Raw genomic sequence first — 72,089 nt, 5'->3', positions numbered from 1 at the left:
TCACGTCTCCCGAAACGACCTTTTTTTCGAATCTTCACGTTTGACTTTTTCAACATCCCCACACACCCCCATTCCCTTTTTTTAGGCTCAAAACCAACCCAACAGCACAAAAACTATAAGCATTTCCTTAAACCAAAAAATTAACGAAAAATAAAAAAAAAGGACAAAAAAACTTTGAGAGAGAAAAAGAGAGAGCGAGAGAGATGGTCGCTGCACCCTCTCTCATATTCCTCCTCTTCCTTTTCCTCCGGCCGGACGCCGGCAACGCATCCCCGGAATCCGCCGCCCTCTTCCAGCTGAAGAAGTCCATCCAGAATCCCGCCCCCTTGTCGTCGTGGGCGGAGGGCGGAGAGCCCTGCTCGGCGGCCTTGCCATGGCGGGGCGTCGTCTGCTTCCACGGCACCGTCGTCGGGCTGCGCCTCAGTGGCCTCGGCCTCTCCGGAACCGTCGACGTAGACGCCCTCAGCCGTCTTCCCGGCCTCCGCTCCGTCAGCTTCCAGGGAAACGACTTCTCCGGCCCGTTTCCGGCCATCGGCCGCGTCGGCAACCTCAGATCCGTCTTCCTCCACGACAACCGCTTCTTCGGCGACATCCCGGCCGACGCGTTCGCCTCTATAAACCTCCTCAAGAAGGTCTGGCTCGCCGGCAACAACTTCTCGGGTCCGATCCCTGACTCCTTGGCGTCACTTCCCCACCTGATCGAGATCCGCCTCGAGAACAATGCCTTCTCGGGGAATATTCCGGCGTTCAATCAGCCCACTCTTATGTCGTTCAACGTGTCAAACAACCGCCTTGAGGGGAATATTCCGGCTCAATTGACGTCCAGATTCGACGGCAAGTGCTTCAGTGGGAATTCGGGCCTTTGTAAGGGCAGCAGCAACTGCACCGACACGAGCAGCCTGACGTCGTTAGGAGGAGGGAGCACTCCTCCGGCGGAGCCGCTGCAAAACACTAAGTCGGGGCGGACGGTGATGGTGGTGGTGGTGGTGATGTTGTGCCTCATGGTGTTGGCGGTGGTGATACAAGGAGGCTCCAGAGGTTCGACCCACAAAATATTCGCGGGCGACAGCGTGCACATGAAGCAGATCCCGCCGTCGCCCCAATTCGAGGCGAAGAAGCCGACGTTGCCGATAAACACGGCCGATCTTGTGTTCGTGCAGGAGGGGCGGGGCGGCTTCGCCCTGATGGATCTCATGAGGGCGGCCGCCGAGGTGCTCGGCAGCGACCAGCTCGGGTCGTCGTACAAGGCAGTGATCACGAGTGGATCGACGGTGGTGGTGAAGAGGATGAAGGAGATGAATCAGGAGGGGAAAGATGGGTTCCATGAGAGGATGCACAAGCTCGGAGATATTCAGCACCAGAATATTTTGCCGCCGATGGCCTACCACTACAGGCGGGAGGAGAAGCTGTTGGTGTTTGACTACGCACCAAAGGGCAACTTGCTTTTCCTCTTGCATGGTACGAAAGAGGAGGAAGTGATCAATCTTCTTGAGTTGTGGCATCTTGGGTTATGTTGTATTGTACCGTATATCATATCGTCTTAGTAGATTTGGACTTTGAATTGCATTTGATGGAGTTGCTTGAGTCTCTCTTGACTTGGCTTCTCAAGTTTGCTCCCAAGCTGATTTCGTCTATGTATAGAAAAGCCTTTGACAAGCCAACGTCAATCCCAATCATCCAATAGATTAGATTGGAGATGGTCAGCTGATTACCAAGCCTAGGCTAGTCATGGTTTATAACTAGGGTTTGTAGAAGAGAAGTTGGGGATCTTCACATAGACTGCTGCTCCCTTTTCTCCGTTCCCATCATTTGACATAGGACGTGTTTCATCCTACATTCAATCCTAGCCATCCAACAGCAAGGATTGGTCTAAATTCTCACCTGAATGTGTACTGATCCGAGCCATCCAGATGAATCAGCTGGATGGCTAGGATGGACATAGGATGGATCCCTTCTTATGTCAAATTAGGATGGGATCCTTTTTGTCTACAGAACTGAAGTTTAGTGGTTGTGAATGTGATCCTACGCTAACAAGACAATCATTATGGCCTCTTTAACATTTTAAATGTTTGCAGTTTGGCCAGGAGGAGTGACAGGCTTCTTTCTCTAATGGGTTATTTGTCAAAGTTGCATGGTTTTGTTCCCAATATATAGTAGTAGAGCCATACCTTATCCTTGCTTGGGAAAATGAGAGAAAACCACCTTACTCACTTGCCTGTTCATTCGTGTAAAAAAACCTACTCCCCTCTGGCCCACCAGGGAGTACACCCAACTTTAGCTTCATAAAAAGGGACGCAGATGAGTGGAGCTCACATGGGTCTCTATTTGTAACGTATTGACACAAATCGGGTCATCTAAAAATGTTAAATAAAAAGTGACAAGACGCTTGTTTAGTTGTTAACCTTCATGAACATGATGAGAAAGAAAACAATCATTTAAATAGGGCATAGAAGGTTTAGTGCATGCTTCCAGCAGTACAAGGAGGGACGATCAGGTGCAATGCGATTGCACACTTTTAATATGCTGCTGCACCTGATCACCCACCATCTGCTGTTGGGCACCGTAGTTGACAGGCTGTATCTCAAACATGGTGTGTGATCATCGGATGCAGCAACACACTAAAAGTTCTGTTTCCAAGACAGGTTACAATTCACTCTTTTGTGCATGCATGCTTGCCTGTATGTGTTTTTCCTGCACTTGCACCACACAAAATATAGCACCGTAATAGGGCCTCTGTTTTATTGGACTGGTGCCTTTGTATTTAAAGCCACTAGGTAAGTCATTTCAGTAATGTCTGCAACAAGGAGAATTTGTGTTTCATTATGCCAATGTGCTACTTGCTTAATTAATCACTATAGTGACAATACAAAGCACTTGAGTGAAATCTTAAGTTCTTAATGAATGCTAAGCACCATAAGGACATATATGTGTACATACTCAAAAGCTTGCTTGTGTGTGTGTGTGCTTGCATGCTTTTGTTCTTATTGCTTACTGCATGTATTTTCTTGATAGGTGATCGAGGACCGCACAGGCCGATCCTAGAATGGCCGACTCGCCTACGAATTGCTCAAGGGATCACTCACGGGCTCGCTCACCTCCACAAAGAACTTGAAGATATGGACCTTCCCCATGGAAACCTGAAATCTACCAATGTGCTATTCAGTGACGATTGTGAGCCCCTTATAGCTGATTTTGGCTTCTCAAACTTGATCAACCATTCTCTTGCATCACAAAACATGGTCGCCTACCGATCTCCAGAATACTCGGAAACTTGCCAAGTTTGTCACAAATCTGATGTATGGTCTCTGGGCTTGATCATACTTGAGATCGTCACAGGAAAGTTTCCATCCCAATATCTCAACCATGGCAAGGGTGGTATAGACTTGCCAGAGTGGGTAAGGTCTGCAATTGCTGAGGGGCGTGAGAAAGATGTATATGATCCTGAGATAGCTCAGGATTTGAAGAGTGTGCCTAGTGAAATGAGGCAGTTGCTACAAGTTGGGCTAGCTTGTACAGAGCCATGCTTGGACAAGAGGCTTGATATGGCCACTGCCCATAAGAAGGTAAACCAAATCAAGATAAATGAAGGGAATGCACATACATCACCATCTCTCAGAGATGGCGTTGGGAGCTTGTCATCGTCGGCCCGGGCAAACACGATGGCGGTGTTTTCGTCGCGCTGGTCCGGAAAGGAAAATATTAGTTCATTGTCGTCCCGGCATGATGATAGCTTCACCTTCGCACCATGACTGTTAACGGTTTTCACTGACTTGCCATGAGCATAAACACTGAGGTTTGCCTAATTTTTTAACTTTCATTTCTCATTTCACATTATTTGATTGAAAAAAAATGAAAAAATGATCATTGTTATAGTGTGCTTATTCTTTTCTTTTCCTCTTTTTGTTCTTTGTCAATACAATTTTTTTCTTAAGTTAGGCATTGTCTAAACTTTCATGTATCTATTGTTTATATGTTTATTCATGACCAACAATTTATCATGGAGTCAATCATGTTACTCCCAGATGATGTTCTCTTGGAAAGGTTAATGGATTTCTTAAAAAGATTATTCTAAAGGACTGTTGCACATGTCCATTTAATCCTACTACTTTAGGTCTTGATATAATTTCTTGGTTTGGATATTTAATTTGAGTCCTAATGATCCATTCAAGTTTTGAGTTTAGTTGTTGAGATTAATGTTGGAGTTTGGGTCTAGCTAAGAGTCCATTAAGGTAATTAGGGTTAAAAGAATCTACTAATGTTGGAGGATCGCATATATGCGTGCGTGCAAGGTGTGTATGTCGTGTGTGTGACTCATCTCTCTCTCTCTCTCATCCTTCCCCTCACTTTCTTTCCTTTTCCCCTCTTAAATTATTTTTTCTTCTTATTGGGATGCAGCCACTTTTGTTGACTCCCTCACCTTAAGCTTGGACTCTCTCTCTCTCTCTCTCTCTCTCTATATATATATATATATATATATATTACTAAGAACTACATTGTGAACTAAGCATTTCTAACAGTTTTTTTTTTTGCAAATCTGACCATGAAGTTTTATTCGGCATGGTCCATTTGGTAGAAATCGACTGTTGGTTCATACTTTTTCAATAAAAAAATATATGATTTTTGAATGCTAGAATATTTATGAGAATTTTCAACCATCGATTTTTAAGTCCTAAAAATCCTGCTTATACATTGCAATCTCAGTTCACACTTTAGTTCTTGCATTCTAGTATATATAAGGAAATGTTCTAGTTAGGACCTATTTTTCTTAAGTCCTTCATTAGGTTCCAGCAAAAAAATATGTTGCAAAATTTCCTTTTTTTATAGTCCCAACGGGTTTGGCGCAGTGGAAGGGGGGCCTTGGCCACTAGGCGGGTGGTCAAGGTTCCATTCCCGTAGGTGTCACCCCTTGCATGTCAATGCAAGGTGATTCCCTGGGGGCGAGGGGTGCACCGCAGACAACCGAGATAGCAATCGTAAAGTACGGCAAACATAGCCAATGCGACTAGGTCTCTGTTCTAAAGAGTGGCTCCCCCGTTCCACATGGAAAAAATAATTTCCTTTTGTCAAATCTGAACTTATATGTGTGTTTCCATTGTTTATTACTAAGGAACATATGGATCAAATTAATTTACCAAAAAATTTACAATCTTCTATTGTCAAATTTTAGTGCAATTTGAGCCATTGATTTTTTCACCTCTCTAAAATACATGTATGCATGGAAAATAGCTAATGTAATGCATGTCTCTATTGGGTGAAAAGTTCACTTGCAATCATGATTTTTTTTGGGGCTTAACACGGAACCTAACAAAATTTGGTCTTCACTAAAACGTTTCCCATATGTGTATGTGTGTGTTCTGCTGCAACCTTAAGAAGGGAGAGGGTGTTGCGTGTGCACCCCCCGGAACATGCACTGTAGCTGCTGATTTACGGCTCCTCCATACACTCCATTGAGTGCCACGCGCCGCTCAGTGGAGACCCCGAAACATGCACTGTAGCTATAGTGTGTTCCTGGGGAGAACATATAACCTGCCCGCTTAAGAAGGTGTAGCAGGCCTAGGGTATGCTGCAAGTCATGACACACTAAGCTTGGTTTATCGAGCCAGGCTTAGTGTTGAGGTGCACTGAACGACTTTCTCTTGCTAGCCACAAACTTCCTAAACCCTGCGTTTTTGGTGGTGATCAGGTCTGATCATGATTGCAGATTGCAACAATGGCTACTTACTATACATAAGGTTAACATCATGGCCATGTCTGAATGTCTTACTTTGGAAAGCAAATGCACAAGATGTGAGGTGAAGAAACTGGATCAGCCACGACCACTTTGCCAATTGGGGACGTGGAGCTATGTCACACATATACTCCAATTTACCCCCGTGTCGTGTCTTATATATTATTTCTATTAGAAACTTACACAAGAAGGGTGTCTTTTGTATTGTATTGGCAGTATCCTTGTGACATACATCCGGAGCTTAGACCAGAAGCATATTAATGCATGGATAAACCTTCAAACATTCTCACAAATAAATGAAAATAATTGGAGCATTGGAATATATTTTTTCATCGAAAAATGAATGACCGTACTGCACGCAAAAACTGATGCATTAATTTCCTAAAAAAACCTATAATTTTTAAAAATCCACCCAATGTCCCAAACCACAAATGTCTGAGGCTTAAATAACCATTTTAATCTTCACATAATGAATTTTCTCCAAATATGCGAATTTCCTCCCAAATATTTGCTCAAGTATTGCATCAAAGATTTGTGACATACTTTGTCACTTATTTTTGACCCCAAAAATGAAGAATTTTGGAAAACATAAAAAAAAGAACAAAAAAATGAGCCAAAAAAATCTTTCTAACTGTATTACTCGCAAATTTCTTATAATTTTTTATAGATAAAAAGAATTCTTTTGGTAATTATTTAAGATTAAATAATATTTATTTGTTACTTTTTAGTAATTAATATATTTTAATTGATTATATTATCAATTAATCATTGGTAATATTTAATTTATCAAATATTAATTAATGTGGGGATTTATCCAACCCAACCTAAACCCCCCATGAATTTCACCCTTTTTTCATCCAATGGTTTTCACCCCATGTTTTTTTTTTCATCCCATGGTTTTTCACCCTTTATTTTCCCCTCCCCCCCCTCCTATAAAATGGCTCTCACCCTATCTCTTTTTCATATCTCACTTTCTCATCTCTCATTGTACCACTCTCGCCTCTTTTTTTCTGAAAGCCACCGTCGACGACTCTCGCTGATACAACCTCACCAACACCACCATCCCTGACACTTGTCCTCCTTTCATCAGTGACATCACCACCTGCTTGATGAAGGAGCTGCCTCCTCTTCCACCTAAACTGCCACTTCCTTTGCCACCGCTATCATCAAACATGCATATCAGTGCATTATCGAACTCACACACATTTCTATGCTTGTGACACAAAACTTGAGGTGCATGCACAAGCCCACGCTTGCTTTCAGATCTTTTGCGAGCACGACCCACATTGTGTAGTTTAAAAGAAAAATCTCCAAAGGTATTTTTGGGATTTTTGTACATTGTAAAACTTTATGAATTTCGAGGGAGGATAAACTTACACTAACTCTGGTGTTTGTCTAATGCTAATGCACGCATGTATTATATTGAAACTGCATATTTCTTAATTGAGTTCGTATATTGTTGTATACATATATTGCATGCATAAAATGCCCAATACTTTGAAAAATATATGTATGACTTGAATTGCATGATCATGACTTGAACAATGTACGTAGAAATTATGTATGCTCGGGGTTTAAATATTTCATATTATGCGTATGTTCATGTACATATGCATGGAATTACATGTTTGATATATGCATGTTGGGATTTACATTCATATATTTTGAATTATGAAATACAATTGATTTGATGTATCAAACACACATGCTTCATGTTTAAATTATGAATACTTGGATATTCACTAGTGTTTATGCATGCTTTAAAGTTCAAATAATGCGATAAACATTTCGAGATATTTCAAGTCTTTTGGACTATTTACGAATATGTAATTTCTGAAATATGCAATTGGGAGATATTAACCCCGCTATTGCATAACCTCATATATGTGAACTTTGATTACACAAATATCAAGTTCTTTCAATATGCATTCAAAAAATTTGTAACCATGTCAAGATTTGGGTGTTGTTTATATTAAATTTCTGATTTGACCATGTTGACTTTATGATTTTTCCATATTAGTTTTCAAACATGAATACAAAATGCTTATAGAAAGCCAAGAATTATATATATTAAGGGTCCGATAAGTAGATGTGGATCATGTACATATACTTAGTAAAGTGGGCGTACTACGATAGAGCACTTATGCAAAAACATTGTTGCACCTTGGATTTTGGATTTTTGTAATGCTTGTGGATTACTGTCATGTTATGTACTCGTGTATAGCCTGATAGATAAAGCCCTGAGTGATCTCAGACTGATTCAACTAGTGGCTCTGCAATGATTATAAATATAGAAATAAAGACTTGATGTTCATACAATGATTTGAAAAACATGTCCTGATAATACTAACTTTTAGTTGGTCATTTGCAAATATGAAATGATGACAATAACATTACATGTGTTCATAAATGTCTGATTGATGTGTACCATGATTATATAATTGGATGCAAGAGTTATTTATCATGTATGTCTTACTTCATTACAACTTTATGATGTTATTGTACCTACCAGACTGTATGAGTTTCACTTATAACTTAAGTAGCGTTGGATGCGATTGTAAAATGGCGCGGTGGAGTCATGTAATCACACTATCTCGTTTTCATTCTTGGACTTATTTTGATATGTCAACCTTTGATGTTGAACAATTTCAATTCATTTATATATGGGTTAAAGTTTTGGTTGAAATAAATCATTTATGGATTCTAGATTCTCTGTTTTAATCAATGTGTATGGGTTCAGACCCAAATCTATTAAGATTGTGATCCAATTCTTCTTATGATATATTTTGCCTGTAACCCGCCCAAGGTTTGCTAACTTAGATTAATTAAATAATTTTTGATGTACTAACAATTTGATTTCAAAATGACCAATTATAACAAAAGTTTTAATTTTCTTAAATTTTTTAAGTTAAAAATTTTGGGGCATTACACCAACAACACATGATTCGCTGAAAAATGATGAATGAACGCTGAGATACAGCTCCAATAGCATTCCTAAAAGAAGAGATGAATATGCGTGGCTATACCAATCTCAATTATTCTATGCTATTTTTTGGATACTGACACTGAAATTGAAAAAAAATAATAAAAAAGAAAGAGAGATCAATGTGCTAACTTTCCATCACCACCAAAATTACGTTGATTTGATGAGCGATTGGGAAGAAATGTTATATGAAAGATAGACTATTTAGTTCTTTCATTTTGCCGAATATATATATATATATATATATATATATATATATATATATATATATATTACAGTTTGAAATTCATAAACAAAAACCCTAGAGGGGTTTTCGGTTCTGATTCAAAACAAAAAAGTTACGGGCTAATTACTCAGCTTTTCAGTGATTATAAAAATGTAGGTTTTTGATGTCGAATTAGAGAGATACAAATATAAAAACAAAGATTGTTTTTATAGAAAATATGCAAATATATGAGCTTTCTCCTAAATATATGTGAATTTTCTCATAAACATGTGATTTTTCTCTTATATATGCACTTTTTCTCCTAAATATATGTGAATTTCTTCCTTAATAACTGATTTTTTCTCAAATATGTGAAACTCGCACAATCTAAGCATTATCAAGCTTGCACGTTGGATTTACATCGATTTAAACTTGTGTTGATATCACTTATTTACTTCCGGTTGCACTTCACATTGCTTTCTATATGTTCCTTTTCATTTTCCATGTGAACATAATAGCTTCACAACTGGTTCCCTCTTTTGGATTCACACTACTTTTTAACACTCTCCTCCCCCCTGCTTCTGCTTTTAGTATCTATTTTGTTTCCTTATAACTATGCTATAAATTTTCCTCCCTCTACCATTTGGGGTAGTTTGTCATTGGCGTCAACCCTGCAGTACACTCTAGATATCGAACTCACAACTTTCTCTTACTTGAACACCTTGAGCAAACCTACTTGGCCTTGTATGCGAAATGGGACCATATATAGTTCAATTCAAAGATTTCTGCATCCGAACATATTTAGTTAAGAGTTTCTAAGTTCAATTGCCTATTTATGGTCCTAATGAGTTATAGCATGTTGTGTAATTTCATCTAAAGTATAAACAACAAAATTTGAATAGCACGTGTAGTTTCTGAACAAATTTGGGAAGCAAATTTAAGGGTTTCTTTATGTCTTTTTTTTTTTTGCATTTTTAACATGTTAGGAGTAGCCTAAAATCATGGTTCTTGTAACCGAATTGGGATCCAATGAACACTCATTCTTATGTCGGCAATACATGGGCCCCACTCAATAATGCTACCACGTGATTGGCGTTGCATGCGAACTCAAGTGTGGGACCCAAAACGATGCTTCAAGCCTCCAACATTTTCCTTCTCTTTTCCTTCTCTTTTTCTGTCTTTTCCCTCATTTTATGGATCAACAAAGAAGTCATAATACCTACTAATTGCAACCAAGGGGGCATCTAAAGCAGTTTACTTTATCAAAACCTAAAAGGATAAAGAAATCCTAATTATCCTATTATTTTATGCAAAAATGAAATGGGTCCATCCACGGAATAATCCTTTATTCCATTTGGACTTTATGGGTTTTGCTAAAAGTTTCAATAGTAGGGATGGCAGTGATGTCCGCCATCGATTTTAACCTTCATCCCCGCCTCCATCCCCGTTTCATGTCTTCTATCCCCAATCCAAACGGGGCAAGGCGGAGCCTCATTTTCCCTCGGTCCACAGTCATCCCTAAAGAGTATTGTAGTATTTTTATTAACGGGGATTGGGGATGGGGTGCGACGGAGCAAGACTTAAGTTCATCCCTGCATGGGTTTTGATTTTAACCTCCGTCCCTGCCTTCATCCCATTTTATGTCCCCCATCCCCGGTCCAAATAGGTCAGGGCTCCGTTTTTCCCTCAGTCCACTGTCATCCTTAAATAGTATTTTAGCATTTTAGTAATGGGGATTGGGGATGGGACGAGGCAAGGCAGGGCAGAGAAAATCGTAAGTCCATCCCCGCCTTCGTCCCCACAAGGGTTTTGATTTTAACCTCCATCCTCATTTCATGTCCTCCATCTCCTGTCCAAACAAAGAGAGGCAGGGTGGGACTCTATTTTCTCCAAGTCCACTGCTATCCCTATTCAAAAGGAAACTCAAAGTTTTTCTAGAGGCATCTTAAGACCCAACTTTTCGTTGAAAAATAGAGGCCTTAGTTGTAACTCAGTTTAGTTGTAACTCAGTTTAACGGTGAGTTATGTATAATAAAATCAGTAAACTGCTCCTATCGCACAATAAAATATAGGCAAAAAATCATTTTTCAAAACAAAGGTTAAAAATGATATTTTATATGAATCTTAATCATGAAGTTAACGTCTCGTCTTTATTTGGCAGTTTTAGAGAAAACTTGGATCTTAAATTGTCTTTTCTGAGAACGACTCCTTTTGAAATGTCAAGCAAAAACTGGGTTTTTAAACAGAAACTTTCTTAATTAATAATGTGCAGCTTGAACCTTTGAATAGGGATGGAAAAGGATATAGATGGATATGGTTAGGTCACACTAGGTTTGAGGTTCGAATCTCACAAGGATCATTCTCCAGCATGTATTATAAAAAGATTAGAAAAAAAAAAACTTGAACCTTCAGATCCTTAAGATGGATCTGACCTTCCACTCCTGATTTGGAAACGGGATCTAACATTTCTAAAAGTCATCCCTATGGTCATATTACCCTTGGAGACCATAAATATTACCCTTGGAGACCTTATGGTTGCAAATTGTTTTGAACAAATCTGACCCCATAAATGGATTCAGTGTGGTCGATATGATGGGAAATTGACCGGTTTTTTTTTTTTTTATATGATGAAGTTTTCTGCCATGTAATTTCCGGGACCAACACTCGAGCCCATACGGAGCCCACCAGTGCAAAGGCACTCGCACACCCAGTCAAAAATTGACGTTTGAATGAAAATGAGACTATTATGATAAGGATTTCTCTTCAATGGCATAGGTTTCCGTTTTCTTTTGGAAAAACGTAGATTTCCATTTATTAATCAATTCTATCATAATGCTTATGTACACATGCTACCGCACGATAAAATATTGCTTGGTTAGTATCTGTTTGAATATCGTAATGATCATCAATGACTATCTGCTACAACGCGAGATATACAAATAATATTCTAGAATATATATATATATATATATATATATATATATATATATATATATATATATATATATATATATAAGAACTGAACATATTAGGCTCCGTTTTTAGTTTGCCCTGTCCTGCTCTATAGGTTTTAAAGTGTTTTATGCTAGATCTGAACAGTTAGATGTGTTTAGCATGCTTGATTTAGTGGGAATAGACTCTTGGATCATGTTTTTTGATAAAAAAAACATGTTTTTCTAAGCCAAAAAAATTAGTACCTTCATAGCTAGGGGCGTAGCTAGGATTCATGTGAGGGGGGGGGGGGCAAACAGGGGTGTAGAAAAAAAAATTATTTGTGTGATAGTTGGGGGTTCGGGGGCAGCGCCCCCGATTTTTTTTTTTGAGATAAAATAAAAAATGGCTACAATTATTAATAAAAATCTATTTCATATGGACAAATCAAACTATTTGCTGCAGTAAGGGCTGGGCTCGGCTAAAAAATGGATAAAAATCTATTTCATATGGAATCAGGGCAAGGCTAGGACTGGGCTTTTAAATTTTTTTTTTTAACTGTTTGGGGAGGCAGGACTGGGCTACAGCCCAGTCCTGCCCCCCCTAGCTACGCCCCTGTTCATAGCCATTGATTTTGGATCGCCAAAAAAACCTGTATACAGGTCAGATTTCGACGATCGAAAACCAATTCCCACTAAACAAAACCTATAGATCACATCTTCAATGTTAGATGTGAGAAAAAATACTTAAAACTACTATTTTTTAAAGGGCCTAATAATACCTAATGAAAAAGAGGGCCTAATAATACCTAATGAAAAAGAGTTCCTATGGAACATATTACTCTCTCTCTCTCTCTCTCTCTCTCTCTATATATATATATATATATATATATATATATATATATATATATATATATATATATATATATATATATATATAGAGAGAGAGAGAGAGAGAGAGAGAGAGAGAGAGAGAGAGATACCCTCACCACACCTAAGCAAGGAAAACCTCTGGTGAGACCCACAAGTACCCTGACTTACGCGGCACACCTGTGAACACTACTAACACAAAAAATATTCCAAAAGCATGATAGGGTAGTGAATGGTGTGCAAAAAGTAGACTTTTCTTGATCTTTTGGTAGATCATACCCTTGGACCACGATGAACACAATTTGTTTAATCAAAAATATGTTTTGGGTCATTCGATCGTGCTACGCACGCAAGTTTCAAACAAAATGTTAAATACATCTGTGGGGTCAGATTGATCATATACATTTTTTTGGCTATATATGTGTCTGGAGGTCTCATTAATAAAGGTTTGAATCATTAAATTCAAAATTTTGAATCTAAGATGACCCATTGATTGGGTCTAGATTCTATCTATTGGGCCAGAATGAGGTGGGTCATTTTTCATTAGACCCAGGAGCGGCAACCACTATTAGTTCAATGGGTGGAGGACCTATCTCACGTTATACCTATTGGGCAGCACACACCCACCTCATTATGGACTAACAGCTGGAATCTAGACCGAACCACCTCTTTCTTGCCAATGGGTCTCTTCGGATCTAGAAATTTGAATTTAAAAAATTCATACCCCATTAAAGAAGATCCAAACCCAAATAAAAAGGATTTATGTCAAATAAAAAATAAAACTACTCAAAATACTTTATACACTTTCCAATAGCGTTAAAGAGGTCTTAACGGGCTATCGGACTTAGATTTGAATCCAATTATTTAATCGAATTCAAAAAATCCTAAAAACAAAAATCAAAATAATTCTTACATTCTAATAAATCATATTTTCAGATAAAATCCTTAATGCTATAAATTCTGAAAACTAAAAAATGTCATATTGTCTATTGGATGTCCTTGATGGACGAAGTTTGCGCGTTCAGGTCCGATAAAATATTTTCTCCCAAATACAACCTCCGCGTGCACTGCATTAGAGAGAGAGAGAGAGGAAGATAGAGAGAGTTGATTGGTTCCTCCTATCTGAGTAAGAGGGAATGAATGTTTTGATTTCTTTTCTTTTTTTGTGATTTTTTTTAGTTCTCACTCTATATGAATGTCATTAATTAACTTTTAGATCACATGTAAACAACTTTTTATAAGTTTTTAAAAAATAAGGATGAATAATTTTCATAAATTTCAAAGCTTATACAATCATTATTTTTCAAAAAATCTGATTATTTTAATAGTTGATTCATAGCAAATAAAACATGCTTAATACATTTGTGAGGCTTGATTTGCAAAAAAATTGCTTAGAATATTGAAAATCAGCATTATCCATTATGTATGAACGGTAGGAGGAAAGAGAGAGAGAGGTGGTAGTTGCTAACCACTTTTCTAGCTAATTGGACTTTTGAAGGGTTTTTTAAGTATACTTTTATAAGGTTTAAAAATTGATGGTCTAAGATTTTTCTAAAATATTCAAGTCTTAAAAAAATCAGAATTTTTATTGAGAAAACTGCCGTTTCCTAGTAAATGGACAATGCCAAATGCATTTATACTATCAAATTTATGTAAAACATAGGAAAACCCCTTGAAAAGTAAGCTCCCTTTTTCATTAGGTCTGCGTTAGGCCCTTTCAAAAATCATAAGCATTTCGGTGCTCTAAATTCAAGTTGTGTTTGATTTCTGGTTTTCTTTCTTGGTAAGCCTCTTTTTTTTTCAATGATTTAGTTTTTTTTGCATGCGATTCTAGAGTTAGGATGGTGGAGAGTTGGAGTGTTGCGGGTTAGGGTTGAGATGCTGCTGACATAGGAAAAGAGATGAAGTTTTAGTCAACAATTTTATCCCTCGTTCAGAATTAAACATCATCTCATATCATATTCAAAGTAGGCTAGCATGCGGCAAGATTGACATTATCTCTTACCAAGAGAGAGGAAAAAAAAGAACATAAACAAAGAGTTACGGGATTCGGCTATGTTAGCCTACGCCCACGAGAGAAGAGGAGCCACTCTCAAGAAGTTTATTCATGTTCTCCATGATTACAATCACCAAATAAATAGAACGAGGAAGAGAAATCAAATCCCAAAAATATAGAAACGTCCTCAACTTCTTAACAAAAAGATAAGCATTAATATTGACAAGATATCCTTCATCAAGAATAGAAGCTCCTATAATCATGCTCTTATACAGCTCAACACTCTCCCTCAAGCTGGGGCCGATATATGTTCATAGCTCCTAGCATGTTTAGGATATATAATTAAGGCGTGATCCAACAACTGTCTTTGTAAAGATATCTGCAACTTGATCTTCATTTTTGGTGTAAACTGTTAAAATTTCAGTGCTTTGCATTTTTTTCCGGATATAATGACAATCAACTTCAACATATTTTGTCCGCTTATGAAAAATAGGATTCGCTGATATATGTATAGCAACTTGATTATTGCAATGCAACTTGATTGATTGCCTAATTTCGAACCCCATACCCTTGAAACCTGCTTTAGTGCACATAATTTCTAATGTCACTGTAGACATGGCTCTGTATTCGGCCTCTGCGCTGGAACGAGATACAACCTTTTGTTTTTTACTCCGCCACGAAACTAGGTTGCCTCCAACTGTAGCACAAAAACCTGTTGTAGACCTTCTATCTGTGCTATCCCCTACCCAATTAACATATGCAAATGCTTCAATATTACAATGACCATTTCTTCTCATACAGATACCTTGGCTAGGAGTTTGTTTAATGTATTTGAGAATTCAATTTAATACATTTAAATATAACAACCGTGGAGCTTGCATGTATTTGCTAACAACATAGGTGATATATGAATGAGTAACGGTTAGATAAATCAATTTTCCAACCAGTCTTTTGTATTGCTTCACATCTTCTATCAATTTATCGGTAGCCTTATCTAAATTATGATTTATTTTAATTGGTAAACTGACGGCCTTGACTCCAATTTTTTCTGTTTCACGTAACAAATCAAGGGCATATTTTCTTTGCGAAAAATATACCCCCTTTTTGGAATGCCCCACTTCAATTCTCAAAAAATATGGAAGAATACCTAAATCCTTAATATCAAAGGTTTTTCGAAGATAGGTCTTAAGATGTATAATCTTTTCTGCAGTATTGCCCGTTATAATAATATCATCTACATATATTAATATAAGATCCATCTTATTTTCTTTTTTTCATGTAAATAATGAATTATCATATTGACTTCTGTAAAAACCATATTTTAGAAGTATTGAACTCAACTTTTCATACCACGCACGAAGTGACTGCTTCAATCCATAAATAGACTTTTCAAGCTTGCAAACCAATGTTGGATCTTCTTTGTTGTCATGACCCGGCGACAACTGCATATATACTTCTTCTGTAAAATCACCATGCAAAAATGCATTTTTCACATCTAATTGAAACATATCCCAATCAAGATTACTAGCCAAAGATTTCTTAAGGTATTCATCTTTGCCACAGGTGCAAATGTCTCTGTATAATCAATTCCTTGGGTTTGAGTGAATCCTCTGGCTACCAAACGGGCTTTATGGTGTTCCAACAAGCCATCACTATTATACTTAAGTTTGTACACCCATTTGTAACTTACCGGTTTCTTACCTGGAGGTAAAGAAATAATCGTCCATATTTTGTTCTTTACTAGAGCTTGAAGCTCTTCCTCCATAGCTTTTCTTCACTCAAGGGACTTGTTAGCTTCTTCAAAAGATTCCGACTCTTTATCTTGTGAAATGCTTGATAGGAACGTGACATATTTATTTGGAAGATGCTTATAGGAAACATGTGCTTGAATTGGATATTGAGTTGCCTGGAATAGCACATAATCTTGGAGCCGACATGGAGGATGAACTTCAAGAGTGGATCATCATTGAACAATCCTCTATGACAGATTCTTTTTCTGTAAATTTTGTTAAGCCAGAATCAAACCACATAATAGGCAAAACACTAATAGATATGAAAGTTGAGATTGACAGATTTTGACTCTTATCAAAGTAAGGTCGATCCTCTATAAACTTTACATCACGTGAAATGTACATCCACTTGGTCGTATAGTCATAGCATTTATACCCTTTTTGGGAGGGAGAATATCCCAAGAAAATGCATTTGATGGACCTATGATCAAGTTTATATCTGTTATGAGGATGTTGCCAAACAAAAACTGTGCTCCCAAACACCCTCAAATGCTTGAAGGAGTGTTTTGTCCCTTTGAGAATTTCGATAGGTGATTTATGATTTAAAATGTTAGTGGGGAGCCGATTTATAAGATAACTAGTTATGCAAACCACTTCATTCCAAAATTCATTAGGGACATGGCTTTGAAAAAGGAGAGCATGAGTAACTTTAAGTAGGTGACGATTCTTGCGTTTGGCCCCATTTTGTTGTGAAGTACTTACATAAGTTGTCTCATGTTTGATCCCTTGGGTATGACGAAAAACAAAAAAATGTTGATTCACATACTCTTTACCGTTATCGGTCCTCAAAACCTTTATTTTAGTTTCAAACTGAGTGAGCACCATATTATAGAACTTTTGAAATTGAGAAAAAACCTCATCCTTTGACTTGAGAAGATATACCCAAGTAGTTTTGGAAAAATCATCGATAAATATCATAAAATACTTGAAGCCATTGTAGGAAGTGACAGGTGCAGGACCCCAAACATCGAAATGCACCAAATCAAAAGCATGGAGTGACTTAGTTTCAGAAGATTCAAATGGCAGTCTAGTAAACTTGGAGAATTGACAAACTTCACACTGATCACAATCAAAATGCAAATAAGAAAACATCTTAGACAATGTTCGACTTGAGGGATGACCTAAACGAGTATGCCATTTTTCTCCAGATTCCTTCAATAAAGCACCAAGTGTCATTGAAGATTGATGCAACACATATAAACCATTGCGCTCAACTCATTCACCAATCGTCTACCTGGTTGCCCGATTATGAAAAATTAACTTAGATGGAGAAAAACTAACATCACAATTGTGAGTTCTGGTTATCTGACTAACTGATAAAAGATTGGAGGCGAGTTGAGACATGAAAAGAGCTTTGCTTCTATAGGCTGAATGAAAAAAAGAAACAAGACCCTCCCCTTCAACATTAACTTTAGTACCATTAGCAATAGTCACAGTTTTATTAGTAGAACACTGCAAATTTATCATGCCAAGTGTTGAACCTGACATGTGGTCAAACGACTCTGTATCTACAATCCAACATGACTAATCAGTTAAAGAAAAAAAGTCCAAGGAGGAAGTACCTGAGGTATCATCTTTCATGGCTGTAACAACAACATTACGTTTTGTAAACTCATTTAGAATTTGAGTTAACTTCTCAATGGTGAATGGCAGTTCTTCTTCAACACCTTTCATAGCCACATGAGCATTCTTGGATTTGACATTCTGATACTGTTTTTTTTTATTCAACTTTTAGCATTTATCTTTGGTATGGTTCTCTTTTTTGCAGTAAGTGCAAAACATTCGAGTGAGCATGTTGGCCTTGTTAACCTTACGCTGTGAATCACTAGTTGAAGAGGAATTGATATCATCTTTAAAGCTTGCCAACAGAGTAGATTGATTATGACCTTCTTTAGAGAATATGTTCATGACTTTCTGTCTACATTCTTCTCTCGTAACAATAGAGCATGCAGTGCTTAAGGAGGGCAACTCAGGTGTCATCAGAATTTGACTGCGTAAATGTTCATGTTCTGGGTGTAAACCTGCAAGCATTTAAAATAATTTTTCTTGTTCTCGCCACTTGTTGATAGTCGTTAGATCAATTGCAGTAGGCGTATGTGAGTCCAATTTATCCCACATCACTCTTAAAGATCCAATGTATTCACTAAATGACTTATCCTTCTGTTTATGATCTTTAATTTGTATGGCTAACTGATAACGTCGAGCTGCATTGAACTGCTTACCATAAATATCTTTGGCTGCATCCCAAACAACCTTGGCTGATTTTAAAAACAAGAACCCATCTGAAATTTTTGGGTCCATTGAATTCAAAACCCATTCCATGATCATGTGATCTGTTGATATCCATTCACTTAACTTTGGGTCATTGGCAGATGGTTGTGGAGTTTGGCCAGTTATTTGACCTAACTTAGATTTTCCAATAAAAAATAACATGGCAGATTTAGAACAGGAAAGATAATTAAATCCATTCAAAGGTATTGTAGTAATCTTCATGGCAGGATTGGAACGATCATGAAAATGGTGCATACCTGACGTGTTGTTACTATTGGAGTGTTGTGAGGGGCCACTATTACCAGCAGCTGCATCAACCATGACAATACCGCAGGATACGTTAAAGCTCTAATACCATGTTACGAAGAGAGAGGAAAAATAAGAAGAACAAAAATAAAGAGTTACGTGGTTCGACTATGTTAGCCTACGTCCATGAGAATAAAAGCCACTCTCGAGAAGTTTATTCATGTTCTCCATGGTTACAATCACCAAATAAATAGGAGGGAGAGAAATAAAAACAAGAATCAAATCCCAAAAATATAGAAACGTCCCCAACTTCTTATAAAAAAGATAAGCATTAATATTGACAAGATATCCTTCATGAAGAATAGAAGCTCCTATAATCACACTCTTATACTGCTCAATAGTGTCACTATTTCTCAAAGGTGCTGAACATTTCAAAATTGATGCTTCACTTCTAATTTGAAATGATAGTTAGTGGGTGTTAGAGAACACAACATTGTTCGATGGCTCTTCTGTTATAAACTTTTAGTTGGGAGTATATTTTGTAGAGTTTTTCTTGTTACCTTGTGTTATAGTGGCCGTTTTTGGTTGGTTGAGAAGCTATGTGTCATTTTTCTATGACCATGATTTGTTCGTTGTAAATTTTATAGTGACTACTATATTTTTTTGTCCAATGAATAGAATAATATACAACACTAAATGAAATAAGTGGGTATAGACTTCCACATTTAGATCTTCCTACATGGCAACCAACATTGGATTGGATTCAGGTGCACCCTAATGGAGCTACTGAATGAGGCCGAGTGTTGGATCACATCATGAATGCTTAATTAAGTTTTTAGAGTTTTTGTGTTTTTTTAATTAACATTTGGCATGTAATAAATGTTTGATTTTCATTAAATATCAAGAAATTTTTAATTAGCTTAAATATATGATTTTTTAAGGATTTAGGGTATTGATTTGGATTTTTGCAAATAACATGAATGTTTAATTAGGTTTTTTTTTTACGTTCTTTTTGTTTTTAATTATCATTAAGCATGAATTTATTAATGAATGTTTGATTTTAGTTATCATTTATTAAATTTTTTATTTTTTTAGGATTTTATTTTGATTTTTCAAATGACAATATTTAAATAGGTATTTTTTGTGTTTTTTTAATCAACATTAAACATGGTTCCATGAATTCACACTTGATTTTAGTTAGAATTTTAAGGGTTTTATTATTTTAATTAGTATATCTATGAGTGATGTTTGTTAGGATTTAGGGATTTGATTTTTTTTAATGACGTAAATGTTGAGGTATGGTTTTAGGATTTTTTTTTTGTGTTTTGTTAATTATTATTTGGCATGAATTCATGAATAATGAATGCTTGATTTAGTTAAAATATCAGGGGTCTTTTTATCAATTAATATAAATGCATAATTTATGATGTTTGTAAGAATTAGGTTTTTTATTTAATTTATTATATCAACATAAATGTTTAGTTATGGTTTCAAGGTTTTTATGTGTTTTTATTTTTCAATTAGCATTAAGCGATTTTGATTAGAATATTAATGACTTTTTTGTTTAATCAGTTGTCATAAATGATCTCTCTCCCTCTCTTTCCAGGTTCCACCTCAACACCCTTATCAACCGGACGACGAATCCTTTTTACTATGTGTTTGTGCCTACCCTGCCCCTATATATATATATATATATATATATAGAGAGAGAGAGAGAGAGAGAGAGAGAGAGAGAGAGAGAGAGAGATGCTAGGGTGCTCCAATAGCACCTACTAGGAATCATAGTTGTAGGTTGCATCTTCTCAGTCAGACCTTATAAATGTATTCAAAACAGTTTATTTGATAGCAATAATGTATTTAATCATATTTTTGAATATAAAAATAAGATTTTTTAAGTCATAAAATTTTAGTATATTGTGAGCCATCAAATTTTGAAGATCTTAAGAAATCTACATGTATGTCATAATCATGTGATCCAAAACTTGTTTTGGGTTAAATAATAATTGTAGATCATATCTATATGGCTTGATAAAAAAAAGTTCAAAATTATTAAAAAATTTAACGTTTCTATTAGATGAGAGTAGGTGCTTCCGGAGCATTATATATATATATATATATATATATATATATATATATATATATATATATATATATATATATATATATATTCAAAGATCCAATAAAATTGGCTTCTTCCGGTCTCGAAACTTAAAGCACTGTAAAAAATATGGGCGTCTTTTCTTTGAAAGTGAAATTTTGGATGACTTTAAAAAACGAAAAAGTTTGCTTTTGAAAGGAAATCATTAAGATCGTATCAACGTGTATAAAATTTAGAAAATGTAAAATAGAAAAAACTAGAATTGTATTGGCTCTCTAAAATATCATGATTTTATGGCTGACTTCATTATTATGACTTTAAGATCTCTCGCTTCTCATAAAGAAAAAGATCTCTCTCTTTGTTGGGGGCAGCGTGGTTGGAGTCCACACAGGAGAGATGCTTCTAGTGTCGTTGGACTTGGACTGGTGATCGACAGGGACTGGATAGCTTCTATCACAAGGAAATATTTTTCAATTAACTAGGGTTTTCTTCCACTTGATTCATCTTTTTTTTTTTATAGGTAAGCTGCAGTTAGGCAGACCCCACCGGTTATATATACAACCAAACCATTGAAATTTGAACTTACAACGTCCCAACACAAGTTGACGTACATTCAATTCTCCTACCACATTCAGCTCTATGTAAAAAGATAAGACTCGGTTTTGATAAAAAATTTACAAGATGAAACAAAGATTTTACTAAAACCGAGTTCTACCAAAAGTTTAAAGTCAAGTAAAAAATAACACTGGTGGGACGTGGCTCGCACACACATGGGGCCTTGTGTCCACAATTGCGTAGTTCCACACTCGAGCCAGCATCTCATAGTCTACAAATAACTCTCTCTCTCTCTGACACTTTGTTAAAAAAGCTCTCTCTCACTCTATCTCTTAAGAAAATTTCCCAGTAGTTTCTCGCGAAATTCAGCGCAGGAAGAATCTCACGACCAACTCTTGACGGAGAGTTAACGGCGTCAACTCGCCTCTATAAACTTCTACCCTCGGCTCGCCTCGATACCCACCTCTCTCTCTCTCGATGGCGGGAGCCGAGGAGTCCGACGGAGGCGTCAAGGACGGTCCGTACCGGCTGGCCGAGCTGCTCTCCACCGAGGATAGAGATTTCCTCGTCAGAAGGAACGGCGATCAGGTGCGCGCGATTAATTCCCGTTATTTTCTGTTCTTGTCTTCTGCTTAGTTCGCGTCGTCCCCGTTAAACTTGGATGTTTTCCCTGCATGCGTGCTTACGATCGGGATCCGAAAATCGCGATTTTGGAAGAAATCGATCCGACTTTTCACGTTCATTTTTCTTTTCTCCACTCGTTTCGTTTTTTTTCTCCGGGAATTTCCGGGGAGAAGACGCACTCCGGGTTTTGTTAGATTTACGTGAAAATCAAGCCTGCAGTGTTTTATCCACATGCGGATTTAAAGAGAAATGAGGACTATACGTGGCCGTTGGTTTTTATGAGAGCTTGTCTTTTAAGCTCAACTGGTCGACGAACTATTTAAAGGGAACAAACATAAGAGTGAAAGGACAGTCAAATATTTTCCTAGTTTTTTTTGCTTGAGGGCGAAGCAAAGTTCGAAACGGAAAATGACGGAATACATTCGCTAGCTTTGGTTCTCGTGTTTGCTTTTCCTCTTTTTTCTTTTTGGGAAATTCTCAAATAATCAAACTTTTTAGTCTAATTCAGTGAACACCAAACTTTTAAGATTTTCAAATTGCCCCCAAAGCTTTTAGTTTTAGCAATTAACTTGAGATGCAATCAAAGAAAAGGTGGAAGCATAATCTCTTTTGTTGAAGGCCAATGGCTGACCTGCAATATATGCAACTATTATTTAAGTTTCTTTAGAGGATTTTTATATCATTTTTTCTGTTTTAGTTTTAATAAAAGGAATGACAAATTTATGAATATACTTTTGTCATGAGTGACTAACTTAATCAATCCAGCAAAGGCATATACAATTAGCTCCAACACATTCAATGAGGTTGATATTAAATATGGATAAATGATCCAAACTAGTAAAAGTTTTTTTCATCAACGTCCAAATTGGCTTTGGGTCCTGCAGATTTTGGGGAATGCCTACAAAAACCTATTTTTTTTTATGTGAAACATAATAGATTTTACTAATTTTCGTCCGATCTTGTGTAATCGAAGCTTTAGATCCTATAGAAATCCATAACTTTATTGCAGTATTCAAGTTGAATCTTGATCTAAATTTAAGTCCATTTTTATGAATACAAATTAGTATTGGGTCAAGACTGACCCATGCCTCCTAATTTAAAGGGCACGTTGTAAGGGCAAAAAAGTGCTTTTAATATTCATGCGTGCAAGAAAATACCACATTCATTTGTTATAAGGGTAAAATAGTAAATTTAAGCCCAAAGGGGTTAATCATAAGGTCAAACTGTTTACGTGCACTTCTATTATTACAAGGGTAAAACAGTAATTGTAAGACTTGAGTTAGTGCTAACTAGGTGTGTCAACGGGTCGGGTTTGGTTCGGAATTAGGTGAAACCAGACCTGACTTCAATTTTCGGGTATGGTATCAGGTTTGGATCTGGGTTTAATCCAACCCATCATAAGAGAAACTATACCCGAACCTGATCAGAACTACATGAACCAGACTTGGGCCATACTCAATAAAATACTATTTTTTATCATTTAAAAAAATTAAGGGTTTTAATCGATCCGAACTCGGGTTGAGTCTGGGTCTAAGTATAAAATTTGACAAACTATACTCAAATCCATATATTGATCGGATCTTTGAGTCCAGACCAGGATCTTAATCGGGTCTTATTATTATCACCATATCCGAACCTTATAGGGTTTGGTGCGGGTCGGATTCAGGTAAACCCAACCCATTGACACCCCTAGTGCTAGCCCACAGGTAACCTAGCTAGGGACAGTTTATGATTTGGGAAATAAAAGTGAGCAAATCTTTGGCGGTAATTTGAAAACCCTCAAAAATTTGGTGGGTATTTAAAAATGTTCCTTCCCTTTTTTTTTTAGCTTCGGTGAAATAACAATATTGGAGATTGGGGAAGAAGACGAGAGCGGACCTTGTCAACCCCTGACCCTGAGCGTTTGAGAGGATCCACTCTCGAAGAAGATAGGATCTGAATTTTTGGTAGTTAATGGTAGGGTGATAAAATAGCGGACCTAGAAATCAAGCCCGCAGTTTAGATGGGACCGAGCAATCCACGTTGCAGATGATACTTCCGGAGCTTATGTTTCATCATCGTCACTGGCCAATGATCAGGGGCGGCTGGCTTCTTTGATATTTGAGGCTTCAAATAAAAAAAAAATAACGCTTATATTTTACATGCTGAGGGCCTTCAATGAAACATGGCACATGCATGTGCCTCATGCTGATGACCTCCAATGAAAAAAAAATTGGAAAAAATATGGGCCTCCAATGGAAAAAAATGGAAAAAATATGGGCCTCCAATGAAATATGCCTAGACCCTCAACTTCTCTTGAGCCAATCCTGCCTACGGGTGGCAATCGTGTCGGGTTGGCGGGTCAGCATAACTCAACCCGACCCGTTTAATAAACGGGTAACCCGACACGACCCGCCAACCCATTTAATAAATGGGTTGGGTCGGGTAAACGGGTTCTCAGGTTCGCGGGTCAGGTTGGCGGGTCGACGGGTTGGGTTGACGGGTTGATGGGTCGGGTTGGCAGACGGGTTGACCCACCCGCCTAACCCGTTTATTAAACGGGTCAGCCGAGTTGGCGGGTTGGCATACCCCCAACCCGAACCCGACCTGTTTAATAAACGGGTTACGCGGGTCGACCCGTTTATTAAATGGGTTGGCTTAAGCCCAACCCGAACCCGCCTAAGAGGCGGGTTGGCGGGTCGGGTCAGGTTTTGCCACCCCTAATCCTGCCTATGAAGGGTATTTTCGTAATTTGATTATTACAACTTGAGTTTGCCAACGAGCCGAAGTAGCAGAGCTCGAGCTGTTCGGGCTTGGCTTATGACCTTGTTACAGGTCGGGCTCTACAAGCCAACCATGAGCTAGCTCATTTAAAAAAAAAATGTTTTTTAAGTTTTTTTAATTTGATAATATATATAATGTATATAATTATAATATATATATATATATATATATATATATCATACATGAAAAAACATCTATAATGTGTTTAAAATATAAAATATATCAATATACATAAAAGGAGCTTAAGAAGCTGAGCTGAGTAGAGTCGAGCCAAGCTGAGCTTAGCCCAACAACGAGCAGCTAGACTTGTTTCCATGCCCTATTTGTGATTTCCACTATGAATGAGATAGATGCGTCAATGGGTCGGACCTTCACCAGACTTGAGTGGGCCGGGGTCTAGACTTGACTCTGAGGTGTTGGTATCAGGTCCAGACTTGGGTTTTATTGGACATAGTATAGGAAAATTATATGTGGGCCATGTAAGGATTATATATACCAAACCCAGTCGTTACCCAATAAAATTATATTTTTACTTTTTTTACATTAAAAAATTATAGATCTCCAAGACAAGGTATTGTAACTTGTAAGTGGGTCAGGTCGCATTTAGTTTTGTGGACCTATCTTAAATTGGTTTTAGAAATTAGACCTAAACTTGAACCGACATGAGCCGGGTTTGGGATTGGTTACGCGCATAACATTTTTGTCATATCCATATAGAGTGGAGCCTGTATGCTTAGAGTTGGGAATATTTGGATCAAAAGCGAGCTTTGGATCCATAATAGCTGTTATTTTTCCCAAAAAATTCTGCGGGTATGCTTGAAATTATCCGGGAAACTTCATAGTTTCGCAAAAATAACTTTGAATAAGGGGACATTGCGTGTCACAGAAAAAGCCCCCTTTCGTATTCGTGGTAAGGGGGGGCTTTTCCTGTCGGGCCCACACACACAAAAGGCACCCCCAAAGGATATTCAGATGGACTTGACTAAGTACATAAAATTAGGGTTATGTCTAGAATAGCAAATATTTGGTATTATTGAAGGTACATAACTATTGATTTGGAAGTCTTAAGTGCAGGTCCAATCAGCTCAATCTGACCACATATATGTGTTATGGATGGAAATATTTAGATTATATTTTTCGTAAGTAAAAAACAAGTTTTTTGAGTTCTTAAGTTTTGGCACAGTTGATTTTTGAAGCTCTTGATAAACCTACTTACTTTCTCTGTGACAAATAGACAAATATGGGGAGACTTATAAAAATCTTGCTGATATATCTCGAGAAATTGCCTGAAAGTTTAAAATAGCAATTTCTTGCAAGATTTTCAAATCGTGACAAATATCATGATATTTTATATTTTTAAAAGATATTTATCATGAAAACCCTTGCGATTTTTATTTTTAAATGTGTTTTATTTATATTTTCTTATAAAAATTATTTTATATATATTTAAAATTATTTTTTATTCCTGAGATTTTGCCGAAAAAATGCGAGATTTATGAAAATTTTCAAAATCTCCTAAGTTTTTTGCCTGCCGTGATTTTACGGTTTTCAACTTTTGTCACTATGCTTACATGTCACAACCACAATATTCAAAACCCATTTCTTAGCCAACATACCTTGTAGATTACATCACTATAATGAAATAAAGGCTATTTATACTCGATAGTTTTTATACCTTCATTAGTACCAAATATCTACTTCATATATAAAGCTGAGACATTGTTATATGATAATAAATAATTGCTAAAAGACAAGGGAAAGTTAATGAATGATTTGGACTCTTTCTCGTTTTCCATATATAGGCCTGCTAAGAAACCCATGAAATTTGAAGGCAAGACCCCTTAGAGATGATATTTAAACCGTGCTACCACATCTAGTTAGTATACAGACGATCACCAACATCTTTGGCTTGAGGCTAGCTATGTTTTGGATTGTTTATTTGAACTAATAGTAGCATCCTGCCCAAAACTGTATTCAGCCCAATTGGGTTTGACTGTATGACAGCCCAATGTAACAACCATTCTTGACCTAAACCAAACATGGATCAGATTAAGTGCATTTCAATTACGTACTTCCTGAATCTATAGAGATGAAAGTTACTATGCTATATAAGAACCATGTAATTGCACCTGGGAAAGTTTTTTCTCCCATTAAGCAAAGTTGCTTAAGTATGCCATTGATTTTTCAAGTTTTGAAAAATATGTCTAGACTCTAAATGTTGTAGAATTTTGATGTAAAGCAGATTTTTTATTAAATAAATTATAAATAATACATATATAAGATCAGATTGGTGAAACTGGAGGAGAGCCATTCTATCATTATTGATTTTGGATATAACACATTTGCATAGTCAGGTTTAAGAAATTACAGAAAAAATCCTTCAAATGCTCGGTAGGCACAGATCAGAGTATTCTCTCTTTCTCTCTCTCTCTCTCTCTCTCTCTCCATATATATTAGTAATTATGCGGCCTACTCCCTCTTATAAACTGTTGGATCATTTTAAATTAAATGGTAAAGATGAGGGTTAAATGTTTGGTGTCTTTCCATAATTATTAAAAAATAAATGAGTTAAGCCTTAAAGAAGAAATATTTTCAAAGTTTTGACAGTAAATCAATTTGATTTTGCTCTCTCTCTCTCCTAATGTATGTGGAGTGTGGACTATTCTATTATTGTCAACCATACTCCACCTCCATTATAGCGGCATGCACATGACATGCATGTGTAAAGACATTTCACATGTCATGCATGTGTAAGCATCATCCATACATGTATGCATGCAGGGCCTGTGTTTTATGGGGCCTGAGGCGGATGGAAAAAATGGGCCCCTTATTAATAGTAAGAGTTCGGGGGTAGGGCTTCAAATTTTTTTGAGCTCCTATTAAAAATGAGCTCCCTAAAAATAGGCCTCCTATTAATAGTAGGAGTTCGGGGGCAGCGCCTCAAAATTTTTTGAGCCCCCTATTAATAGTAGGAGTTCGAAGGTAGCACCTCCAATTTTTTTGGGTTCCCTATTGAAAATGGAATCCCTATTAAAAATGTGCCCCTAAAATTTTTTTTGGCCTATGGGCCCTGAGGCCCAAGTTTCATTGGCGTCTTGACGGGTTCGGCTCTGTATGCATGAGAGAGAAAGAGAGAGATATGCATACATGTATAATCATGCCATACATTTGTGTTCACCATCCATTCATTATGCATGAAAGAGAGAAAGAGGCATGCACATTTAACTCTCTATCTAAACGGTTGGAAACCGTCCCTCCCAACTCATTTACTCTTTGAGTATCCAATAATAGTCGAAAGACATGGACATTTAACTCTCTATTTAAACTGTTGGATTGAAAATGATCAACTGTTTATAAGAGGGAGTATGTAGTGGGGAGCACCATACCATTAATACACACATATATATATATATATATATATATATATATATATATATATATATATATATAAGTAATGTGGTAGCACCTACTCCCACATACTAGAAATCATAGTTGTAGGTTTAATCTTCTCAATAGTTTATTTGATAGGAAACATGTTTTGGATAATGTTTTTGAACATAAAAATAGGTTTTTTAAGTCATGAAATTTTGGTACATTGTGAGCAGTTGATTAAGATCTTAAAAAACTTACATGCATGACATAATCACATGATAGAAAACTTATTTTCAACTAAATAATGATTGTAGATCATAACTATAGGGTCAGATCAATGTAAAAAACTGATTTTTTTGAAAATTTGAAGCTTCAGGTGGGAGTAGGTGCTCTAGGAGAGCCTTATCATTACTATCTATATAAGTTTTTGATCTTATATAAGCAAAATAGAAGATTCAGAGAATCTTTTTTTTATTATGAGGAACCCTCGCCGAATTCGGGTGGGGGCCCCACAACCACCCTGCCTTATGTAGCCCACCACTTAGAGCCACAGACACGCGTGCCAGCGGGTTTTGATCGGTGCCTTCATCTCATACCTTCACCAGAGAATTATACTTTTTGTTTTCAAGAATTAATGACGGAAGACAATAAAAAAAACATTAATGAGAGAAAAATAACAGGTATCGAAGAAGCACATATAAGAAAAATCTAATTCCCATGGCGTAGCGTAGGCCCGGGGTCCTAGCCTCGGAGTTTTACGCCATCGGCACGACGATGGTAGGCATGGCAGGCTGAGCCAGCAGGACAAGGTCTTTGTGCTGAGTGAGGTTTCTTCGGGTTATAAAAAAAAAAACGTTCATAATATAGCTGCATTTTTTTTAGCTTACTAGTTTTAAATGTGTTTCTTGTGGAAAACCCATTTTAGTAGGCCATTGATATTGGAAGATATACTTACCTGGTTTACCATAATAAAATCACGGCTGGTTAAGGTAAGATATAAGGGCAACATCAAATGCTGTTGGAAATTAGCTGTGAAGGTGGTAGATTAGCTGGGAAACTCAAGATTCATCTCGTTGGAGTGCCCTCATTTGTAGGAGTCAGCATGTTGTGTAGATTATCTGTTTCCTTTCTTGTAAATTGAATTATATAAATTCACACAGAATGTCATGAATCGAATATACAATTCTTTCCAAAATTTCTATCTTTTCACGTTTCATCAGTTAATGGCTAACAGTTATACTAATAGCATCTGAAAAATCATGTGTTAATGCTGATGTACAAAACAGGTGAAAGCCAGTGATCTTGAAGGGAAGGTTGTGGGACTCTACTTTTCAGCATCTTGGTGTGGCCCATGCCATCAATTCACCCCGGACCTCGTTAGTGTATATGAACAGCTTGCCTCAAGAGGTGATTTTGAGATTGTATTCTTATCGGCTGATGAAGACCAAGAATCGTTTGACAAGTACTTATCACTGATGCCATGGTTGGCCATCCCATTCTCTGATTTGGCTACTCGATCCTCCCTTGATGAGCTCTTTGAGGTGTCAGGGATCCCACACCTTGTCTTCCTTGATGGCAATGGTAAACTGTTAACGGATGAGGGTGTCATGATCGTCGGGGAATATGGTGCTGAGGGTTATCCGTTCACCGAGGACAGGCTCCAAGAGTTGAAGGCAGAGGAGGAAGCTTCTCGAGGGAATCAGAGTCTCAAGTCAATTTTGGTTCATGGGTTACGAGATTTCCTTGTCTACAATGACGGCAGAAAGGTAACTTCTTGTGTCACCTTGTCATTCTTGAAATGGGCATTGTTGTTTTCATTCTGTCTTTTTTGTTTCCCCCTTTTTTTGATAGCCAACGTAGGACATTTAATATTACAGACTATATCATGAAACCATAGCCACAAAAATAATGCTGATATTTTGAAAATGTCGGTATATTTACTGAGAAATAAGGTCATCCGATATGAAAGGATATATATCGTGATATTTTCAAAATGCCAGCTATACTTATCACGATAATTAAAAAGTCTTACTTTATATACTTAAAAAAATGTTTTCCTGATTTTTTTGTTTATTTTATTTTTTTAAAACTTTTTCTAATTGTTTTTCATGTTTTCATGAAAAAAAATACTGCTAAAACATATTATTTTTTACCCTTTCAAAATTTCCTTTAATTCTTGAATTTCTGAAAGCATCCAAGATTTTTCCAAATAAAGCCACTTATTGAAAAAAAAATTCTCCAAAAAAACCTCACGGAGAAAATACCTTGAAGAGGGCGGATAAGGTGCAATCACATTGCACAAATGCAATGTACTGCTGCACCTGATCACCCTCCACCTTCTGTTGTGCAATCTTTCAGAGTGGGGGCCAACAGCAAATGGATGTTGATCAGGTGCAGTGGCACATGGCATTTGTGCAATATGATTGCACCTGATCCCATCACTCATCCTGTGGGGCCCAACAGAAGATGGAGGGCGGATAGGCACACTAAGGTGTGCAATGTGATTGCACCTGATCTGCAGTCATGCATGAAACATAGGTAACACATAGGGCACAAGGAATGTATCTATGTGAACGTTACCAAATTGCTACCATAGTTGCCCTTCATGCTGCTTTTGTATGCCTTGAGAGAAATATCTACAACTGATTATGAGTTGCTCGTCAACTGAGTTCCCAGTTCCCCTTCAAACTTCTGTAATCCTAAATTTCAATTTGTCTCTACTGGGTGACAAACAGAATTTGACTTTTATATTATTTAAGTTCCCATTCTGAATCACTGGAATTGGACAGCTCACGCGAAGATGTGATATCACTCTGCTAAGTAGTTGGTGTGGGCATTGTTTGCTACAGAGTTACTGGAAGCTTTTTAGATAGGTGGGAAGCCCGCTTTTCAGAAACTCGCTTCGGAAACACGATACTCCTCGCTTCTGAAACTTGATGAGAACCTCGATTCCCCCACACTTCTATGCTTTCCACACGCTTCATCTATTCTTTTTATATGTTCTCTTAGTCAACATTTCATGTTTTTTATGTGTTTTCGGTCACTCTTCTCTCACTTTCATGTGCTTTCTCTAAATTGGTAGTAATCATTTTTAGATTTTGTTAAAAATTTAATTCTTGCGCTAAAAAATCATGAAATTTAAGAATAGTCACATTTGTTTTAGTTTTTATTTGTGCTTCATTTTGATTCACATACAATTTTTATATTTCTTTTTTTTATTCCTCGCTTTCCGCCTCTTATACATTTTAAAATGCATCGCTTTTTGCTTCCCGTATCGTTTTCCGCTTCCCACTTCCTAGTCTGGCAACCTTTGTTTATTATCATGCACAACATTAGCTGACTGCCTCTTTACCTGTTTACGAAACACATACAATTTAAAAAAGACTGTGAGGTCCCTCTCTTTGTTGCAGATATATGTTTTTCTAACACCAGCATGCTTTTTAAATTTCTGTGTAGTGTTTTAATTATGTTGCAACTTCTCAGGAAAAAAACCCCAAGGGGTTTGGCGCAGTGAAGGGGGCCTTGGCCACTGAGAGGGTGATCAGGTTTCCATTGCCATGAGCGTCAGCCCCTTGCATTAATGAGTAATGAGGACAAGGGATACGCCCTTGCTCAGCCGAAGCTTGGGACTCCCTGGAGACAAGGGGTGCGCTAGCAGTTTACAATGCCGGGACAGAGACCATCGGTAGGCTTAGCCAGCCCAACTAGGTCTCTGATACCCGAGGGTGGTTTCCCCCAAACTTAGTGGAAAAAAAAACTTCAGGATAAAAACTAAGTTGTGCTTTTCTGTGTGCATGTGCATATTAATCAAACAGTTTCCTTTCCTTTTTTTCCTGTTATCAGGTCCCCGTGTCTGACTTTGAAGGAAAGACTGTTGGCCTGTTATTTTCAGCATATTCTTACCACCCATGTAAGAAATTCATCCCAAGGCTAGTGGAGGTTTACAACAAGTTAAAAGAGATGAATTTTGAGATAGTATTGATCTCCCTGGACACTGACTCCGAGTCCTTTGATGAGGGACTTGCAACTATGCCTTGGCCTGCTTTGCCTGTCAATGACAAGTATTGTATGAAGTTGCCTCGCTACTTTGAGATTCAGGGGCTTCCAACACTTGTTATAATTGGACCAAATGGCAAGACACTGCAGTCAGATGTTGCTGAACTCATAGAGGAGCATGGTGCCCAGGCTTACCCATTCACTCCAGAGAAGTTGGCAGAGCTTGCGGAATTAGAGAAAGCTAGGCTTGAGTCACAAACATTGGAGTCACTTCTAGTGTCGGATGAAAGGGACTTTGTCATTGGTAATGGTGGTGTAAAGGTGAGTGATTTGATTATTGCTTGAATCAGATTACCTTAGTTGGACAGTCTCCTACTTTATGCACCAATACTCTTTTGGATTGAGCCATTTGATTCTGCTGATTTATTTTATTCCATGAACCAATCACATTTTAGATTGTGTTTTTGATAGTCAATCTAGGGGCTATGTCACATGGATACGGCTGAAGATATGGGGATACAGCCATTTTTATGAAGTTTTTCAATGTAACTAATATACAAGGGGATATGGAACACAGTTAAAATGGAGTATCCTTGAAACATAGTCTAGGGGTTTCCCCAGATAGCATACCCAATGGGATCCAATTGAGATAGGAGTTGATCACATCCAACTCAATGGGATCAGGTTCAGATGCTTGGTTCATGCAACTCTTATGCTAGGCTGTTTGAATCTGGACTTGCTTATGAAAATACCCTATTTTGACAACTCTTAAACTCTATATAAGTAACCGAAGTTGATACATTTTAGGGACTTCATTGTCATAATCATCATTAATTTTTTTATTTTTTTTGAAAGAACATAATCATCATTATTACTCATGCATATGTACGAGGTTCTGTAGTCAAGGCATATCAAAGCGGTTTCAGTCAATAGAACAGTAACATGAGCCTCAATGAGTTCAAAGCTACGATAAAAAATGATAGTATATTTTAACTATTAAAAAATTGTAAGCTAACTAGAAAGTATAAGTAGAAGGGATTTATGTAATAAATGCAGTAAACATGAAATGTAGTCTATATGAATGTTGTTTTTCTTATCCTTAGAATAAATTGGCCAAATATTTTCTGGTCTTTCCTTCAGATATAAAACAGACATAAGAAGAGACAAAAATAACAGAACATAGAAAATGGAAATAATAAAAAAACGAGGGAAATCATAAAATATTAAAAATTGGACAATCATAAATGTGAGTAAAGGTCTGCAATGAATTGCATCTAATCATACCGCCAGACCAATATGAGTAAGTAAAAAAGACGATAGAGTAAAAGAGAGCATGATGGGAAAAACACTTCATATTAATAGGAACAGTAAATAAAGAGAGCGCTTCTAGAGAAAACGCCATAAAAATTTATTTGTAACCTGTTTAAAAGTGAAAAGAAGTTGGGAAGAAAAAAACCCGAACAGAGCAGAACAAATAAAAATTCTAAAAACAACATGCAGAAGTATACCTCTGCTTCAGTTCATTTCTCCTTGCATGCAAAATATATGGAAAATATCACAGGTTTAATTATCTTCTAATTTTCTTCACTATTTCTGGACGTGAACTGGAAGGTAGAAAAATTGCCACGAATTTAGGAGGTTTATGCCTCTCATGCAGTTGTATACCTTCTGGCATGAGAGGATGTAATCCTCATATTTGTTGAATGAGGCTGAAGCCTTGAATCTCTTTTCCTAGTGAAGCAGAAAGGCAAGGCATACAACTAAATGCATGTCTTTGAAAACTATGCTTGTTCTTGGCTGTTAATGAGCCAAGCTTGAGCTTCTGATGAGAAGCTTCACTTGTTGCCCACCTTGAGGGCAATCTATTTTTTCAAAACTATTTCTAAGTGACTGTTTGATTGTGGCCAACTGAAGCGTTTTGCCTATAAGCCCTTGCCAATCACTAATGCAAGGGGTTTGACACTCATAAGAATGGAACCCTGACCACCTATCTAGTGGTGAAGGGCCCTTCCACTTCACCAAACCCCTTGGGGCTAGCATGATTGTTATACTTATAGCTATCCTTACTCCAAGCAGACAATCTTTTACTGTTTTTCTGCCTGTAAAATGATCAACACATTTTTGTTTCTTGGCAGGTCCCAGTTTCTGATCTAGTCGGCAAGACTGTCCTCCTCTACTTCTCAGCACACTGGTGCCCTCCATGCCGCGGATTCACTCCTAAGCTTATTGAGACGTACCACGAGATCAAAGCGAAGCATGCTGCCTTTGAGATAATCTTCATCTCAAGTGACCGCGATCAAGTTGCATTTGAAGAGTACTTTGGTACAATGCCATTTTTAGCTCTCCCTTATGGCGACAAGACAAAGAATTCGCTATCGAAAACGTTCAAGGTCTCAGGCATCCCAACTCTCATCGCTATCGGGCCGAACGGCAGGATGATCACAAAGGAAGCTAGGAACCTAGTGGCTGTTCATGGTGCTGCAGCCTATCCCTTCACAGAGGAGCGACTGAAGGAGATAAAACAGGAGCTGGAGGACATGGAAAAGCAGCAATCAGCCAAAAACAATGATGCTCATGATGAACTGGGCCATCATAAGCAAGATAAACCATCCAATGAAGGTTTCATTTGTGATGGTGAGACCTGTCGCAGAGCATGACAGGAATCTCTTTCCCTTTTTCAAACCAAATAAACTTCCTAGTGTGTGCAGTATAGACGCCCCTTATTTGTACTGTTTACTATGTTAAATATATTAATGCGACTCCTTGCTTTTGTGTGTACGTATTGTGCATCATATATACTAGAAAGACGGCCCATCCTAACAGACGGGTCATAAATTTCAAGTACAAATTGCCACATTTGAAAGACTAATCAGATTACAAATTTTAGATTGATAACCAAAGATGAATCATAGGTCCTTGCAGAAGTCGATTCCCTACATATTGAATGTGAATACATGTTTCACAAGTTTTCAATGTATCCAGTACCTCAAGTTCTCATATTATAACTGGATCTTGGACTCTATTAACTTAGATAAGACACGCTCGAGTGAAATAGATTTGGATTAGGATCCAAATTTTGTATAGCACTCTCATATCCTGTGAAAACAGGTCGATACATGGAAAAGTACAAATAGATCATATTTGATTCAAATCCGACAGAATAGATCACTAATTGGAGCTCCAGTCTGAAAGTTTACATACTGTCAGGCGAGTCCTTTGCATACAGAGATTATGAGCCAAATCGGTATGATTGGGTTGCTTCCGATTGACTGCAGAACTGCTTGCAATTTCATGTGTGGAGATTAGAAATCTCAGCATTCCATTCATTAGAGAAGCATGCTGCAGAACTGCATGCGGGTTGGAAGATCGTCTTAAATGAATGAAATCTCTGCAAACAGTAAAAGAAAAATTCAGCTGAAAGTGATTCACTGTGGGAAATGTGAAAAGGTTTGTCCAACATCGTTCTGTTTCACAAAAAAAGAACAAAACAGCGGCTTAATTTTTTTTTAATCCGAGTCACTACTCAGTAGGGCCCCATATTAAGCAGCCAACTTGGAGTGACGTATTCACAAAACCTGCCAATTTTTGTTAGGTACACGACTGAGGTTTCTCTTGGCAGCAAGGCATAAAGAAAATGATAAGTGTAGACTTTTCATAGGTAAAATCTTTGGTGTCAGCATCTAAAAATATAAAGTTTAGATTCAAATCAGATTTGGACTTGCTGCACAATAGATTTGGGTCTACCATGATCCAGCCTGTATATGATCCACTTGCACGCTAAAAGCATATCACTTTGAGTCAAGATTGCAATTATATTTTTGTGAATCACACACACACACACATCTGCACACATAAAAATTGAGACAGAAAGATGAAAAGAATTCAGCATTTAATAAGGCGTAAAAAATATACCTCATAGTGTTACAAACATAAGCATGCGTGTGTTAGCATCAAAGGAGGATGAAGAGTTGAACACTTCCACTGTAAGACCAACATTGCATGTTAAAGTTCTTAACTTGGTATTGAGATATCAGCAAACATCTTGGCCAGCCTCTTGGACCGTCACTTCAATTCCTTTAGAAGGAGCACTTTGGATTTCCACCGTCACCTGGTGGGGTTCTAAAGAGTCAACAATATCCCTCATTGACGGCCATGCCCATCGGGTTCTGATTCAAACAATGGTAGGCCAGCATTGCTGCCTTATGCATGCCTCTGATTCGATAGTCCCCTTCCAATCTTGTTCTATGATGCTAAGTAAGACGCCTTTTCTCTTTTGAGAGAGGCCGGGCCTAATCAGCTAGATTTTGCTCTCGGTTGGGCTGGCCCTTACTGAGTGAATGCCGGCCAGTGAGCAGTTCCAACAGAACAAGAAGCTGTAAACATCTGTTCTGGGTACAAGGGGACCTATACAAGATATTCTAGCAAAAGTAATCCCAAGCATTAAGATGGCTTGATAGCAATTCTGAAGTTAGTTGGAGGAAAAGTATGCGGACATGAATGATAATGAAAATTTGAAACCATTCCAACTGACCTCACTTAAGAAGATGGACTCAGGTTAAACATGAGTTGCTAACAGCTTGTCCCGAGTTATATGAGCATCGTAGTTTGCAGGAGCTAAAAGCCAAGTTTCAATGTTCAGAACTTCGGAAAACTGTTACATGGATCTTGCAACATCGTTTTGTGTCTTTTTTATGTTTGTTACACAAAGGAATCAGCATCGGGTTTGATTGTCTGAGCCATGGCTGCTCGCTTGACCATGTAAAACCTCGAGAGCACCCCCTTGGCCACCATGGAGCTTGTTGCAGTGGCAAAGGTTTGATTGTGTTGATAGTGTGATTATGTTTTTTGTTGGATACAAATTTATTGTCCATAGAGTAGGGCTGGGAAATTGATGAGTTGAATTGTTCGTGACTCTGCGCGTAGAGAGCTCGTTAAATAGGCTCAGCAATCTGAGCATGAACAGTGGGTGTTTGGCTTGGCTTCACTCATATAAGTTCGTTAACTAATAATAAATATTATATATTTATATTTTATGTCAGAGAGTGTATGGTTGAAGTGTTTAGCTTGCAAGTGAAATAAGTAAAAATCTTATTACTTACAACATTAAAACATTGTAATTATTCTGTAATGAATCGGTTTGAGCTTGGTTTAGTAGTTTAGAAGCCAAATTTTAATTAAATAAGTTTTCCCAAAGCAAGCCAGCTGGAACTCAGCTCTTTTAACTTTAGCTTGCCATGAGCTCAAGTTCGCTCAACTGGCTACTAAAGCAAGTCAAGATTGAACACCCTCTGCTGCGTTCATTCAGCTTGTTTACTAGCCCTACAATAGAGCCTTAAACAAGTCCTACCGTGAGTCCATGACCCGCCAAAAATATTTTTAAATGACAAAAAATACCTTTTACTCCTCTCCCCTCATTGTCAAAACGGGCAATCGTGTCTTCTCAGTGGGAGTAAAATAGAAACTTTACAAAACCTTTCCCACCGTTTTATAAGGTTAACCTAGGGACCCAATTTGGCACCCTCAATATGGATTGAAATTATTGACAAGTTGGTATTTGACATGGAATTTCAAGTAAATTGGGGATTTGAATATGGCCTGTAAAATGCTTGAGAGAGAGAGAGAGAGAGAATGGGTTCAAAGAGGGCTTCAGAGGTGGCAGCTCTTCTTCATCTCCAACCCCATCCACAAGGTGGATATTACAAAGAAACGCTCAGGGATTCTTCGATGCACCTCCACAAATCTCAGCTTCCACCTCACTGTAAGAATCTCTCTTTTAGCTTTTTTGACATGGATATATGCTTGTCTGTTGCTTTCGTGGTTGTTTTCATACCAAAAATGCAAGTTTCTTAGAAGCACAGAAAATTAACGAGCACCCAACAGTCCATTTCGCCATTTCAAGCAATAAATGGCACAAAAGAACTGAAAAGATGATATTGGTGCAACCCAGTTCAGATTGAAGCCAACCTTATCTCTCTCTCTCTCTTATGGTGGTATTTGCACAATGTTGCTTGCCGGTTGCCTTTTCTCAATTGTGGCATAAGTTGGGGAAATAGTGTCATGCTAATGCTTTCTCAGTCACAATATGTGGCATAAGTTGGGGATATAGTGTCATGCTAGTGCTTTGTCAGTCATACAATGTGTCATAAGTTGGGGATATAGTGTCATGCTAATGCTTTCTCAGTCGCACAATGGTTAAGCATCTTTTGGGGCAGCTGTGTAAAGCTAATATTCTACATCAGATTTGTAACTATTTGAAAATTGTAATATGTAAGCTAATATTCTACAGCAGATTTGTGACTATTGGAAAGCTGTAAGGTTTTTCATTTCACTTGCCTGATTCAACATGGTAGGCATTGGCTCAAGTGACACTCGAGCATATATAAGCACATATGGTTGATTACATGTGCCAGTGCACATTCAGCTTGCTTCAATGCCCATCATCTTGAATAGTCAAGATTTTTTCATAGCCATATGTTTCATAAAGAAATATGGTCAACAAAGTTGGTTTTTTGTTGAGAACCATGTTTTCTTACTTCCATATTTTCCATAGGCCTTGGGCTCTGCAAGCCCTGCGGGCACGGACACACACACACAACATTTGTTTTTTTTTTTTTGAAAAAAACGTCTCTTGTCTTAATAAGAGAGGAGGTGGTAACGAATTTTAGTAAAACTAATCATATTAAATCAGCAATTAATTAGCCTAAAAATATTCATATTACTTAATACATCTTAACTAATTCTGATTTCTGAAAACGGTCAGCTGTTGTGGATCCCCAAAGTTTGAAAACCAAAAGTAGGGTTATCCGAAAAATAGGTTGGATTCGAAGACATATCTGAATATTAGAAACAAGAGATGTGAGATATGCTCTTGAAGTTGCACGCCTTTCCTCCTCCGCCTAGCAGGGATCAACAATCTAACTTAATTGATTTTATTCCTCCAATTCTTCTGGATCTGAGTGAAAAAACAACCTACGAGGCTTTCACTCTTCCAAACTCATTGATTTCAGAAATTTCCTATGAATCTTTCACTTTGGAAAATGAGTTTGATGAACTCTTTTCCAATGAAAATCCTTCTTTGAAAACCGAAGCTTCCTATGAAACATTTGTCTTTCTAAGCCTAATCCAGTCAGAAGCTTCTCAGGAACTTTTTATTTTCCTTAGCCAAGCCACTGTCACCGCGATTCCCGAATATAAGAGTTTTGCTCATAATACAATTCCTATAAAACTGCCTGCTACCCAATGTGACCAAGAATAGTTTGTTCCAAAAAGGACCCAAACTCCAGTCACACAAGAAGGACCTAACCCTCAACCCATATTTTCAAGTACTCCCAATACCAAGTCTACTCTATGCAGTAAGAAAGAAAAACCAGAATACAGTGAAGAAAAATCACTAGAATTAGGAAAAGCAGACTGTTGGGAGGAACCAAAGTTTCTTGAAAATAAGGATCAAGAGGAGGGTCCAGAACTTGAAGAATCTTTAATGAGTTCAAACCAAGAGGTTACTGAATTGGAAAAATCCAGATTTTAAAAAGTCAGGATACATAGGAAGATCAAGGGTATGCTAGGGGCAGGGAAGAAGAGAGGATCTCAATTGGGCAAAAATCCAAAACAAGTGAGGAAGGAGACTTGCAAGTGGCAGTGACAGAAAAAATAAGTAATCTTGAGAATCTTGAGACCTTTGAAAAGGAAGGTGAAATAGAAAATCTAAGCTCAGTGGAATCATCACCATGTTGCATCAAAGCACCTCCCAAGTTAGGGGCAAAGTGCCTCAGAATTATCAAGTCAGTTGCAAAAAATAAGTTCAAGATGCCAATTCTGGTATGCAAAAGAAGGAAGAAGAAATGCCTCAAGCAAACCCAAGACAAAACGAAGTATATGAAGAAAGGAAAAGAATTTAGGAAATTGAAAAACTCCTAGGAGAAAAGAGAATACAAAATCCTTAAGCCAGAGGGTCTGAGCACTTAAGGCGGGCAATGAAATTACTTTCTCTTCTTTGGGATAAAAAATGGGGAAACCTAGTAAATTTTACTTCATGAATTCTGTATATCTGATGGTGAATATTGTTTCCTTGATAAATATTGCTTGCATGGTGATTTTCTGTTTAACAGATACTCCTTGATTAATCGACTTTTCCTTTTGATCTAGGAGGATCCATCAAGGCCATTACTTGACCCCCTTTCCCTAATTGGGGAAAGCGATGTAAATATGTAAATAGCCTAACCCCAAAAAACCAAAAAAATAATAAAAAATATTAAAAGTTAAAAAAAATCAAAATTCCAAAAGAAAATTGAAATTTTTTCAAAATTCTAAAAAAATGAAAAAATCCCAAAAATATTTCTTTTGTACTTTCATTAGTCAAAAAAATTAAAAATTCAAACCAACACCCCCCCCTCCAAAAAAAAAAAAAGAAAAAGAAAAGAAAGGAAAAGAAAAGAAAAGAAAAAGAAAAGGGTTTTAAAAAAATAAGAGAAGTTTTGAAATTCTTCATAATGAAAAATACAAGGCCCAGTATCGAATTGTGTATTGATATTGGATATTGCACAGATGCACTTTCCATGTTTCCATTGTTGTATCAAGAAGAGCAAATCATGGTTACTTGTTGCGTGCCTTTGTGGTTTAAGGGCTTGTTTTTTGTCATTTAATCACCTTACAACTTTTGGCATGCCAATTGGGTATTTAATGCTTTATACCAGAGAAAACACCACATCACAAGTTGAAATTGAGAGTGGTTGATCTGGGGAGGTATAAGAGAGAAATGCCAATTTTAGAGACACCACAAAGTGGGCAGCTAGAGAGCATGGTCATCTGTTAGGATGCCTATTAGAATCCAAACTCACACGGAGGACGATTCTATGGATCCTGCACGCAAAATGAAGCATGACACGAAAGATGGGCATGCATTGCGTGAAAGAGGGGCATGCAACGATGAGAGAGAGAGAGAGAGAGAGAGAGAGAGAGAGAGAGAGAGAGATGTCTCTCCTGTGGGATGCGTGTGGTAGATGGAGGGTCAACGTCAAGGGAGAGAAAAAAGGCGTTTCTTTCGGATTGATGACAGACGTAGAAGAAGAGGAATACATTTCTTCAGTGAATCAAGAAGTGAACTAAGAATGAAGTTTAGAAAAATCTTTGAATATACTTCATTAATAATAAATTAAGTAGCGTATATCTATTTATAGATTTATAAGAGAACAAAAGGATTAAAATATATGCAGTTCTCACCTTAGAGAGGATTGTAGGAGGGCATCCCACCAAAGTCACAGGTTGGACAGGTTTCTCTAAGAGTCCTGAGAGAAAAGAAAACACCCTCTGCACAATCCCAGCTAGGCAGGTCTTGGCTGTGGCAAATCTAGCTGGTTGGACTTGGAGAAAGAAAGGGTATGTAACAATGCTTTAAAAACCTAGCTTTCTAAGGCTTACCCAACCTAGTTCCTCTATGTATTTGTTAGTCTTGACAAGGGCAAGGAGTCATGAAGGATTAGGTGCAATGTAATTGCACACTTAGTGTGTTGGCCAGGTGGAGCAGCACACTAAAAGTATGCAATCACATTGCACTTGATTTTTTCTTAAGGGAAATAAAAACATGTAATTTAGAGGTACTGGGGTTTATAGTTGCAAAAATTTCACTTTCATTGACTTTTCTATACATAGAACAAAAAAATGACTGTATTGTATGACACAAATGATGTGTTTCTTGAAATATCTTACAAATTTTGAAATCTTCTTGATGTCCAAAATGACAAATATTTAGATGTAAAAGGACTATTCTAACCTTCACATGAGTGAATTTCTTTCATATATGTGAATTCCTCCCAAATATGTGCCCAAGTATTGCATTCAAGATCTATCACAAACTTTGCTACTAATTTTTTACCTCAAAAATAAAAGATTTTAAAAAAATACAGAAAAAATAAAGAAATTAGACAAATACATTTTCAACGACACCTAATTCATTGAAAATAATAAATAAACACTAAGATACAACCTCGACAATGTTCCTAAAACAAGAAATGAACAAGCATGATTATACCTATCCTGATTATTGTATATGATTTTTCAGCCATCTGTACCAAAAATCTGGAAAAATATAAAAAGGGCAGACAAATGGGGGCGTTAGCCTTCTAATGCCACCAAGATCAGCTCGATCTAATGAGCGATTAGAAAGAAACGTCCTCTGAAAGATAAACTGTTCAGTTGTTCTTGTCGGTAGAGCATGTTTTTGTTTCAGTCTTAGAATTAAAAAATGAGAATCTTAGAGAGGTTTTCGATCCTGACTTAATAAAGTTATAAGCATGTGTCTCAGATTTCTAACGATTGTAAAAATATAGGTTTTTAGTATCGGATAACTGAGATACAAATATGAGAACTAAGACTATTTCACATAAAATATGCAAATTTTCTCATATATATACATATTTTCTCATATATATATATATATAGTTCCTCGTATATCTAGAGAAATTTTGCATATGAAAAGGTTAAAATGGTCCTTTTACATTTGAATGCTTGTGGTTTTGGACATCGAAAGGATTTCAAAAATTATAGGGTCTTTTAGAAAACATATCATTTTGTTATACAATAAAGTCATTTTTGTACATAGAATTGCACTTGCACACTAATGAGAATTATGTGCATGCTAGGTGCCTAACTAATATGCTGAAAAGTGTAAAGCAAGCCCAATCCAACTTAGCATTAACCTTGAATAGGTTGCTCTCTCTCTCTCTCTCTCTCTCTATATATATATATATATATATATATATATATATATATATATATATATATATAGAATATGTATATCAACAAAATATGTTGAAATCAACTATTGGATCAATGTAATCAGATCAAGAAATGTGATTTTGTATGCTTGAATATTTACAAAAATTTTGAATAGTTGATTTTCAAGCCTTAAAAGATTCTTCTTATACATTATAATTAGAGGATCTAAGAGTTTGCCTCTCCCTCTCTCTCTCCCTCTTGTTTTCCACCTCCATCGGATGCCTTCATTTCCCCACCCCTAAGGCAAGCACTGTTAAAGGAGTCGAGCACAACCCTCATGGGTAGCTGAGAAACACTGCTAGATGCCTTCTCTTTCTCTGCACTGTAACGACCTCAACTCATCCCCGTTGAAAAGTAAATTTTTTTTTTAAAACAATTGTGGAAACAAATCCAGAGACCCGGGGCATTAGAGTTAACATATTCAAAAGCCACAAGGGATCTTACACCACCATCAATCCAACAAAATAAGAAAAATAAAATTACAAAAAAAAAGTCTAACCTAAAAACTAGTTGTTTCTAGAAACAACTTATGTTAAAAGACTAAAATATCTCTATCGGGTATTCTAGACAAGACTATATATATATATATATATATATTTAACAAGTATCTATATAATAACTTTATAAACTTACTTTACACAAGTTTATACTAATTTATATTACATATACTTTCAATAGCACTCAATAGCTGGGAATTGGGACAGAAAATCATTTGGCATGGTAGTCCCCTGTGTATTGGAAGGAGGCTGATTTTATGTTCAAGTGAAACAGATACTAGGTGGATTTTATTATCATCAAGCACCTATATTGCTTCTAACAGTTTCACATAAATCCTTTTTGAACAAATTGTTTACAATCTTATAATGTCAATATTTCTGCCTGCATTTTCTATGCATCAAAAAGTAACGTTTAGAAAAAATTCCTTTGGTGAACCCTATACTGGGTTTGGAGCACAAAAACGATCTAATTTGCTGCCTTGTGCATCTCTCTCTCTCTCTCTCTCTCTCTCTGCAAGTGTCATGGTAGCTGATGATCAAATGTTACTTGTTTTATTTCCATTTCAGGAAGTAGGTTTGAGGGCTTGACAGGGAAAAGGCATATGAAAATAATTTTGAGATGGATGAGGGAAAGGCAGAAGCTAAGACTCATCTGCAACCATGTTGGTTTACAAAGCCTAAATGTGGGTATGATAGCCTTGTGGCCCACTCTCCAAAAGTTCCTGGTGGATGCCCAATTATGAAATCGCCTACATGGTCTCCAGAGCCTTAGCTGTTTCAACTGTGTACACATTTTGTGCTTCTAAATCTTTAAATTCTCCAAAACTGGAAATGCTGGAAAAGCATTGATTATAACATGTTTTTTAAGCTTAACTTATAGAATTTGAGCGTGGCGTCATTATTTGATATTTAAAATAAGTAATATATATATATATATATATATATACATATATATATATATATATATATATATATATATATATATATATATATGTATCAGTGTTGTGAAAAGTGTTGAGGCTTAAGAGACGCTTCACCAAAAACCAAGGCGAGGCATAAGCCTCAAGGTGTAAAGCGTAACCTTCAATTTTTTTTTAAACTTTAAAAAAATTATAAAAAAATTATAAAAAAATTATAAAAAAAATCTAAAAATACAAATAAATAAAGAAATACTTTATTGATGAAATAACAACTAATAAGAAATAAAAAATCTCAAATAAGTACTAAAAAATATGAAATTAACATATAAAAGTAACTAAAAACTGATTACATAACTCAAAAATACATGAGATTAACTAACAAAAGTTAAAATATACTAAGAAACTAATTACATAACTGAAATAACTGAAAGATATATGAAATTAACCTACAAAAGTTAAAATATATGAGATTATTATAAAAAAAATGAGATTAACATATAAAAGTAAGTTACTTTTATACGTTAACGTATAAAAACTGATTACATAACTAGAAAATATATGAGATTAACCAACAAAAGTTAAAATATACTAAGAAATTGATTACATAACTGAAAAATATATGAGATTAACCTACAAAAGTTAAAATATATGAGATTATTCTAAAAAATATGAGATTAACATATAAAAGTAAGTTACTTTAACATATAAAAACTGATTACATAAAATACATGAGATTAACCAACAAAAGTTAAAATATACTAAGAAACTGATTACATAACTAAAATAACAAAAATATATATATGAGATTAACCTACAAAAATCTTGTTGATTATGACTTAGAAATCTTTTTTTTTTTGCGCCTTGAGGCACAGAGGGCCGTGCCTCAAGGCGAGAAGCACCTTTTGCGCCTCAAGGAGCACTGATATGTATCAAATAATAGTTCCATCATTTGGTAATAGGAAAATGAGAAGGTTAAGAAAGGCTTAATTAATCATCACTATTCACCTTTATGTGAATAGGTGCACTTTGCATGACGTCTATTTTTGTTTTTGAAAGAATTTAAAAATAAGTCATTTACTTGGAAGAATCTCAAGAAAATCTTGTAGATTTTTAAATAATGTTTATTTAAAAATAAAAAGCATAACAACTGTATTTCTTAAAAAGATATCGCTGTATTAACATGAACATTTTCATGTTAAGAGGTCTTTTCTCGAATTGCTTGTGATATTTTAGACTTTCTATTGTATTTGAAAAACAAATAAATTAAGAATTTCACAACGTATGAAGAAGAATAAACACTTGGCATTCCGATGAAGAGATACAATTTAAGAACAGCTCTACAATCATATATTGTTTCTTTTTTTTTCTGTTAAAAAAATCACAGGCAGCTTCAGCCAACAGCTTGGCCAAAGAGTCATCATCCTCTTAGCGGAGCTTCTCCGAATGGCTAACGCTGAACGTTGAAACTAAGCAGTTCTAGAAATAGTGTCTACTCCCTCTTATCCTCTTCGAGATCACCATCCTGCGGCAAAGAATCAGATTGTTTCATCTCTGTAAATCCGACACCACATTCATCTTTTCCAGGCGCACGCACCGGCTTAATCAGAGACATGTCGTCCCTGTCGAAGTCCTCGCCCGCATCCTCAGAGTATGCATAACTGAGACAATTTCAAGCACATAGCAGCAACACCCTCAACAAACTTAAAACTAAGCAGGAACAAAGATACGAACCGTCAGCAACTTTTTTTTAAGGTGGTAACACTTACCGCATTGAGTTCTGAGAGGGTGCCCAGAGCACGCAGATGACACAGAGGAGCGAGAAAGAGAGCACTTGCCAGAATGAAGGAATGGTCCAGGCACTCTGCCACCGTTGGTTGTAAATATCGGTTGACTTAAAGTAGAGCTGCAAATATAGTTACTAAAGTAAGAATTGGATATGAGAAGGATGCATGAAGAATGAAGTTAGCAGTGAGTTTTTAAAAAATGCAACATTAAAAAAATGATAAAATCTGTGTTTTTCCTTAAATATAACTTTAAGCCTTTGACTTAAAATACCTAGATTTAACAATAAGAAATAATTTCAAAAAGGAAAAATGTTCTTCAAGAATGAAAGCCCCATTTCCAACATCAACAAATTCAATTTCATATGAGGGGAAGCAAACTTCCTACCTATGTCACAGGGACTCTTCAACTAGGTGCCACACCCGCATCGCACCCGCTCCCGATGCGGTCAACCTGACCCTGGGTGCAGTCAACACACCCAGGGTCATTTATGTCCAACTTTTGGACTTTATATATATATATATTTATATTTTTGCCGCACCCCGCACCCATGTTTTTTGAAAGAGCCACCCGCACCCGCACCCATGTGACATAGCTTCCTACAAAGCTTTAGATGCATGATGAAACTAGCTTCAGATGTTCTTAGAAGCTTCCGGTAACTGCGATTGCATGCATCGAGTAATGCCTAGAACTTGTTTGGAATGGAGCAGTAGCTTCTTCATGACAGTGTTACCTGTCACCCGTTGGCTGACAATGACAGTCACGATAATCCTACTCTGAGAATCCCCAATGTGTTTGGAATTGTGGAATTGGATGGAACTGATGTGTTTCCCTTTTTTATGGAAGGATTTCAATGGGATTTTGTATTCCAATTCCACAAATCTAAACATAAAAGCCCGACACACAACAGGAAATTTCCTGTTGTGATAGAAGATCATGTATGATTAGTATCAAATGGGTCAATGTTGGATACCTCATAACCAATCCAGCCAACTGACACAAGCACAGCAACCGCCAGAGCATTGGTGAATTTCCTGTAGATGTCCAACTTTGCCGTCATCCTTCTTGTCTGCTCTAGCACATCCAGAAGACAGTTAGTAACCTGGCTACTTTGTTCCAGACACAAAAATTGACAACTGCGCTTTTATATAATGTTTTTGAACCATAGACCCTCTGGCAAATTTGAACTGCACTCAGTTTAGGCTAAGTTCCAAGAGGTACAATGATCAAAGTAGGTTACACAAAGTGCAGCAACTATTCAGTTCAAGGCGAGTTAGGAAACTAACTACAGTATCAACTACCAAGATATATAAATCCCAGAAAAACGTGCAGTCCGGATCAGAATGAGTCAGGTTGATACAAAGATTTGATGTCCCAACAGCCCCAAATATTGAGTAAAAGTTAAGCAACAAGCCCTGAACCAAAATAACAGCTTAATCCAATGGATTATGACTTCAGATTTAGTTTTCATCAATTTAAATAGGCCTAGCAGTGCAAAAATTTGAAAAAGGAAAAAGAAAATAGACAACAAAAGGAAATAGGTTCACATGTTGCCACCGTACCTGAAGCTTCTCAAGTGTCTTGGAGAGAGAACTGAATATCCAGAGAATGAAGAACGCATCAAGAAGGGCAACTGGAAGGACAAGAAACAATCTTGCCTTCCCAGAGAAATCACTCACTGAACCAACATTCTCTACCAATTCAAGAACTTCCGAGGCCAAGAAAAATGTGGTTCCTAGCAGAAGCACCTTTGATGTGAGACCTCCAAGGGTTGGCCTGACAACCCCATAACCCATAGAAACCACAAGTATGATCACACGAGAAACGGTTCTTTTAACAGTGCCAAATGTTACTGCCCATATTGTAAGTCCTGAAGGTCGGACTCCGGTTCTATTGAAAGCAGCATACTCAAAATACCATAGTGCCATTTCAAACATTCCCAACCCGATGACTAAGGTTATGCAATTCTGGAGCTGCAGAACTTCCCTCCAGAATCTGGCATACTGAGAGAACCAGATGATTCCGAGCAATACAAATGCTAGGGACATGAACCCATAGAAATTCATAAGGGGAGCCATCCTTCCAGGAAGATAACCAGTGGGGTTTTTCCATATAGTCTTGCCATCTACAACAAGTCCCCTGAGATTTGGATCACAGTGAAAGAAATATAGGTTGTACATTCCAGTGCTTGTGATTTGTATAGTCCTTGATTCCATAGTTGTGTAAACATTGTCTCCTTGAAAGTTTATAGAGAACACTTTCGGCCAGTCAGGATTTTTCACAGAGGGGCGGTAAATAACCTCCCCTTGTGTACAGGCACCAAGCTTACCAAGATCTCGTGTACAGCACACAGCTCTTTGACCACCGTAAGCAGAACCACCGACTGTTTCTCGATCTTCCACCTCAAAGACAACAGCTTGGACCAACCCAGTGTTGCCAGCTGTATTAGAATGGAGCTTAGCAGAGTCTTTTGTCCGTCTGAATGTGATCTTCTCAAACCTGATTCCGAAGACAGGAGTGAGTATGGAAAGTAGACAATGAAATGAGCAGCGAAAATGCTCAAAAGCAAAGCACTTGATCCATATTGCAACTACGTTCATTATGGACAACAGCTTAGTTACACGAGAATAGATATAACTGACCCAACTAGCATCAATTGGTCAATGTCGTAAGTTCATGGGTGATAGGATCAGAGTTACCGGAAGCTTCTTAGATAGGTGGGAAGCTCGCTTCCCGAAAACTCGCTTCGGAAGCACGATACTCCAGGCTTCCGAAACTTGATGAGAACCTCGATTCCCCCACGCATCTCCTATGCTTTCCACATGCTTCATCTATTCTTCTTATATGTTCTCCTACTCAACTTTTCATGTTTCTTTATGTGTTTTCTCTCTCTTCTCACTCACTTTTATGTGTTTTCTCTAAATTGGTAGTCATCATTTTTAGATTTTGTTAAAATTTTGATTCTCATTCAATTCTTATATTTCTTTTTTAATATTCCTCGCTTCCCGCTTCCTATACATTTTAAAATACATCGCTTCTCGCTTCCGCTTCCCGTATTGTTTTCCGCTTTCGCTTCCTAATCTGTCAACCTTGGATAGGATACTGATCACAAGAATAAATGGGAGACACACCTAAATCATAACTTCACTCCATGGTAGCCAAGAAATCAATGAAAATCAAATGTCTCATTGAGTAACAACTTTTGTCATTTTCTCTAGCTGTATTAGGCACCAGATAGAATTAACCAAGGGTGAGGAAATTAAATATTTAGGACATGGAAAACTAATCAGCAGACAAGCACTCTATGTGTCTTCTGGTAGGCGGTCTTCAGATAGCCACTTAATGTCTGTGGGAGGTTGCATTCAAAACTTTCTAAATGATTACATATATCAGACCAGCCTCATCTGATTCAGATCCTTAATGGTGTTGTTTCTTTCATAGTTGGCAAACTCGTGACTCAGAGTCAGATTGACCAACCCTTGACTTGCGAGTCTGTGAGTCGACTCGGTAACTTGGACGAGTTAGGACTATGCATCTTCTAGTGTTAAGATATGGAAAAAATCAAAATTCATATTGTATAATCATTAAATTTAGCACGACATCAATGACTAAGCTATATAAGTATTCAACTATACATAATTGCTAATATTTATGATTTAAAAACATATAATTTTTATAACAAGTATTCTTTTATGGGAATTATGCATTAAAATCACAAAATGCATGAGAAAAAACACATCAGAGGCATTTGGATTGGCAGTCCTGAATCGGTGACCCAGTTGGGGTTCGATCCAGGTCGACTCGGGTGATTCCCGAGTCGATTCACAGGTTTGCCAACTATGGTTTCTTTTATTCTTATCTAGGCTAGAAACCCCTTACTAGATCTGGCTTGTCATCCCATTGGACCTGGATGGATCTAGCTGACCAACTAAATAGAGTTGGACCAGGCACTTATTATTCACCTTTCTTATAACTCCCATCTAATAGAATCACTAAATTCAAAAAAGAGAAGGGCAAGCTGGGGCATTCAATGCTTCTAAGCGTACAGCGTACATTGTTTAAAGAACTCATGTTCTAGATCCTTCAAGATAGCTGAATCTGAAGGATAGCTTCAGCAATGGAACAATGCTTAACGGCTGCTAACAGAAAGATACGGAAAAGAAAATCAACTAGAGGAGTATGGCACAATCATATATGAAGTACAAACAAAACCAGTAATTCCAGATATCACCAACTATAATAGATCTATTATTAACAAAAAAAAAATCAACAACCTTTCTAAGTTCTCAAGCCACTCGCCATTTAGAGAAAACATAAGCACTAGAAAAACAAACTCTTAAACCATGACAGAAAAGAAGAGGACCAACTAAGCCACTCCACACCCTCAAATTAAACAAAGACGATTTTTCATAATGACGTATTTTGCAGCAAAGAAAGCCGTTCCCTGAATACTTTACTTCAAGCATGAAGAGCATCCAAGAGAGAGAACCAGACCATCAAAAAAAGAACCAGAGATGAGAATGAATAGAACATTATTTGTACTGTTAAACCTCAACAATTTGCAACAGATTCAGACATTTTGTGTAGTAGCACAGAACTGGCAAGGAAGATTCCTCTTCCAAGCAATCTATCACCAAAACACAAGATGTCAAGACCCAAGAGGTCTAGAAATGACTCCAAGTAAATGAAGAAAAGAGAATCTTCAAACCACTCTAGAGCCTAGAAACCCTAACTGCCAATAGCACTTACATTTTCTAGCTAAGCACCCCTTTCTTCCAATCAAATAACGCATGGTATACATAAAACTTTGAAGATCCAGAAATATGAAATAAACACCAAACAATTAACTCAACAACCTCGAGAGAAATGCAATACTCTAAATAATACACATAATAATTTTCACACTAAAATAAATTACAATTAGGAAGAAGATAAAAGATCCAACTAAAAAGAGAAAGAAAACTTTCTGAAAAAAAAAGCCCTAGAAATCCACACTGACAGCAAATTCTCGAACACAGTAAGCACCTCACTCGATCACATTTTCAGCAGAAATTCAAGTCGATTCGAACAATCTAAAAATGGAAAGAAATCCATTCGTAAAAATTTCCGCTCAAATCAAGGGATCTCAGGTTTAGAGTACGGAAATGCAATAGATCTAAGCATTACCGGATATACGACTCGCCGTTCGCGATCGCAGACGCGTTCTTGTCGGGAAGAGACGCATAGAGGCCCTCGCTGCCGCCGTGGAGGACGAAGGCATTGCCTTTCAGGAACAATTCCGACTGGACGTATTCGTGAACGGAGGCATCACCGAAGAGGAAGAAGCAAGAAATGGTGCAGAAAATAAGGAATCGACCTGAAATCGTTGACATCCTCTCTGGCTTCTTCTCTTCTCCTCCGAAGGAAACGCAAAGAAGAAGAAGATCCCGATCTTCCCTGTGACCGAGTGAGCTCAGAGAGTGAACGCCGCGCTTTTACAGCGGTCTCGTGGTTAGCCTAACCTTTGTCGGTGGTCTAAAGTATCCGGTTTTTATCGCGATATTTTAGGAATATGATACGTTGTCAAAACTCAAAAGTGTATCGCGCTTTTATTGCAACGTTAACACGACGTGAACAGCTTTTATAACGTTCTTATTTTCCTTTATTTTTATATACAGTTTGCACAGTTTTACGTGTGACGATATTTTCCCGTGATTTTCAGAAAACATTATCAAGAACGGGATTTGTGACTTTTAAGAAAGGGAAATCTCGGGTTGGGTTATAAATCTTAACCCGTAGTTAAGAAGGGCAGGGAGGGGTTGATCTCGTGAGAACTGGGAAGGGTAACTGCCTCCTTAACCATAGTTAGTTAACCGTGGCGTTTTATGTAATCACCAGTTTTTCTCTTCCTCTTTTTTGTTCTTTCCCTTTCTCTAATTAATGGCTACTTGAAATGACCGTTTTGTCCTTTTGAATCCAGTAAAATTGAATTGGACCTGGATCCAACAACAATTTTTTGTCAGACAGAGAGACCAGGTGCCATTTCACGTTCTGGTTGGATTTGGGTCTATCTGGTTGGGAGCGAATTCTATGTTCAGAATTTATGGAAGATATGAGTCGGATATGTATCGGGTCATGCTTAATCCAACACTTCATGGACCAAATCAGAATTGGGAGCATAAAGCACCAGACGTGTGGGGCCCACGGAAAACATCACCGTTTTCGCACCACACAAAATGCTTACTGAACTAAATATATATATAAAAGTTACCAAGTTTCTCATAACTTCTGTATTTGACACACTCGGGTTTGAGGAGATTCGCGGATTTGCGATTCGAAGATCTAAGAACAGACCCGACTCCATCTGTCCTCACATGTAGGATTTCCTCCACCTCCTCTAATCCACATCAGCATGTCCCGTGCCACCTCAGATCATCGGGTATGAGATCCGAGGCTGACGAGAAGATCTTTGCAAATTAATGTCTAACACACGTAAATATGTACATGTAAATTTTCTTTGTTCCCTAGAATTACAATATGCGGCCTGCATTTGGCTTTGCTCAAAAAAATTCTCTTAAGATGACTATCTCTGATCAATCAAGTGATTCTAAGCTGACTAGAGGGGCATCGTTTATGTGCATTAACTCTGAACATGTGCAGCATTGGAAGCAAAACCATATCACGTGATGAGCAGAAGTAAACTATACCAACTTCATGTTATTCAAGTTTTATTGACAGATTATTTGGGTAGCGTCAGATCTAAAATGCCTTGGATCACATGCCCCCCAAAGTGGTTCAACGCCATTCATCCTCACCATGAATGACGTCGGTGCCTGAAAAACTGAGACCAGTGGTGAGGTTTACTGTTCTTAAGGGATAGCATTTGCTACCCCGGTGAGTAAGAAACCCCTTAATTGGAACTCATCTAGGGAGGTTGTTGTGACCAAATCTGCCCTCGTGGATGCGTTCAACATGATCAAATAGTAATAATAAACCTTTGGATCATAGTTTTTCGACATGAAAATATGTTTTTTTCAATGTTTGAAAATTTGATACATTGTAGGCTGTTGCTTTTTCAACTCTCATAAAATCTGACATATAAGTCAGAAAAAACATCATCCAAAGCTCAATTTCTACTAAACTTAACATGTAGATCACATCTGATGCGTCCGATGTGCAGAAAAACTGAGAAAAAATACAAACATTACAAATTTTCACTAAGGGTTCCTTACCCACGAGGGTGATCAACATTACCCCTTTTAAAAATATTATGATTTTTTATTATAATATTGTAAGCAAGCATGGACACACACACACATGATCCTCCTAAAGAGGGGTCGAACTTAAAGAATGATTAGGCAAACTTGAGGATGAATTTAGGTAGGTCAAAATTGGCTGTGTTGGCTCTTTTATTTAGGTAGGTCAAAAATGTAGACAATACAACTCTCTCTCTCTCTCTCTGACAAAAGCTGTTCATTACACCCTGAACCAAATACAGGTATGCACTTTAAAGGAGGGACAAATTCCATCAAACAAAGGTGGATGAACTATATGAACAAGAAAGATCCACCATCCATAAACAGCGGTCCCACCAAGAATATGTGGAATCTACCAAACAATTTGGACAATCCATCTTAATGCAAACAATAAATCAAATATAAGCCCTGCACATAGCAATGTATAAGCACCAAATCTTAGGTAAAAGATTCATTAGCTAATCCTCAAAATATTGAGGAAACATTCAATGTTACAATCAGAGAAATGAGACAGGACAGAATGGTGCAGTGTAGATCAATCAAAACCAACTTCAGCCAATGTATCGGACACATTTGGGAAGCAAACAATAAAAAGAGCTCCCCACAAGCAGCTAGATTCCAGACTTCAGCATTCATAAAAAAAAAAAATACAAGTGAAGAAATTTTCTAATCGTCTATTCCAGCAAAGACCTGTAAACCAAATTCCAAAGGAAAAGAAATAGAAAAACTTGAGCCTACACAAATCCTTCACACTCCCCTTATGATAAATGAACTCAGCAAGAGATTGCAAGGATATGTAACCAATGTTGACCATTATTGTTGAAACAGAAAATTCTTGGAACCAAACCCTGAAGGATCATTGCAGGCTTGACGATGTCATGATAAACTGAGGAAAAGCTGGAAACCTTTCTTGTGCACAGTAAAAGGAATCTCTGTATGCATCAAGATGTATTACCCAAATTGGCAGCGTGTTACTGCAACTATGACTCTCAATCCAAATCTAGAAATTCCATTCTCTTTCTCATAGAACCTTTGAGATCTGTAGCATCTTTTTCAGCCTTTTGAGCCTGTACAACAGATCAAATCAAACATTAGAAAAAAATACTACATGCACCAGAAGATACAGATGCCACGTTTGCAACCAATCTAGAGACTGGCCGATGCCTACCCCTTTCAATGTATTTTTCAACTTGAGTAATAAGAAAACTTCATTAGGGAATTGGTCAAATTCTAGCATGTATTAGGCCAATGTCAGTTCAATTCCATTGGACCCACATAGGGTAGTCTTTAAAATCCCTTGTAGAAAACTAACATTCACCTAGAAAATAAAATAAATAAGGTAAACGGAGCGAGGTTTAGCAGGTTGCTCAGTTTTGGTTCATACAGAAGATCAAGCTCAAGCCCAAGATCTCAAGCCAGCCAACCAAGTCTGAGTTCACTTGGTATCATTTGGAAGCTTTATCTTGGGTTCTAGTCTGGGTAGGAGCTAAGGTTTACAATGGTAGATACAAATTGGCACATCTGTGAACTGGAACTCTGACCACCCCTTCATGATTCTCCACATTCTTTCTTTCCCAATCCGCAAGATTGTGACACCAGTAAATGATGCATGATCGGCTTTATGGTTTCATTTTATTTCAAGAGATGTTAATATATAATATCATTATAAATACCAGAATACTACATGCACGTATACATACTCTGTGTGTGTGTGTGTGCTGGTAAGCTTGACTTCAAACAGGCTTTTAGCAAGCTGGGTTCAAGAACTTGATTAATTTGATACAATAAATGTAGGCCCTACGACATACTAACATTGAAATAGCAGTGGGTAGCAGGATGCACTATGACTGAACCAAGTCCACTGATGATCCAGTGAGTGACTACAGCAAAGTTGCTGGAATTGATCACAGATCTGAGATCACCTAGTCTCACAAACTCCCAACCATAGTCACAAACATCGTTCCCAGGAATTTCTCAGCAGTGAGATATCTCGGGAGATTTTGAAAATTTTAGTTTTTCTTGGAAAAATCTCTGGAAAACGTCGTTTTGTTAAAAAGTATTATGAATCATATGTAAAAAGAAAAATATTAGCAAAGATTTACAATAAATACATGTGGGCAGGTGAGATACAGCCATAATAGGAATAGGTATTGCAAATGTGAAAAAAATACACCAAAAAAATAGTCCTATCATCCAGGACAGCGAAAGTGGGCGGCTGGGGATTCTATTTAAGAGGCACGTTACCGCTCTCTTTGTTAAGCATGAACGCGGCCCTGCCACGGAGCTGCCATGCACATGGGTAACCGTAGGCAGGCCCACGTGGACTCCTCCACATGGGCAACTGCTATTGGTTGCAGGTTGCTCTTTCCAAAAAGTGGGGCTTCTGCCTTCTTTTAAGGTAGGCCTCTTTACTTTTTTGTTGGCATTTAAAAGGTAGCGATAGTATCACAACTTTTTCAAGTCAAGCAAGATTTTTAAAATCTCGCGATAATATTGGGTTTATTACGGTTTGCTAATAAATCGTGATAATATCGAGAGATTTTCAAAATCTTGGTGATATTTGTGACTATGCTCCCAACTCAGATACCACCACTTCATATACAGTCATACACAGGATGTTGATCGGATCTTACACTTTTTATCTCCAAAGCTGATACACGAGTCATGTGAGCTGGAAGCTCCTCCTTCTCAAGATCCTGGATGACAACACGGTCAATATTGGAGATAAAGATCATAAGAATGAGTAGTTTTATAGTATCATCACATGCAAAAAGAATCAGTCAATATTGGAGATAAAGATCATAAGAATGAGTATCTTCATAGTATCATCACATGCAAAAAGATAATCAGATAATTAAAATACATGATAAATATACCAGCTCGCCAATCAAGACAACATTTTCTCCTCGAATAACATAAAGACCAAGAGGAATATCACAGTATAGGTCTCCCACAATTACACGCTCACATGCACCTTCAAGTACAACATTTGCTGTTTGATAAATAAAGGCAGAGTTAGCTAGTGGATTCTGAGACAGTTCTAAAGAAGCAGTTCTTCAGAAGAAAGACATCTTTACCAAACTGATCAAAGGAACGAAGTACCCCAAGTAGCTTGTGCCCATCTCTAAGCAACACAAGAAGTTTTTCTGAAATAGTGAGCAGATTCTCAGTACAAACTCAATGACTTAAAATGAGATGAATACCTTCATTAGAATGTAAAACTAAATCAAGAACACAATTTAAAAACAATGATCACATGATTTTGAAAATAGCCAAAGCACAATATGTAGAGAAATGTGAAATACATCAAACATTGAAAATAGCCAAAATAATGCTGAGAAGTTCAATTTAACAAGCAAACTCTAGGGTAGTAGAAACATAATAGCAGAGGACCCATGTAAAATTTGCCCTCAATTACTGGGAAGATTGCCATCAATTATGTGAGACAGTAGTCCTGCATACCCAGGGAGAAAAATATAAAAGGCAAAAAAAAAACTCAAGCCATTTCATGATCTTACAAATCATGAGATCTAACCTATCCAATTACATTCTCACCTATCCTTCCAATCAGTGTTATCAAAAACGCGCCTTGAGGCGCAAAAGGCGTGCCTCGCCTTGAGGCGCGGCCCTCTGTGCCTCAAGGTGCAAATATATATATATATATATATATTTTTTTTTTACAACAAGATTTCTGAGACATAATCAAAAAGATTTTTGTAGGTTAATCTCATATATTTTCCAGTTATTTCAGTTATGTAATAAGTTTCTTAGTATATTACTAGATTTTAACTTTTGTTGGTTAATCTCGTATATTTTTCAGTTATTTCAGTCATGTAATTAGTTTCTTAATATATTTTAATTTTTGTTGGTTAATTTCATATATTTTTCAGTTATGTAATCAGTTTTTTAGTTACTTTTATATGTTAATCTCATATATTTTAACTTTTGTAGATTAATCTTATATATTTTTCAGTTATTTCAGTTATGTAATCAGTTTCTTAGTATATTTTAACTTTTGTTGGTTAATCTCATATATTTTCCAGTTATGTAATCAGTTTTTAGTTACTTTTATATGTTAATCTCATATTTTTTAGAATAATCTCATATATTTTAACTTTTGTAGGTTAATCTCATATATTTTCCAGTTATTTCAGTTATGTAATCAGTTTCTTAGTATATTTTAACTTTTGTTGGTTAATCTCAAATATTTTCCAGTTATGTAATCAGTTTTTTAGTTACTTTTATATGTTAATCTCATACTCATATATTTTCCAGTTATGTAATCAGTTTTTAGTTACTTTTATATGTTAATCTCATATTTTTTAGAATAATCTCATATATTTTAACTTTTGTAGGTTAATCTCATATATTTTCCAGTTATTTCAGTTATGTAATCAGTTTCTTAGTATATTTTAACTTTTGTTGGTTAATCTCAAATATTTTCCAGTTATGTAATCAGTTTTTTAGTTACTTTTATATGTTAATCTCATACTCATATATTTTCCAGTTATGTAATCATTTTTTTAGTTACTTTTATATGTTAATCTCATATTTTTTAGAATAATCTCATATATTTTAACTTTTGTAGGTTAATCTCATATATTTTCCAGTCATTTCAGTTATGTAATAAGTTTCTTAGTATATTTTAACTTTTTTTTGTTAATCTCATATATTTTCCAATTATATAATCAGTTTTTAGTTACTTTTATATGTTAATCTCATATTTTTTAGTACTTATTTGAGATTTTCTATTTCTTATTGGTTGTTATTTCATCAATAAAGCATTTCTTTATTTATTTGTATTTTTAGATATTTTTTATAATTTTTTAAAAGTTTTCAAAAAAAAAATTTGAGGCTTACGCCTCGCCTTGGTTTTTGGTGGAGCGCCTCGCTACGCCTCAACGCTTTTCACAACACTGCTTCGAATAGTTCTATTACACCTCATCTTGCTGTTTCAGGCAATAAACCCAGAAGCACAACATGTTGGGATGTTCATTCAAAGATTAATCCAGGATAGAACCTGGATGCGGCAAAACTCATGTGAAGGAGGGCCTTAGCATGCTTCATGTTAATCATCCTCCAAGCATAAGCAACAAGAAGGATACAGTTATAAATACCTTGGAGTTACTTCCAACCATACAAATAAAGATAGAGAAGCTATGGGAAACAAGATTATAACCATCTAAATGCAGAACATGAGAAACACACAGAGTAAGATATATTAGAAGCTAATCTAGTTTGCAGTTATTGAAAACTCTACAATAAGATGGTTTTGATAGCAAAATATCCCATGTACCCATAACACTTAGTAGTTCAAAACCAACCAAAGCATGATACACCTTTCATCATGCCAGTCATATTGAAGGCATTTTTGGAAGTGATACAGCCTAAATATATAAAATGAGAACCTGCTAAAGTTGCACATTACTTAACAACTAGGCACATTTCGCATACCCAATGCATTTGGAATTACACAACTATGTGCAAATAATCAACTTGAAAGTCATAAATATGTATAGTCTCTTTTGCCTAAGATTCACTGAATCATCAATTAAATAATTCAGAGGGTCCAATCTCCAATGTGCACATGGATCAATTCATTTGGATGATAAATATTTATTAGAACAATTTATGGTTTGACTTTGAACAATCAAATGAAGTATTCAGGCTCCATTTTAGAATCAGATCTCTGCATAGTTATGAAATGATCTGCTTGTCAATACAAAAATTGATATTAACAAAACTTCATGGCAACTCTGTCAGACCATGATGAATTGTGAAACTGCTCTTACCTCATAATTTCTTTATCCAATGCACATTCAGCCCAATCCTATGCACATATAATTCACTAGGAATATCATACAAGCCAGTTATCGTTCTCATTTCTAAACTTGGCATTATGATGAAACAAACCCGTATTTTCTTAAGAATGTAGCAACGTTCCTTCAGCTCTCTACTTGGCTAAACCTAGTTGAAGACAACAATTTGAACTTATTAGACCAATTTGTCACTGTCCTTCTAACATTGGCCTCCCCAGTTGTACATGTCAATATAAGCAAATCCATGCTTCACTTCGAAAAGGGAATTTTTTGGGCAGTAATGGGCACAAGAAATGCAAAAATTCATGTGGGCAATGAGCACATGCAAAAGAGGTATCAAATTTATCCTTTGAAAGTTTGCATGATTTACAAACTGAACGTGTGTGCGCGGGCGGCAACATCCATTGGAACCAGACAAAAACCTTATGAACTAACAACTCCAAAGCAAAAAATGGTAAGCAACACTCTGAAATTACTGATCTAATATCAAAACCATTTGTGAACTTAACAAAAATGCAAGAGTTAAGCATATCAGCCAAACCATGTTCTACACTACAAACATTCATAACATGAAAAGCGTGAAATTGGGCACTTTGCAAAGTAAAATTATAAAGAAATGGTATCAATAAATAAAAAATAAACACCTTGGTTGGGAGAGAGGAACATGAATAACAAACACTACAAGCAAAAAGGTTTGATTATATGTGAGGAAAGAACATACTATCAAGATAGCTCGCAAGCGAGGTGGGGAGGAATATTTCGTCCGCGCTCGCCAACGACATCTCTCCGGTTCAATTCAGAACTCCTCTCGCCAACAAATCCCTCCCCAATTTCAGTACCAACCAGAACCCTAACAAATGGCATTGGCAGACCTCTCTACAAGTGCACCACCCACCTCAACCCTAACCCTAAAGATCTGCCGAAGCAATTAAACGGGTAAACACTAAAAGAAATCATAAACCCCAAAAATATCACGCATCAAAAGCATGATCCTCCCAAAAAAAATCAAGCATCAAAAGCATGATCTTCCCAGTGTATGTCAAAGGATCAGAGATGATCTCTCAAAAAACAGGAAAAAAATCACCAAAAAAACTGTTTTTTCTCTGTTGGGGCTGACCCAAAATCTTGTTTTTGCTAAGAAGGGAACACCAAAAATACGATCTCTTCTTACATGGGTGGTATGATATCGAGTTGAGGGATTCACCCACAGCCCAAAATCGAAGTTCCTAAACCCTAAACCCAGTTCCCTGCCCAAAGAAAGCCCAGGGGCCAAAACCGAGAGGACGATCCGAGATAGAAGAGATCGGAACCGACCTCGATGCGTTTCCCGAAAGAAGGACTCTCTCTCTCTCTTTTATTTACTCCCGCTGTCTTAGCCGGAAAGGAAAACGTCTCTCCCCCTTTTATCAAAAAATTGAGTACTGACAGTCAAGAGACGTCCAAACCATAGTGTTGGTTTCTTCAGGCTAATAAAAAAATACTGTGATATTTACATATTTATCGGCTATATATTGAGAACAATGATCTTTTTATTCTAGTTTTTATTTTTTACTTTTATTCCTTTTTGCACATGTTTTGTGGGTGTTCAGTTTTTACTAAATTTTGTCGCCAAAAATAGGATAAAAATACAAATATTCAATTTCTTGCAAGAATTTGGATGCCATTATTTTGGTGTTTTAAACTTTTGTCACTGTCATCACGGAGCTTGTTCAACATAAATAGAACCATAAAAGATGTAAACGCTTTAAGCCAGCTTGAATATAAATGTTAAACAACACGAGCCTCTCATTGTTCAGCTTGACTTGGCTGGTATAAGCTCATTAATTAGTAATAAATATATTTGACAAAAAACATAAATGCTCAAAGTGTTTGGCATGCAAACTATGGGTTTATAGATACATGGTATTGCTTTTAGTTTTGAAATTATATATATATATATATATATATATATATATATATATATATATATATATATATATATATAGAGAGAGAGAGAGAGAGAGAGAGAGAGAGAGAGAGAGAGTAACGGGTCCGTGCTAAATGAAATATGTTAAATGAAATGTACTAAATGAGGTTTTTCAGATTTTTTAGTTTTTTATTTAAATTCTGATATGTGATTTATGTACTTGATTTTATAGGAACATGAATGGATTTTTATAACGTTCAAAAAATAACGGTCCAAAATTGTTGTAAATTTTTGAGGCTCGAAGTATCATTTTTTTTCATAGAAAACACATGATCCAGGTGTGGATTCTTTATAAATCGACCATGCCCAACACATTTATGGGGTAGAAACTGCGGAAAAAATAACAGAAAAGAAGAAAAATCTTTTTAGCACGATTCATTTTAGCATAAACCCATTACTATATATATATATATAATCTTGGCTCGATAGGCCTGGGGTTCAACCCGTGGCGCTTCCTACTTTGGAATAACGTTTGCTTTTTTTAGTGAGTCAGTTTATGATTAACTCATTTACTCAAGCTTGTTACGAACTGAAGCTCTGATGGACTTGTCACAAAACTTAACCAAGTTTGAAGACCTCAAGTTCGCTTGCCAACCCTTTGTGAAATATACAATTTAGGCAACCTACTTGTTTGGATGATCCAACAATAAATAGAGACTTTCTGTTAAGAATATAGAGTTTTTAATAGACAACTTTGCTTTATTGGTGTCACAGGTGTGTTCGGCATAGCTTTCAGAAGTGGGCCACGTAAGGTAGCGTGATCGTGGGCCCCAATTGAAAACTTCCGTCCTAAAAACAACTTTGCTTTATCGGGTGTCTTTTCTCTATTAATAATTGTCATCAACATCATCCCTATCATATCATCAACATTATCCACATACCACTCATACACGCATGCATATACAAGGTTGTCAAAGGCTCGGGTTTACTCGGACCCGACCCGAACAAAACCCTATAGGGTTCGAGTCTAGGTATGGTGATAAATAAAAAGACCCAAGTCCAGACTCGAAGGTCCGGTTAATACGTGAACTTGGGTATAGTTCTGATTAAGATCAGCATTTTTTTTCAATGTAAAAATGATAAAAAATATGGTTTTACCGAGTATGGAAAGGGTTTGATTCATCTAGTTCTTATCGGGTCCAAGTTTGGTTTCTCTTATGGTGAATCCGATTAGACTTGACTCTGGACCACCGATACCATACCCAAAAATTAGGACCAAGTCTAGTTCTACCTGGGTCTGAACCAAACCCGACCCATTGACACCCCTATATATATATATAAATATATATATATATATATATATATATATATATATATATATATATATATATAGAGAGAGAGAGAGAGAGAGAGGTGTTTTTAGCTTAATCTGCAGTAAAAAGTTGCATGTTGTTCGTCTATTTAATCTAACTAAATATCCTATTCGGAGAAGTTTTTTTTTATAGATATATAGTCCAAGGAAAAAATCCCTCCATCACACATTGGCTGGCCTCTTGTTAGTAAAATCCTTGAGATCTCCCCTTCCCACTGAGGAGTACGCCTAGCTTCGGCCTTGTGGCAAGGGATGCCACGCATGGGTTTCAAACTTGTGATGTCCCATCAACTTGATGACATTCACAAGGTGGATCACGTTAGGAGTTAACCTACTGCACCAGACTCCAAATAAAACAAGTTGTGTTTTGGTTAAAGGATGAGTTCTAGAAAAAGATCAACAAAGAAAATATGATAAGATCTCCAATGTGAGATTTATCCAGTTATCTACTCCAAATGAGGATCACGTCCATTCATCTACTCCAAATGAGGATGATCATGACCTACTCACGAGTCATCCTAGCCGTCCAATCCAAAATGATAAACCATTAAAGAATCCCACTAATGTAAACAATTTTATTGCTCACGTGACTCAAGAGGTCACCAAAAGTTGTGTAACCTGGATTCTATAAATTGAACCTTTCATCTTGGTAGATTAGCAGAGAAATAGAGAGAAGAATATTAGTGGTGGATGTAGACCCTCTCTGGTCGAACCACGTTAACTTGTGTGCCTCTTTGTTCATGTGTGTTTATTTTGCATGGTATCATAGGTTGTTGATCTAGCGATTCACTAAAGTCGTGTTCATGTTCTCTTGGTCTCTTGTGGTTGGTGCTAGATTTTGGTCTCTCTTGAAGATGTAAAAAACAACACTGTTATTATTGGTACAACATGTTCTAATTGTTCTTTTTTTTTAGTTCCTGCTCCTAATACTTTACAACATTTTCTATAAGTAAAGTTGTCTACAGACAACTTTTTGATGTGGGAATCTCAATTTATTTCCCTACTGAAAAGCTATAATCTCATGGGTTTTGTTGATGGAACAAACCCACGTCCAAATTAGTATCATAGTGAATCGGGGAAAGAAACAGAGAAAAACCTAAGTATATTAAGTAGGAAAAGATGGATCCTATCCTCACTGAGGATAGGACACAATCCATTGTCAGGTGGTAGGTCTAACCACTTCATATATCTATGGAACATGCTAAGGAAAACATATGCTGCTCATTTAAAAGCACGAGTTCAACAACTCATGTCACCTTTTCAAAATTTAAAAAAGAGATTGAACAACATATCATCATATTTTAATAGAACCAAGAACATAACTAATCAGCTGGCTATGGTTGAAAAGCCAATATCAGATGAAAATTTGTTTATGCATATATTTGCTGGTTTGCCCATGAATGAATATGGTTCACTTCAAACTGTATTAAATACTAGAGAAGATAATATCTTATGTGAAGATTTGTTGGACATGTTATTAATTTATGAAGCACAACTACATGAAGGAGAAAACTTCGAATCACACATGGCCAATTTTGTTTATAAACCAAATCATCAAGGTTCTACATCGGCTAGCTGGTCCTCTCATAGTAGGTTTAACTTCCCTAGAGGAAGAGGAGGAGGTCGACAATCAAGTAGATTAGGGCCAAATAGAGGAGGTCGACAATCTACACCTATTATATGTCATGCTTAAGGGCATCAAGGTCATGTTGCTGCACACTGTCATACCACATATCAGGCATGCAAAAAGCAAGGTCATGGTGCACTACAGTGCAAGACGTTCAAATTTTAGAAAGACTTTATAGAGCCCGAAGTTCATCATGCTACATTAGAAAAAGGAACTTAGTTCCCTGAGTCTGGAGCATCTCACCATGCCATAGCTGGCCTGAACAATCTCACTCCCGTCAAAATATAAGGGAAGTGATCACAGTCAAAATTTGTAATGGTTCTTACTTACAAATTAAACATATTGGTGAATCGGTTTTTAAAGGTTCCAATTCTAAATTTGCTATGAATAATATTCTGCATGTTCCTAATATTACACATAATCTTTTGTGTGTTCAAAGGTTTACAAAATATAATAATGTCTATTTTGAATTTTATCATGATCGGTATTGTGTTAAGGATTTAGACATGCATAAAGAAGGACAAACACAAGCACATCATAGAGGATCAACCTATATTGGAGAACATACATCTATTGATCAGTGGCATATATAGACAGATGAGACATCCATCATTTCGTATTGTTCATTCTATTTTACAAAAATATCATTTGTATGTTATTCATAAACAATATAACTTTAGATGTGAAGCATGCCAAATGGGTAAAAGTCACACCTTGCCTTTTGAATAGTCAACACATAAGGTTGATGGACCACTTGATTTGTTTTATTCTGATATTTTGAGCCCTGCATCAATTGTTAGCATTAGAAGATATGTCTATTATGTTAGTTTTGTAGATGCTTTTTCAAGATTTACATAGATGTTTTTAATTGAGAAAAAATCTAAGTCTTGGTTGTGTTTCAAAACTTTCAAAAATTTGTGAAAAACAAATATGGGAGAAAAATAAAGTCTCTCCAAACATATTGGGGAGGAGAATATAGGATTGTTTCTAAAAAAATTGAAAATTTATGGTATTAAACACAAAATTTCTTGCCCACACACACACATAAACAAAATAATTGTGTCAAAAGAAAACATCAACAGATTGTGAAAATTGGTCTTACTTTATTAACCCAATCTGGCCTACATAAAAAATACTAGGAATATGCGTTTGTGACTGTTTATTTAATTAATAGATTACCATCCAATGTCATAAACCAAAAATCACCTTTCCAAATACTTTTTCAAACTATTCCAGATTACAAGTTCTTGAAAGTATTTGGTTGTGCATGTTATCATTGTCTTCGCCCGTTTAACAATTATAAACTTCAGTTTAGAAAAAAAAATAGGATACAATACCCAACACAAGGGATATTTTTGTCTTGATCTTGGAATCGGTATAGTCATTGTTTGTAGAAATGTTCAATTTGATGAGAATTACTTTTCTTTTAAAAGCATTCCACAATCACAATAGTCTCCCTTGCCAGCCACATCTCCTATTCACGTACCTCTCCCTCTCCCTCTCTTAAATAAACTAGAACCATCCGTGAGTCCTACATAAACCTCACTAGCTATCCCAATCAACCCTCCCCCCCTACTACACATCTTTTTGCACCACCACCTTTTCTAGAACAAACTCCTATATCCCAAGACACGAGTCAATTAATTGAGCCTCCCCCACCCGCTCGATCTTACCTCATAGTTATATGTTCCCAGACAGGATCACTTAAACCCAAGTCTTTATGTGTTTTTCATTATCCTATTCTTGTTGTTCTTCTTACTAAGTTATCTAGAGACTCTGAATCTACCTGCTTTACCTAAGCCCAAGAAAACCCTCAATGGTGCAAGGCAATACAACTCTATAGTTTGAAAGAGGCACCTAGAGCCTAGTACCAACGACTCAACAATTTTCTTCTTTCTATGGGTTTTGTCAGCTCCATGGTAGACACCTCTCTGTTTATTTTTCATGAAGCTCATCTTATGGTGTTTATTCTCGTTTATGTGGATGACATTGTTATTATGAGTATTTATCTTTCCTATGTGCTAAATATATATTATTACTAAATTGGGCAATGAATTTGCCATCAAAGACTTGAGCTCCTTACATTATATTCTGGGAATTGAAGCTACCTATACTTCATTGAGACTTTGTTTGTCCCAACAGAAGTACATGTTGGACTTATTGGAATGAACAAATATGACTGGCATCAAACCGGTTATTACTCCTATGGCATCTTTCACAAAATTGTCTCTTGATGATGGTGACCCTTTTCCTGATCCAACCCAGTATTGTTAGGTTGTAGGAGCTCTTTAATACCTAACTCTCATCATACCAGACCTTTTGTTTATAGCTAACAAGGTCTGCCAATTTATGCACCAACCCACTATTGTTCATTGGATGACTATTAAAAGGATTTTCTGTTATGTCAAGCATACCCTTCAACTTTCTCTTCATGACTAAATGTTCCACTTTGCACATCTTTGCCTTCTTTAATGCTGATTGGACATATAACATTGATGATAAAAAATCAACAAGAGGTTTTGTTGTGTTCCTGGGACAATCCCTAATTTCCTGATATATTAGAAAGCAACACATTGTGTATCGGTCTAGTACAAAAGTGTAATACTGGGCGCTGCCCAACATAGCTTCCAAGGTTATCTGGCTTCAATACTTGTTAACAAGTCTTAATGTTCCTCGTTCATTTATTCCTATTTTGTGGTGTAATAATATTAGTGCTTCTTATCTTATTGCTAATCTTGTTATGCATAATTGTACCAACGACATCAACATTGATGTTCATTTCATTAGAAATCATGTGACTCAAGCATATTCAAATCAAATATGTTTCTTCCGCAGAATAATTAACTGACATTATGTCAAAGCCCCTGTCCACCACCAGATTTAATCTACTTTGGTCCAAGCTCAATAGGCCACTGAGTTTGCGGGGGGCTGTTAAGGAGGAATCAGTTCAAGATCTACTAAGCAGGTAACATCCAAGTGTGGATCACATTGGGAGTTATCCTAGTGCTGACCAGACTCCAAATGAAACAACTCATATTTCAATTAAAGGTCGAGTTCTAATCAACAAAGAGAATATGTTAAGATCTCCAATGTGAGAATCATCCAATTATCTACTCCAAATGAGCATGATCACGACCCACTCAGGAGTTATCCTAGCCGCCTAATCCAAAAGGATAAACCATTGAAGAATCCCACTAATGTAAATAATGTAGAGATCTTGGAACCTGTGCATAGTAAAATCAGAGTAGAGGGGTACCTAAAGAAGCCATTGAGAACCGACAACGGCTGATGGCATTTTGCAGAGCAGAAGAAGCAAGGAAAAACTTTCTCTCCTCAGCCGGATTGCATCCCTCCAATGAGCGCAGGCACCTTCAGCAATCGGTGACTAGGATCCCTCTTCCCTCTCTTTATGAAAAATGCTTAGAAAAGGTAATTTATATCTTAACTTTTTTTTTGTGTTTTTCTCTTGATCTCACTTGATCGGGTTTCTCATTAACACCCATTTTATAGTCTTTAGTTAGAAAGTGGTTATCTTAACTGTTTCCACTAATCCCTTATGTTTGTCGGAAGAGACACCTCTTAAGGGGTCCTAAAACGTGGGTAACTACCACGTAAAAGGTGGGTTACTCCAACATTCTCCCACTTGTTCCAACGATAAACCATTAACCACAAAACTATATGAGAATAACTTGATGAATAGATTGGCCTTTACAAATCTATTCTATAGATCCTTAGTTGAATCTTTAATCCTTATGAGATTAACAACAAACAACCATAAGAGAATCAATAAGCTGAATATAATTACTTTATTCATGTGCATATGTCAAAAAGAGTTTAACGAGCTCATCCTCAATACATGTTCAGAATATAATCCTGGTGTTAGCCCTTTAGTAAGAGGATCAACAATTATCTCTTTGGTACCAATATTAACAATATGCACTTGATGATTCTCTGTCATTTCTTTAACAACAAAGTACTTTAATTCCACATGCTTACATGACGTAGTACTTTTATTGTTATTCGAAAAGGATACTGCAACTTCATTATCACAATAGATTTTCAGTGGCTTCTCGATGGAATCAACCACCTTTAACTGTAATATGAAATTCTTCAACTATATGGCCAACGAAGTAGTCTCATACAATGCTATGAATTTTGCCTCCATGGTGTGAGCAACAGTGGTCGTCTGCTTCCCACTCCTCCAAGAGATTGCGCCCCCAGCAAGTAAGAGAACATACCCATTTATAGACTTTCTACTATCAAGACATCCTTCTAAGTCTGCATCTGAGTAGCCAGTGACCTCGAGGTGATCAACTTTATGATACATCAACATATAGTCTTTTGTCCCTTGTAAATATCGCAAGACTTTCTTAGCAACCTTTCAATAGGATATGCTTGGGTTAGACTGGAATTTACCAAGCATCCCTACTGCGAAGAAAATATCTGGACGTGAACAAGTCTGCATGTATTGCAAGCTGCCAACAACTAATGCATATGGATAAACACTCATTTGTGCTTTATCAATTTTGTTCTGTGGACAATCCTTTAGGCTCAATTTGTCACATTTTGATATGGGTGTTAACAATTATCCATCTTATATCACTTTAATACCTTATTTACGTAAGATCTTTGGGAGAGGCCTAAAAAGCCTTTTGCCCTGTCTTGACGAATCTCTATGCCAAGTACATAAGTAGCCTCACACATATCTTTCATATCAAAATGTGATGCAAAAAACTGTTTTGTCTCTGTAAGTAACTTTATATTGTTGGTTGTCAACAAAATGTCATCCACATACAACATCAATATAATAAACTTACTCTCACTTTTCTTAAGGTATATACATTGATCAATAATATTTTCTATAAACTCGAAAGTTACAATGACTTGGAAAAATTTAATATACCATTGTCGGGAGGTTTGTTTAAGTCCATATATTGATTTGTTAAACTTGCAAACCAAATGATCATTTTCAAAGAAACCAAGATGTTGTTCCATATATACCTTTTCATTCAGATCCCCGTTGATGAACACTATTTTCACATTCATCTGATTTAGCTCTAAGTCATAATGAGCTACAATGGCCAAAATTATCCTCATTGACTCCTTAGTTGAGACGGGAGAAAATGTCTTATTATAGTCAATGTCATCTATCTGGGTGAACCCTTTAGCAACCAATCTTGCCTTATGTCTCTCTATGTTACCTTTGGATTCCTTTTTTGTCTTAAAGACACATTTACATCCTACGGGTTTTACTCTCTTAGTAACTCAACAAGATTCTACACTTGATTCTTAGCCATAGAATCCAACTCTTCTTTCATAGCTTTTATCCAGTGCGAAGATTGTTTGCTTTTAACAACTTCTATAAAAGTCAACGGGTCATCATCTATATCTATGAAATTATTAGGCTCCTAAAGGTACACCACATAATCAGAATATATGGCAGATTTCCTAACTCTTGTGGATCTCCAAATAGCTCATTCTTCAGGCTCAAATTGAAGTTATTCATCTTGTTCATGTTTTCATGCATTGTCCACAATAGGTTCACTTTGGATTTGTGCATCAACAACCGGGTGATCAACCACATCATCATTAGGGATAACAATGTGGTATCTTTCGGTATTTTCCTTAACAGATGGTGAGACTGGATCCTGTATTTCCTCAAAATTAAGGTTTTGAAGTGTACTTAATCTTACTGAATCATCTTTAAGAAATTTTGCCTTATCCGTTTCAACAATCTGTGGTGAATGAGATGGACAGTAAAACCCGTATCCTTTTGATCTATCTGGATAACCAATGAAATATCCACTGGTTGTTCTTATATCAAAAGTTTTAATGTGAGGGGTATACAGCTTAGCCTCTGCAGGATATCCTCATATGTGCATATAAGACAGTGATGGTTTTCTATCTGTCTACAACTCGTAGGGAGTTTTAGGCACAGATTTCGTAAAAACCTTATTCAAAATATGTACAACAGTCTCTAAGGCTTCACCCCACAAGTTCATGAGAAGTGTTGAATAATTCAGCATGACCCTGACAATTTCTTTAAGCATATAATTTCTTCTTTCAGCTATACCATTATGGTAGGTACTACCAGGCATGGTATATTGAGGCACAATGCATTCCGCTTTGAGAAATCGTGCTAATGCTCCTTTCCTTTGCCCCATCTCAGTAAACCTACTATAATATTCGTCACCTCTATCAGACCTGACTATCTTAATAACTTTATCGATTTGTTTCTCTGCTTCTTTTTTAAATTTCTTAAACATTTGAAAAATATCAGATTTTTTATAAATCAAGTAGAGATACATATGCCATGAATAGTCATCAATAAAGGTGACAAAACATTTTTTTCCCTGTGTAACATGGGATAAACGATCCACATACATTCGTATGGACTATCTTCAATATCTCACTACTACGTTTGACACCCTCTTTATATGTGTTTGTTTGCTTAGCCTTTACGCAACAACACACGGGTCATTATTGGTAAAATCTAGAGATTTTAAGATCCCTTCATTTATAAGTCTCTTTATTCTCTTTTCAGAGATATGACCCAACCTTTGATGCCAAAGCATGTAGGATTTATCATTAACCATGCTATGTTTATTTCCAACCAATGTGTATTCAAAAGTCAAAGACTCCTGAGTTTGGATCTTCACATTTAATTTGTAGAAATCATCATAAACTAATGCAGAACCAATTTCAATAGAATTTCTGTAAATGAATAACTTAGAATTTTCAAATTTAAAGCAATATCCAAAATTATCCAATCTTGAAATTGAAATTAAGTTTCTACTATATGATGAAACATAAAAGATATTTTGAAGATTCAAATCTACGTCTGTATCTAAAGTGATCTTGCAGGTCCCAATACCCTTCACATGCAAATACATCTTGTTCCTCGAATAGATGCTCTTCTCATGCATTGTTGGTTCTCTGCTATTGAGAAACATCTATAGTTAGTTGAAAATATGAACAATAACACCAGAGTTAATCCACCAGTTATTTTCAGAAATTTGTAATAAATTACATTCATGAGAAACAAATGACAAATTACATTTCTTTTCCAACCACTTCGTGTACTTTATGCAATCTGTCTTCCTATGTCCCTTCTTCTTGCAACAGAAGCACTTTATGTGAGCATAGTCGGATTGCTTGCCTTGAGATGTTTTATCCCCTACTAGCTTCTTCCTAGCATTTTTCTTGAATGCATTCTTCTTTGGTTCTACCTTAGAGCCATGAGAAGTCATATGTGCACTTTGTACCTTCTCTCCTTTTAATTTTTCTTCAACTTTAACACACTTGGACATAAGTTCATTGAATGTACATTCATCATTATGCATGTTGTAAGAGATTTTGAAAGGTCTGTACTCAAAGGGTAAGGATGCTAGAACTAAATGCACTAGGAAAGAATCAGAAATGGTCAGCTTCATGTTATTCAACTGAGACGCTATGTTCCTCATTTCCAAAATATGCTGGCGAATATTCCCCCTCCAGTATATTTCATAGATATGAGCTTTGACATCATGGTACTAGCTCTGACCTTATTTGAACTCACGAATTGTGCTTCAATAGCACACAAAAATTCTCTCATTGTCCTGTATTGTGGGATAGCACTGCAAATATTTTTAGTCACTTTAGACTGCAAAAGCAACAAGCTAAGCCTATTTGAGTGCTTCCACTTCTTAAAATCACTCTTTTGATCAGCAATACTTTGATCAGTCTGGGCAG

At 36.7% G+C, this 72,089-nt stretch overlaps 3 protein-coding genes and 1 pseudogene across 3 annotated transcripts; 2 read left to right on the top strand and 2 right to left on the bottom strand.

Annotated features, from left to right (window-relative positions):
* Positions 1-123: 123 nt before the first annotated feature.
* LOC149834251 (pollen receptor-like kinase 3 pseudogene) lies at positions 124-3,803 on the top strand (annotated as a pseudogene).
* An 18,254-nt stretch (positions 3,804-22,057) lies between these two features.
* LOC149834250 (putative nucleoredoxin 1) lies at positions 22,058-35,205 on the top strand. The gene is made up of 4 exons (XM_090011292.1): positions 22,058-22,260; positions 29,718-30,197; positions 32,275-32,748; positions 34,563-35,205. Exons 1-4 carry the CDS (start codon positions 22,150-22,152, stop codon positions 35,082-35,084), a joined length of 1,587 nt encoding a protein of 528 aa, XP_089867418.1. The 5' UTR covers positions 22,058-22,149; the 3' UTR covers positions 35,085-35,205.
* Positions 35,206-45,858: 10,653 nt separating this feature from the next.
* LOC149834249 (uncharacterized) lies at positions 45,859-51,886 on the bottom strand. Its single transcript, XM_090011291.1, has 5 exons — positions 51,566-51,886; positions 47,962-48,898; positions 47,373-47,468; positions 46,384-46,520; positions 45,859-46,275 (listed from the first exon to the last, which is right to left on the bottom strand). Exons 1-5 carry the CDS (start codon positions 51,769-51,771, stop codon positions 46,107-46,109), a joined length of 1,545 nt encoding a protein of 514 aa, XP_089867417.1. The 5' UTR covers positions 51,772-51,886; the 3' UTR covers positions 45,859-46,106.
* A 2,190-nt stretch (positions 51,887-54,076) lies between these two features.
* Positions 54,077-60,830, bottom strand: LOC149834248 (sm-like protein LSM1B). The gene is made up of 5 exons (XM_090010037.1): positions 60,175-60,830; positions 56,712-56,780; positions 56,511-56,626; positions 56,268-56,330; positions 54,077-54,701 (listed from the first exon to the last, which is right to left on the bottom strand). Exons 1-5 carry the CDS (start codon positions 60,233-60,235, stop codon positions 54,624-54,626), a joined length of 387 nt encoding a protein of 128 aa, XP_089866163.1. The 5' UTR covers positions 60,236-60,830; the 3' UTR covers positions 54,077-54,623.
* Positions 60,831-72,089: the final 11,259 nt, after the last annotated feature.

Source organism: Nuphar pumila, chromosome 6, assembly GCF_984573655.1.
Source record: "Nuphar pumila chromosome 6, dmNupPumi1.hap1.1, whole genome shotgun sequence".
In the NCBI taxonomy this organism is placed as follows: domain Eukaryota; kingdom Viridiplantae; phylum Streptophyta; class Magnoliopsida; order Nymphaeales; family Nymphaeaceae; genus Nuphar; species Nuphar pumila.
Note: the sequence above shows the minus strand (reverse complement) of the source record. Positions and strands in the feature narration are given on the sequence as shown.

Bases quoted from the DNA above. Each gene is read 5' to 3' on its own strand.
- LOC149834249 (XM_090011291.1), bottom strand. From the start codon at position 51,771: ATGTCAACGATTTCAGGTCGATTCCTTATTTTCTGCACCATTTCTTGC. The intron at 47,469-47,961 runs GTACGGTGGCAA...GTGCTAGAGCAG, and splicing joins AGACACTTGAGAAGCTTCAG to ACAAGAAGGATGACGGCAAA. The intron at 46,521-47,372 runs GTATCCAACATT...CTATATTTGCAG, and splicing joins TTGGCTGGATTGGTTATGAG to CTCTACTTTAAGTCAACCGA.
- LOC149834250 (XM_090011292.1), top strand. From the start codon at position 22,150: ATGGCGGGAGCCGAGGAGTCCGACGGAGGCGTCAAGGACGGTCCGTAC. The intron at 22,261-29,717 runs GTGCGCGCGATT...TGTACAAAACAG, and splicing joins TCAGAAGGAACGGCGATCAG to GTGAAAGCCAGTGATCTTGA. The intron at 32,749-34,562 runs GTGAGTGATTTG...GTTTCTTGGCAG, and splicing joins TTGGTAATGGTGGTGTAAAG to GTCCCAGTTTCTGATCTAGT.
- LOC149834248 (XM_090010037.1), bottom strand. From the start codon at position 60,235: ATGTCGTTGGCGAGCGCGGACGAAATATTCCTCCCCACCTCGCTTGCG. The intron at 56,627-56,711 runs GTAAAGATGTCT...TTTATCAAACAG, and splicing joins TCGTTCCTTTGATCAGTTTG to CAAATGTTGTACTTGAAGGT. The intron at 54,702-56,267 runs GTAAGATCCGAT...TCTGTTGTACAG, and splicing joins CAGCTTTGGAGATAAAAAGT to GCTCAAAAGGCTGAAAAAGA.